The sequence below is a fragment of the Dipodomys spectabilis genome, unplaced genomic scaffold (assembly GCF_019054845.1).
Source record: "Dipodomys spectabilis isolate Male_0828 unplaced genomic scaffold, ASM1905484v1 ptg000297l, whole genome shotgun sequence".
NCBI lineage: Eukaryota > Metazoa > Chordata > Mammalia > Rodentia > Heteromyidae > Dipodomys > Dipodomys spectabilis.
The window spans coordinates 19,306,244-19,378,332 of NW_024870974.1; the positions used below are offsets into that span (position 1 = coordinate 19,306,244).

At 43.0% G+C, this 72,089-nt stretch overlaps 1 protein-coding gene across 1 annotated transcript; it reads right to left on the reverse strand.

Moving 5' to 3' along the window:
* Positions 1 to 9,304: 9,304 nt before the first annotated feature.
* Smad1 (SMAD family member 1) lies at positions 9,305 to 35,596 on the reverse strand. Its single transcript, XM_042701799.1, has 6 exons — positions 35,054 to 35,596; positions 25,080 to 25,337; positions 22,311 to 22,427; positions 19,509 to 19,730; positions 13,517 to 13,773; positions 9,305 to 10,628 (listed from the first exon to the last, which is right to left on the reverse strand). Exons 1-6 carry the CDS (start codon positions 35,451 to 35,453, stop codon positions 10,485 to 10,487), a joined length of 1,398 nt encoding a protein of 465 aa, XP_042557733.1. The 5' UTR covers positions 35,454 to 35,596; the 3' UTR covers positions 9,305 to 10,484.
* Between the last annotated feature and the right edge of the window lie 36,493 nt (positions 35,597 to 72,089).

The following is a 72,089-nucleotide window of genomic DNA, read 5'->3' on the forward strand; positions in this document are numbered from 1 at the left end:
GATGCAACTCAAACTTCTAGAAATACAGGAACCATCTAAACCAAAAACTGAGTAGTTGGGGGAAAATTAGGGCAGAAATTAATGAGTTGGAGACCAAATAAACACTAGACAAATATCAATAAAATAAAAAGTACGTTTGTTGAAAAAATAAGATTGATAAAATCCAGTTAATTTGACCCATGGAAGAGACTTAAATAAATAAAATGTAGAGATGAAAAAGGAAATACCACAACAGATACCAAAGAAATCCAAAGGATCATGGGAAATTACTTTGAAAATCTATACTCAAATAAGGTAGAAAATCTAGACAAAATGGATAAATTTTAGGTGTGGTTGGTATAATAAGCTGAACCAAAAGGGTATAAATCACTTAGAGCTTTAACAAGGAATGAAATTGAAGCAGTAGTGATAAATCTTTCAACAAAAAGCCCAGGGCCAAATGAATTTACAGCCAAATTCTAGGAGATCTTCAAAGATGAACACCAATACCCCTCAAACTTTTCCACGAAATAGAAAAGGAATACTATCAAATTCATTCTATGAAGCTAGCATTATCCTTCTTCCAAAACCAGACAGACAACAGAAAAATCAAAGTATTGACAAATCTCGTCAATGAACATTGACACAAAAGTTCTCAATAAAATCCTTGCAAACCAGTTCAAAAGAGCATATAGCAGGATCAATTGTTTTCATCCAAGCAATGCAAGGATGGTTCAATGTGTGTAGTGAATAGGGAATAACATGGTAATCATGACTGCCCATGTTCAGTTTGACACCTGTGAGGAGACTAATGATAGGTAAGATGTACAAGTTTCTGAGAAATGCTCTGGCTGAAGTTGCACTGGAGTTCAGTGGTACCTGAAAGATATCTATGAGGCAATGGGGTCAACTGGAAACTGGAGATCACCTGGAAGGGTGACCCCCATGAATTTTTGTGAGAATATTTAATGATTAATGACACCAGTTTTGCCTTATGAGCAAAAACTTGGGAATTAATTATACTCATCAAAGTACAAGGATGTATTTAAAATAATTCCCAATGTGTAATATATAGTAATAAGCTTGTGGTGCAAAAGTAGGGAAAACATGGAAAATGACAGATGAAGTCCTTAAATCAGTATTTACCAGTCCTCTATAGTATTGACATAGATTTTTTTTAGCTGAAAATTCATTTTCCTATTTTCTGAGGGAATTAGAATAGGTTCCATTTTCTAGATTAAAACTTTCTTTTTCATGAGTTTATTGAAGTCAAACTTTCATACCAGGCAACTTTAATGCTTTTGAGCTTTAAGGTATTTACAGTAAATTTTCAAATATATACTGATATTAAATAAATATATGCGGGAAGCTGAGATTATTGGGATTGCAATTTGAGGATTACCCAGGCCAAAAAAAAAGTTCACGAGATCCCTTCTCAATGTGGAGCTAGACACAGTGGTGGTGCCTGTTATCCTAGCTAGCAGGAAGCCTGATACCTGGGTACTAGGTGAAACCCTATTTACAAAGCAATGAGCAAAAATCAGGAATGGTGTAGTTCATTAGTAGGAATGCCTGTCTAGCAAGCAAGAGGATAAGAATTCAAACCTCAGTTATCATATACATACATACATATATACATACATACATGTATGCATGCATGCATGTGTATGGTCACACCACATCATCATAACCAAATATTGCAATAGAAACTAACTGCTCCTTATTTAATAAGTCACCAAGTCAGTGACAGGTATGATCAAATGGTCAACAGCACTTGAGAATAGGTCTCCCATTCTGCAGAGAAAAATTTGACCTCAAGGAATCCAGATAACTTTCTAGAAACCACGTAGGGAAGAAATCCAGAGTCAGGATTTGAATGCAGATCTTGGTACTCAAACCCTTCTCTGTGTCCTTTACTTGAGCCTGCTTCCAGTATCCTAAGTGATGGAAACTGAAGTCTGGAATAATAAATACTGCCCCACCTCAAAGAGAGATGAACATCCTAACTCATTAGAACTTGAGTCTCCAGTTCTGACTTTAAAGTGTTTTACTGCCACATGGGATTAACTTCAAAGAAATATCTTAGTGATGTTACCTTTAATGCCTTATGCTTGTGGAATTACACAACTTATAAATGCTAATTTGGCTTATCTTGTCTCCTTAGGTCCTATAAAGGACCTAAGCTAATTGAAGTTTCTAAATATATTTAGGAACGTGCTTGGGTGGGGTAGGAAAATTTGTAGGGACATGAATTAATGGATCTTACTAGATACAAGCGAGTTATTAATATACAATGACTGGTGACAGTAGAATGTGCTGTGTATTTAGGCAGACGCCCAGGGCAAAGTGGCTGCCAGTTCACCCAATTACAGATCACACACTTCCAGAAGTAGAATAGAAGACTTCCATGTCCTGACCAGAGGAGATAAAATTACACTACCAAAATAATCCTTGCCTACAAAGGGATAAACAGAACTGCAGATGTGAAACTACACGGAAAGAGAATGACCTGTGATGTGGTGAAGACATACACCAGGTGGAAATTCTCAGTGGGGTGAAGGACCCCTGGTCTTCCTTCCAGCAGATGACTTAGAACTGAAGAGCTGTTTGAGTCCTGAGGCCAGGGTCGGAGCCATGGTCTCAGATTAGGTGTGGCATTTAGTTAAGGTAGAATAACCCAGGATCAAGGAATTATTTCAGAACTAACTTCCTTCCTTCCTTCCTTCCTCCTTCCTTCCTTCCTTCCTTCCCTCTCTTCCTTCCTTCCTCTCTTACCTTCCTTCCTTTCTTACTTTCCTCTCTCCCTCCCTCCCTTGACCTATCCCAGTGCTTTACCACTGAGCCACACCCACCTACAACTAACTATACTAAAATCACAAAGATGACCTAACAAGTCACTACTCTAAATCAGGAAGCAGATGTAGGAAGTAATGTAAGTGAAGATAGATATTAGCACTCTGAAAGCACAAGTTAGCAAAGCACTGTTTCCCATCCCTCCCTTCGGGTAATTTCTTACAATGGGGTTTTCTTACCACTGGGCCTGTGGTTATGAATCCTTCTAGTTCATTGTCACCAGAGTCAAGCCACTATAAACACTAGTAAACGCTGTGTGGGTCTGGGCCAACTATTTAAAGTATCTTACACCAGTAACAGGATGGTCTTCAACCAGGATGGCCTTTGAGCAGGTCTTTTGTTTCTCCATTTTGTAGGTAAGAAAACTGAAGCTGCGGCAGCCAGAAAGGGGCGGAGCCGGCATAAAAGCAAGCCTCTGCCTGATTCCAGTGCATTCTTTACCATCACAGGGACAATGAAACTGCAAGTTGATGGCGTGGAAACAAAGTCAGAGTCCTTTAGTCTCTGCCTGACCAAGACCAATGGAAAGATGAAAATATAGTCCTGGAGTGACCAGGAGGTCCAATACAACTTACTGTTCCCTTTTCCTTTTTAGAACCTAAAGCCTGTGTTTTGGCGATCAGAAGAGCTAGGTTACTTTTTTTTTTTTTTTGCTTTTAGTCAAGAAGGGAAATTTATAAATTTGCAGTTTTTCACAAAGTACCCCTTTGAGAAATCACTCTCAAGCTTTGAAACAGGGAGTCCCTTCCCTTTTAATTGTCATATTCTGTTTACATGAAATGGATTATGGCCCTTTCTGTTCTGTTGATGCCCCTGGGATTTCCCATCTCCAAAGACATTTTTTTTTCTTTTCCATTCTGCTACTTGGAAACTGCAGGCTGAAGGAACTAGTACCTCTGTGGTGCCCCACACTGTGAATCTGAGTTAAAAACTGCCTGGAAAATTATTTCTTTTTTTAGAAGTCCTGCAAGTAGAATACAATATTGGCAATAAATAAAACAGTATTTTAAGAAATACCTCCTGTTCTAGCCAGTTGCCAGTGGCTTACACCTGTAATCCATACTCAGGAGGCTGAGATCTGAGATCACAGTTCAAAGCCAGCTGCGACAGGAAAGTCTGTGAGACTTATCTCCAATTAACCACCAGAAAACTGGAAGTGGCAGTTTGAATCTAAGTCGTAGAGTACTAGATGGCCTTGAGCAAAAAGAGCTGAGGGACAGCACCCAGGCTCTGAGTTCAAGCCCCATGACTGACCAAAAAACAAAACAGAACAAAACAAAAACTCTCATTTGAAATGACTACTAGTATTCTATGAGTGCAGGAAATTCCAAATGTTCTAAGCCTGTGGTTTCCAGAGCTGGTGGTGGGTACGTAGTGCTGCTAGAAACCCAATGAGCATTGAGAAGGTGTGTCCTGCTCAGATGAACTTGTCTGCCACCACCTCTCTCCCCTGCTTGTCTGTGATCTCACTGCCCTATGTTCATTCTTCTTGCTGGGTGTGTGCATATCCTGGATATGATTAATGACATGTCGTATTTGTAGAAGCGACTAGTCCACAACCTGAAGTATGAGAAAGAGACGAGACTGTACAGAGCCTGGGAGCTCTTAATCAGAGTTTCACCTCCCTCATTTTCTCCTCCTACACTTGTTTTCCTCTTTTTCTTGTTCCTACTTCTGTTTCTAAAGTATCTCACCCTCTGTGAACTGAGCAAGAAATGCTTCAGAAATCCTTCCAAAAGCTCAGGAATAGGAAATCTCCAAAAGACACAGATGACACAGAAGATCAATGTCTTAAAAAAAAAAAGAAATACTATCAAGCTCTGCCAACCTCTGTGAAGGAAGAGGCTACCTGACTTTCACCGCTGTCTCAATTCATTGTCCATCAACTGATGGATGCTGCGGTCCTTCCTGGTTTTCTTCCCAGACCCGTTTCTTCCTTTTCAGACCCATGTTCTGCTGGATGGTTTTCCTGTTTATGTTTGAAAAAAGGTTCCATGATGTAGCCCATGCTAGCTATGAACCTGCAATCCTTCTGCATCCACCTCCTGAGGTGTGTACCACCATGGCTACCTCTGAATCTTGATGGTTTTTTTCTTTCTTCACTAGTGTGGGCTCAGACCCTCTCTTACCCTGACTGCATGGCAACCTGACAGCTTTTTTAAAATACTACACCTGTTTCTAAAGCTACAACCATGCATGCCTACCACGGGTTAGGTGCGGGGATAACACTCTCAGCCTACTTCCTTGATTTTTCTTCAATGACTTTACAAGTCTGCTCCTTATCAACACCCCTCATGAAGGTTTGCTTTTGGACTTGTCCTTGTGAATTGTGTGGTCTGCATTCTCAGGTTTCTCTGAGGAAATGGTGATGAAGGCTGCTGTGTTTTATCTTCTGTGTTCTCTGTCCTTGCCTTTGCTTTCCAGCAACTGGGACTTTTGCCTCTTGTCCCTACTTTGATCCTGAGGCCATCATTTCCATGAATGCAACGAGTTGACAGAACTCGCCCAGAACAGCTGTGGTAGTCCCCAACTCTAGGAACTTTACCACATTCTTGCTCTCCCAGTTATCATCTTCTGCATCTCCAGTTCCAGTGGGGTAAGATCCACTTCAGGCCTCTCACTCAAGCTCAGCTGTGCACACAAAAAGCTCCGTAACAATGCTGTAATTTATTACAAGTGAGCACCTCCCTTTAGGGCGACTGAATGGATCTTCGTCTTCTTCAGCTGAGTCTCTTTTCTCTTTTAATGGATGACCTCACCACGCAGGTAGACATCATCTTGCAGGTCTGTGCTTCAGCTGAGTCTCTTTTCTCTTTTAACGGATGACCTCACCACGCAGGTAGACATCATCTTGCAGGTCTGTGCTTTGCTCTTTTTTCAAACACAGCCTTCCTTCACATCTGCTTGTCCCTCCTGCCACCATATTCTATCCTACATCTTTGTTCCCTTCTCACCAATACATCAAAATACTCTACGCTTCCATTCTTCTCAAGTCCAGACTTTCAAATCCTTGTAATTTGACTTTATACAGTATCTTCCTTCCCCCACCCCCATTTTTTCAAGTCTTCAAAGACTTCCTGTTTACTAAGAATAAACCTCTTGTGAATCCTCATCTTCTGCCCTGTACTAGTCACACTGTATAGCAAAGCTTCCTTGTTGGAACTCTCCCCTTGGGTTCTGATTCTTTTCTTTCCTACCCTTAGATCCTTTCTGGCCCTCCAATGTATGCTTCCATAAGAGAACCTACCAATTCTCTCCTAGCTGTTGCTGTTTGGTCCTTAAGTGATCTCAACTAGCTTACAACTAAAATTAAAAGGAATTCCCCACCCCCATTATTGTAACATAGATAAAATCACTAATGACCTGACCCCTTCTTCACTGATCCTCTCCAGGTACACAGAATTACTGGTGCTCCCAGACATGCCTGGACCCAACTCTTCTATTTTCTAACTGGTACACATTTCTCCCTTTATCTGTCCCTTGAGAGGTAGCATGCCAACACTGATCTATGCGGCATCATCTCCTCTGAGAACTGGAAGCCCACCTTTAGAATTTGGGGTGTAGATGCTGGTGATATATAAAATGGGTATCTGTCACACACACCATTTTTTTGAGACCTTAATTACTACATAGTGCAGGCTAATGTTGAATTCACATGCTTTAATAATGTTGGGGTTCCAGAAAAGCACCACCAAACCTAGCTTATCATACACAGCTTTCTTTTAAAATCATGCACAGATATTTACTCAGACTCTTTTCTTGCCTACAAGTTTCTCCAATGACCAAAACGTTTCTCATCCTTGAAGTATCAATCTTAAACACCCCTTCCTCTATAAAACCTTTACTGATGTACTGATCTTTACTCAACAGCCTGAACTTCTTTCCTTTGCTCTTTATCTTGTTATAGATTGTTTATATACCTCACGCCAATACAAGAAAGGAGATAGCAGAGTTCAACCCTAGATGTTGAAGTCAAATCCTAATTGGAAATTGTGATTTCCACACTCTATGTGTTTGGACAAGTTACTTAAGTTTCTGGGCTAGTTTCCTTATTTATATTTTTAAGAACGATGTAAGGTGTTGCTACAGTTTGGATCGTTTATGTTCCCCATTGGCCTACTGTGCAAAAGGCTGGCTCCCTGCATGGCGTTCTTAGGAGGTGGTAAGATCTCTCAGTAGTGTAGGCCTCTGAACATGGAAGGTCTTTAGGTTATTGGGGGCATGTTCAGGAATGGGGTATCGCTATAGGAATGCCTGGAATTCCTTCTTTGCTGCTTGCAAGGAGGTGAGTAGTTCTACACCACTGCCCTTCCCAAGATGCAAAAGCAATGAGTCTCTTGGATCACAGCCTGGAACCTCAAAAACTGTGGCCAAAATAACCCTTTTCTCTATACAAATTGATTAGCTCATAAACTTGCTATGGTGAAGGAAGGAAAATTAACAGAGGAGTGAAGAATGGAGTCATATTTCACATGCTATTTTGGGGACGTAAGAGACAATGCGTGGAAACCCCTGGCACAGGGCCTAGGACACAGCAGGGCTAAGGCACTCCTGAGTTGCTACTTTTCTTCCTTCCTTCCTTTCTCTAGACAGTAAGCTCCTGGAGGACAGGATTTTCCACTGGGTTTGTTGAAGGTAAAGTCTTCCCCAATTTCTGTTTAAACAAGTTTTTCCTTTTGTCCGCCCTAGATTTGATTAGCAGTATTTATTACTGAGGGATTCTGAGTGCTTTGCATGTATTGAATACATCTTCCTGATAATCCATCCCATGAAAGCTTGCTTCCGTTTTACAGATGAGGACACCCGCAGGAACATTAAAGAATTTGCTGGAGGTAAAATTCTATTAAGTGATGGTGACGCAGTAGTTCCAGTGCCCTCCACTTCTAATCATCCCGGCTACTCAGTGGCAGACTCAGCCTACGCTGAAACACTTCACAATAGCTTACTTTGTCACATAATCTAAGTTACTTGCTTTGACTTTTCATTCTTTTAATTACCAATTTCCAAAAAACTTAATATAGCTTTTTCGTAGTGGATGAGGATGGTCTTCAGTAAGATATTACTAAAATTATAAATAATTTTCATCTGTACCTTGCTCAAAACTCCTAGAGGTAGGTTTTAGTCCACTGGGCAATCTAGGTGTTTTAGCTGACGGAATTTTCAAGCTGGCTACCAGCACGGCTTCATCCAATCAATGCTTGAACTAACTGCCCCAGGCAACCACAGGAACTCAAGGAAAGCACTAGGAAAAGTGTGAAAAATCCCACTTGAGAGCTCTTTATTCTTAGGTAATTTCCATTTATACTTCACCTTAAGCTCAGTAGGTTTTAGTAATGGCTTTTGATTACATCTCATCTATCACTATTATCAATCCAGTCACCTGCATCAGGAAAGATGTGGGTTGACGGAAGACACAGGAAGTAGAGAAGATTTAAAAAATACTCAACTCGGGCTGGGAAGGTGGCTCAGTGGTAGAGCGCTTGCCTTGCGTAGAGCGCTTGCCTTGCATGCATGAGGCTCTGGGTTTGATTCCTCAGCAACACATAAGCAAAAAAGAAAAAACCGGAAGTGGCACTGTGGCTCAAGTGGTAGAGAGCGCTAGCCTTGAGCTGAAGAGCTGAGGTGCCCAGCCCCAGAGTTCAGGCCCCACAACCGGACCAAAAAAAACCAACAAAAAACTCAACTCTACTTGCATGTACTTGTTGACATTCCCACATGAATTCTGACTATGTAAGTGCATAATCTCAACAAGTGAGCAAGAGGTCCACAGAAGTAATCCAGCAAAGATGGGATGCACTTATGTGCAACTTCTGGCCTGGCCTGCAGGTATTTTTCTTGGTCATAGTATGAAGAAAAAAATGTATTTTCAGAGAAAAAAGCAAATCATTCTTTTTCTTTTAAACTTTCTCTTAGGACTGGCACACAACCAGGAGAGACGTATTTTATGAAATGTGAGGGAAGAAGAGCAGCATTCATTTGGCTAGGAAATAATCTAAGTGTCCTTAAAACGTGTGTCTATGGGCAAACTCATTTTCTCTCTCTATTTCCTTTGGGAGGGGATTGGATTAATTGCCAGTCACTGCTTTCTCCTGTTGTAGCATTAGTTCTTAGCCCCTCTATCCCTTATTACATCTCCTACAGTGAGTGCCTTTTGCATCTTCTTCTGATTTAAGAAATGAGTTCTTCTAGATGGACTGCTGTCTGCCAATAATTGTTATTGCTGTATTCCCTTTCATTAAAAGTTTATAAATTCAACTTTCACTGCTTTTGTTCCCACTAATTTTTTCAAGTTTTACCTATCCTTTCTCTTTTGACCTGAAGTGACTCTCCTCTTCACAATTCAGGCTCCACGTCTTTGGGTTGTAATTCAACTGTTATATTTGGTAGTGAATATTTTGGGGAAAAACTCTTGAAAGAGTAACAAATCTTACTGATTCTAATATGAAAAAAATAGACAGATTTTTAATCGAAGTAAGCAATAATGACAGATTTATTTAAAATTTCCAGTAGACAAACCCCACTAGTTTTGGAATAAAATGTATGAGAGCCTAGGTGAATATAAAAGATTAACAGAAGAAAAATAAAACCAAACAGTACAAAAAAATTAAAAAAGTTTGAAATGGATTTAAACAGGGATATTCTTTAGATCCTCCAAATATTTATTGGAGTTATTAGGTTTGGCAAACAATTCATTTGAAAATTAAAGCCTGTTTCTGAACTGTAAACTCCATACAAACTGCTTATTAAATCCAAGCACTCAATACACTTGGTATTGAAACATATAGGCAGCCAATTTGAGAATAGCTGGAATTATTCATTTGCTCTCACAATTACAGGAATTAACCAACTGCATAACTGCTTTGTGGAGAGGAAGGGATTAAAAAAAAAGATAAAAATCTCTAAAAAACCGAACACAGCAAAATTCAGATAACCAGTTCGTTTAAGGCAACAAACTGAATTTACAGTATATTCTACATTTGCAACTGTCATTTCCCTCACCCCCACCCCCTGCGCAAATACTTCTATTTTTACTAGTCTATTCCATTTTTAACTTCCAAATATTCTGTACATATATATTTAGCAAAGAGCATATGCCTAGCATTATTCTGACAGCAGTATGGTCAGCATACAATTGTAGAAAGATTACTATGTATATCATAAAGATTAACCTTTACTTAAAAAAATAAACAAAACCATAGCTAAACAGTTTTAAAGTATTATGAAAACCCATGGAAAGAAGATCCAACATGGGCTCAGAACCTGATAAAAACACACTTCAGAGAGACTAGCCGTTAATGTTAAACTTGTCGAGCGATGACCATAAAGTGCCAAACACAAAAGAATCTCTTAGGACTGTTTTCTAACAGATAAAGCGTCCCTGGCTTGGCCATCTCTTCTTTAACTATACACAAAAGTCCTGCTAAAAGTCTGCACTTTAGGTGACTTTACAACAGAATGTCACAATGTAAACTAAACAGGTTCTTGCTATCAACAGCATGTTACCAAGGTTTAAATTTCTGAATCCAACAGTTGGTCACAGAGGTCAAGTATTACCAAGGCTCCTTTGTCAGTTCTCCCTCAGGTCTGACTCATTCATCCTTCAAGTACATGCAAGGCTCAATAGTTTTCCAGAGGCAGAAGCCTGAGGCCACTTAAGACACAGATGAAATGGGATTATGAGGTGAACCCATCTGGGTAAGAACTTTATCCAGCCACTGGAGGGGGCCATGCAGATGTATCTCAATCCAGCAGGGGGTACTTGTGACATCTTGGCGGTGGTACTCTGCTCCCCAGCCCTAAAAAAAAAACATACACACACACACAGACACACCCACACGAGAGGTCATTTCACTTGTCTATAACTCAATGGCTCCACATAAGTAAAAAGGATTCACGTAACTAGAGTCTGTTCAAACATATGGACCTTTCCCAGATTATGAATTACTGGTCATCAAGGGGGAGGGGACTAGGGATTGGTTTAGGTGGTAGAGTGCTTGCCAAGGGGGCACAAGGCCTCAGGTTCAAAATCAGTATTGCCAAAAGGAAATCAAAACGACAACAAAACCCCAAACTAAAAAAAAAAAAAAAAAAAAGGTCTTTGGGAATGGAAGTATTCAAATACATTACAAAATTCTTTTAACAAAGACACTTCTTAAACTTTCATATTCATTTCCCAGTACACTGCCATGATGTTATAGCTATTATTCTCACTCTATTATCAAAAAATAAGAAAAAGCTGGACTTGTACACATCCATCTGGATGAGCAGGCAGCCTGCCAGACAGCTTCCGATGTACTAACTTGTGCCATCAAGTTCCACAGTCCCATAAAAAAAGAGGGAAGAAATGTTGCTACCACAAAAGATCGTAAGCTTGCTGCCGTGAGTAGGCCATGGACACAAAGTTCCGATTGACCCTTGTGTCCTGAGGCGTATCTGAGCTACCCACCAGTTCCAGACAGTTCCGAAATGCATGTGACTATAAGAACTCTGGGAGAAAGATGTGATATGTGAACTGTGAATGACATCTGCATCTGTATATGGATCACATCTGCACATACATTGACTGCTACACATAATGTGCATAATACACATAATGTCTTGGCCGCAGAGGAAGTTCTTAGTAGGCAGGGGTCACCTTTGACCTCCAACATCCAACAGTCAGTGGCATGGAACAGAACTTCTATAAATACTTGTTTAGACTTCGAGAGTTTATGATATGAACAATTATACAATATGTTTTTATATAATTTCCAAAATTAGCACAAGATAGGCTATGTTACATGCTCTGTACCACTTCTCCAAGATGCTGAGTGGGAGAGGAGGAAGAATGCAATATCGCCTTTCTGATAATAAGGAACAATGTTATAAGTGTGTACTTTATCACTATGAGCAGAGTTTTCAAGTAAGATTTGTTTATTTGGAACTCTAAATCCAGCTTCTAGCTATGTCTAATGCCCTCAGAGCTATAGTGCAGATGTTATACTTTGTTACAGCTAAACATTTAGGACTCCATAACCACTGGGAAGATAGAAACTTTAGGTGATTTTCCACCTGGAATAGTGCTAAAATATTTGCTGAAGGAATTAAATCTAATACTTTTTCAATGCAGAGCTTTGAATGGTAACTACCTTCTATCAGTGTAAAGGTTGTTACACACACACACACACACACACACACACACACACACACACACACACACACACACACACACACACACACACACACACACACACACACACACACACACACACACACACACACACACACACACACACACACACACGGAAGTCACTGGCCTGATTTCCAAAAATTATCTGACTAAGTGCTAGGGTAAAAATTAAACAGTGAATGTTGGTAATAATGAGAACACAGCATGTAAGTCTGCTCTTGAAGGGGTTTATACAAATCCTTCTTTAGTACTAAAGAAGAACCAGAGCCCATGCAAACAACTGTTTGCAAGAGAACACTGTGGGGCTCAGCTAACATGATTGGAAGGAGTATGACAAATGTTACTCAGGAAAGAATGTCTTTAATCTAGAAGATGAGTAACAGAGTGAGGTTCCAGAATGATCCTCAGTAAGTACTTTACAAACAGGTTGAACAACAAGCTGTGGGAGCTTCTGAAGAGAGGACATGAAAGGTGACTACCTCGCCCAAGTATGCAATTAGGTGTGGCTCTCAGAGTAATGCACAGTGGGATTTCATCCTTGCAAATTCAAGGCAACTCAGTTACTAGAGTAAGTCATGGCCACATGAAATCTAATCAGACACTTTTATTTATGCTTTTTGGAGCTGTTCATAGGGCTTGAACTCAGGACTTGGGTGCTGTCCCTGAGCTTTATTTGCTTAAGGCTAGCACTCCACCACTTGAGCCACACAGCTCCATTTCCAGCTTTTTTCTCTTTTTGGCTAATTGGAGCTAAGATTCTCATGAACGTTCTTGGCCAGGATGACTCTGAGCCATGACCCTCCAATCTCAGCTTCCTGAGAAGCCAGGGTTGCAGGTGTGAACCACTGCTAATATTTACTTTTTTAATATTTCAATGGCATTCTAAAAGCTTTCACTTCTCAGAGGCAAAAAGGAGATAGAAAAGGGGGCATGTATTATGTATAGTAACTTCAGCATTTTCTTCCACAAACCTTACTCTGAGAACTAAGATACCTACTTACCTTTGGGCAAGGGCCTTGCTAACTGTTGCTCTTTATTAACAGTACCACTGGGAAGGGGGCACACAAAGAGAAAACACATGAAGTCTTGGCCAATCAAAAATAATTTCCAGGGTAATGTTCTTCTATTTTTATAAAAAGCTCCTTATCGCTAACCCAAAGGCAACAAGTGTTGCCATCATAAAAGAACTAAAAAGAAAGAATGAGCCAAGGAAGATGTACTTACTCAACGGATCTGAGAAGACAAGTGTGCACTTGGACTACAAGTTAACAGTTTTCTACAGTGTTACAGTAACTATGGTAGTCTCTTGAATAAGGAAAAGGACACCAGAGACTTGTTGCCACTGACATTAAATACAAACACCTTTATGTTCCAATGATGCTTTCTTAGTAATTGACATTCTTAATGTTTAAAATTCTTGTGGTAACACATATGCAGATGTGGACATATCCCGATTTACATATGGTGAGAAAGCACACGTGTAACAGGAGCCGGGGGAAATCAGAACTTACTTACCTTCACAAAGCTCATGCGTATAGTGCACATTTTTGTGAGCTCGAAGACTGTCTCAAAACCATGGTTCACAGACTGTGCCAATAACTGAGCAAATTCTTGGTTGTTAAAAATTTTCAAACTACACCCACTAGGAATCTTGCAGACAGTAGTGGGATGAAATCCATGATGGTAGTTGCAGTTCCGACTTTGCACAAAGATGCTACTGTCACTCAGGCATTCAGCATAAACCTCCCCTCCGACATAATAAAGATGAACTCCTGCAGAAGACAAACCACACCAGTCAGTCATCACAGCTGAATAGCACCCAGGTGGCTTCAACGTATAAACAGGGATTTACTCAGACTTAAACTTCATCTAGTCACACAGGATTCTCTAAATCCTGCACAAGTGATAAAATCTTAGTTAACATAATATCCAATATCCATGCATCAGTGAGTATATCTAGGACATTTCAAGGAATTAACAGAACACATCTTGAAAATAATAACAAAGCCCAATTCCATTCTGTTAAGTATTTAATGCTTTGTTTTGGCCATACCTGAAGGCATATTCTCCTTTTAAAAGTTTAATAAAACCTTGAATGCTGAGGGATCCATTCTACATGCATTTATCAAGGTCTCACATGGCTATTCTTGGCTTGATTGTCTGGAAAACTTTAGAAGAGACTACAGAGTTTCAGGACAGGAGAGAAACTGGGAAATCAGTGTTGGAAGAAGTATTGCTAAAGGCTGTAAGATATAAGGTCTAGTTACAAAAACCAAACTACTCTTTCAAAAAGTCATAGTATGTGGAGCAAGAGTTCACCAGAGTTCTACCTGGGCTAACTTCTTCCTTGAGACCTAAAGGCCAGGAGTGTAGGAAACAGGTGTTACTCAGCCTTTGAAAGAAGGATAGAAATAGACTAACAAAGCCTTGTGTTGAGGGAGATGAGAGTTATTCAGCAGTCATGAGCAATGTGGTTTCCAAACCCACCCTGCCGTATACTCTGGCCATGCTTGGTCAAGGCTACGAATCTCCTCCGAGGAGATACAAGGTGGAGTATTTGTGCACATAGTCCTGTAACAGCTACACAGCAGCTCAGGCGGAAATCCATTTTGGGGTCTAAGGTAGACAGAACTACTGACGAGAAAGACTTTGCCTTGATTATGAAGATGATGCATTTCCATTTTCGAAAATTTAGGAAATAAAAATATAAAGATGTAAAAATTATCACTCCTTTATGTCATAGGGAAATGACTGTAAATGATGTAAGTCCTGTACTCAGGCCTCTGTGTTAAACTTCCTTTGCAAACTTTTAAAATTTCTGCATGACTTGTAGGTATAATAATTCATTTAATGGCTGTCCCTCTATGGACCACTGTGCTGATACTAATTTCTACTATAACAATGCCATGATAAATGACTCTTAACAGTACCTTTAGAGAGATTCCTGGAAGTTACCTCACTGGATTAAAACCCCTAGGGTCATTCTTCAAACAACTGTGCAGAATGCTTGTTCCCTATTTACTCCCTCTGATCAGTGCACGTGTGCCTTTTCATTGCACTCCTGAAGCTAAGACTGAACAAAGCCAGTTTCCCCAGCTCACAGCTGAAAAAAAGCACTAACTTCATCTGCATGTCAGGGTAAATATTATTAGCCATCTGTTTTCCCCCTAATTTATGGTTTCTACCAAATATCTATTTATCCCACAGGGATTCTAGTGTTTGTTTTTTTTAATGAGATGTACACACAAACTGGATATAAATGATTTATGTCCTATTTCCTCGTTACTCTTCTGTTTTACAACTTTATAATATAATTTAAACTTAAAGAACCTAAAAATCCTTCAGTCAAATCTTTTTTTTTTTTTTTTGTCGGTTGTGGGACTTGAACTCTGGGCTTGGGTGCTGTCCCTCAGTTCTTCAGCTCAAGGAGAGCGCTCTACCACTTGAGCCACAGCGCCACTTCTGGTTTTCTAGTGGTTTATTGGAGATAGGAGTCTCACGGTCTTTCCTGCCCGGGCTGGCTTTGAACCGCGATCCTTAGATCTCAGCCTCCTGAGTAGTTAGGATCACAGGCGTGAGCCACCAGTGCCCAGCAGTCAAATCTCTTATGCTTAGAAAATTCCTGTCTCTCATATCAAATATTTTGCCTTCTTTATCCATCCAGATACATGGACTGAGACCAGGGTTTCTACCATAGGACCATTAGAAGACCATCAATTTGTGATACTTTACTAAACATTAATTTATACATGCAGTACAGTCTGAGTTTAATTTATTGTATCATTTTGTCTACATACTGATTTGCAGTTTCACAATGTTTTTATTAACTTTAATGTCAAGAATGTTTTCTTTATTGTTCTGTTTAAACAATGTAGTTAGCCCCACTTGTTCACACTTCCAGGTGATATTCAGAACACATTATCTAACTTTAACATTGTAGTGTAGTTCAGTTTGTTTTAAATTACAAATTCAACTAAGAAAAAATTAATACCGATTTTAGAGGGTTCCACAATATTAAGCCATTACTGTAAGGAAAACAGTCTGCCAATTTGTTCAACCTTTCTTCTCTCTTGCTAAAACTGTATTTTCCTCACACAGTTGTTACAGAATGAAGGTTCACAATGTTTTCAACACATTGAGGTCTTCTGTTCCCACTGGGAACAAAATTCCTTTTAATTGCCAACCGCTTGAGTAAGGGGAGTAAGTAAGGGGAAGGGAACAGTACCTGTGAAAACTAATAAAAGCTTTCTGAGATGAGAAGTCACCTGATGAATAATTTGGTGAGATATACGAGAGCTTCTGGCCTAGTAATTTTACTTCAAGAATCCATCCCCAAAATAAAATCAGTCAGTCACTATATCTACAAGTAATGACCATCTTGCCTCACTTCCATTACCTGTAATTCCACATGAGTATACTTCTCAGCGTCTGGAATGACTTTAAGTCTTTTCCAGAATTCTTCCTTCCCTCCCAGTTTTTAAGAGGAAACTGTACAATGCCGTTTTATTGCTTTGGGGAGATACTCATCTTCAGAATTTGATGAAAAATATGTCCTTCCATTCCCAAAAGTATTCGGGGTAGTTTTATTTTGCCCCAAGTAGAAAACAGTGATTACATATAATTTGGAGGTCTACAGTCCATGAGACATCTATGTGTACTATGAACCTAAGTTCCAGCATTGCCATTGTGTCATTTCTTTCTCTCCCCTCTCACTCCCTCCTCCCGGCTTTTAACCAAATGAAGGAAATACCTATTAAATCCTACTTTAAGACTTGTTATTTTCCTCTTTGGTAAAATCTTTTCTTCCTTTCTTTCCTTCCTTTTCTTTCCTCTCTCTCTCTCTCTTTCTTTCTTTCGTCATTGGGCTTGAACACAGGGCCTGGGTGCTATCCCTGAGCGTTGTTCTGCTCAAAGCTAGTGATCTCTACCACTTTGAGCCACAGAACCACTTCTAGTTTTCTGGTCATTAATTGGAGATAAAATAGTCTGATGGAGTTTCCTGTCTGGGCAGACTTTGAACCAGGAGCCTCAGATCTCAGCCTTTTGAGTAGCTAGGATTACAGATGTGAGCCAAGAACACCCAGCTATCTTTGGTAAAATCTTAAAATTTTATCTTCAGTGCCGTTAAGCACCAATTAAAAGAACTTCTTCATCTGTCCACTGCTCTAAGCTTCACAGGAGTCTCTGGAAATAATTTCAAACTTCAGAAAGGTTTGCAATAAAACAAAAAAGAAAAAGAGAGCAGAGGTACCTATGTAAGCACCATCTGCATTCATCACTGTGACAATTTATTCCACTTACACTCTCCTCCCTGCCGTCCCTGCACATGCACGCACGCACGCACACACACGGTGCACAGGACTGTTACAGATGACTGGCAATCACACAGGTATCTTTATACATACATCATTTCTTCCTGAACATTTCATCATGCCCTTTACCCCTAAACAATTAAGCGGGCAAGTGAGCATTTCCTGGGAAGTATGTAAGCTTCTTAAATAGATACAACACAGATAGCAATACCAGCAAATCTGACATCAACCTAATACTTTTTACCCAATCTCCTGTTCACATCCTACTTTGGCCTGCTAACCCTTGGTAAGTGCCCTTCATAGCATCTTCCCCTGCATCTCTCAGTGCAGGAGCTGGTCCAGGTCAAACATCACAGCTAACTGTCATATCCCTGGCATCTTCCCACACCTTCTTCATCTTCTGATGGCTATTCCTCAAGAATGCCATTAGTTCTTAATCTTTTAAGTAGAATGTCCCTCAGTTTGGGTCTGTGTGATGACTGGATTCAGATGTCACTCACAGCTGGAATTCTGTCAGTGACATTATGCCCTTCTCAGATTATCCCATCATCTGGACACACATTACAGCCACCTATCTCTCACTGATGATGGTAATCTGATCCTCAATCAAGACAGGAGGTCAGTCGTACAATTACAAGCCACACCCTTTCTACACTGTGTTAATTACTGCTTTTTATTCTCCTTTGCAAGTAACAGGTAGTTGGTGAGGAAATACTCAAGACCATGCAAATACCTGATTCTCACAAAAACTGTTTTGACAGGCCAGCGTACAGTGGCTCATGCCTCACTCTTAACTACTAGGAAGACTGAGATCAGAAGGGACCATGGTTCAAAAGACAGTCTGGAGAAATAGTGAAACCTCATCTTAACCGATAAGCTGGGTATGATGATGGCATATGCCTGTCATCCCAGCTATGAGAGGATTAAATAGGAATACTGTGGTTCAGGGTGAACCAGACACAAGTAGGAGACCCTACTCAAAAAATAACTAAATCGGGCTGGGACGGTAGCTCAGTGGTTGAGTGCTTGTGCATGAGTTCAATTCCTCAGCACCACATAAGCAGAAAAAGCAGGAAGTGGCACTGAGGCACAGTGGTAGAGTGCTAGCCTTGAGCTGAAGAGCTGAGGGGACAGCGCCCAGGTCGAGTTCAAGCCCCACAACCAAAAACAGCAACAACAACAACAAAAAAAACTAAAGCAAAAAGGGGGTAGGAATGTAGTTCAAACAGTATAGTACATGCCCAGCAAGTTGCGAGGCCCTGAGCTCCCATCCAAGTACAATGTAAAAAAATAAATAAATAAAAATAAAAAAGCAAACCAAAAACCCTCCACCTACTTGGCTTCCTTGATCCTTACTATTATGATTACAAAATAATGAATTTTCCAATTCTAGTACTCATTCTACACTTAAGCATTTACCTCACCTTATTATGTATTATTGGTATAAGTATATGAGTTATTTCTTTGGAGATAGGACCTTGAATTCATTATTCTTCTGCTTCTGCCTCAAGTGCTGGGATTGCAGGCATGTATTACCATGTCCAGCAGTACTGTTTTTCAGTGGTTTAAGATTCATTACTGTAATTAATTACAGTTGCTTCTTTGTAGCTATGCTGAGTCTATAGTCAACCTTACACAGATCAGAATCTATTTTTCAAAAAAAATCTCATCAGTGTTGAACATGTATAGCCATTTTCTCCTAAACAATACAGTATGCTATCCAAGCACAGAGCATTTATACTGAATTAGGTTTAAAGCATCCAGAGAGAATTTAATGTGAACAGGAGGATGTGTGCAGGTTGTAGGAAATACTACCCCATTTTATATAAGGGATCAGCATCCATGAATCAATGTCCTGTAACATAGGTGAGGCAGTGGGATCCTGGAGGCCAGCCTGGGCTATATGGGAACTTGGTCTCAGAAAGTCAATGGCTGCGACATAGCTCATTAGTAAGGCGCTTTATTAGCATGCACAAAGCCCTGGGTTCAATCCTCCACACTGTAAAAACAAATAACTGAAAAACCCAAACAAACCACTGATTGGAAGAACTTATAAGACTAATTTGAAAAGTATTTCAAATGGCAGTAACTGAATATTACCTGGTGTTTGCTACACTGATCTGCCACAGGAATGACTGAGTCACCTCTGGGGGGAAACAGGAACACAACAGATAAACATTTGGAAGAAGACTTGCCTTTTCCAATATGCCGCCTGGTGTTTTCAATCGTGGAATTCCGGTTAATGTTGGAGAGGAGCCCAAGGCAGAAGCGGTTCTTATTGTTGGAAGGATCGGTGAAACCATCCACCAACACACTTGTGGAGGAGGCATGGAACGCTTCACCCACACGATTGTTGAGCTCATAGTAGACAATAGAGCACCAGTGTTTTGGTTCCTCATAAGCAACTGCCTGAACATCTGCAAGAAAGAAAAGGTTCTATCAGCCCAGGTCTCTGCCTCTGGCTCAGCTCTCAAAACTGAAACTGCTTTGTGAAGTTGGTTCAGCATCATGGAGGAAAGATGTGGAAGGGTTGCTGGGATCATAATGTAGGCAGTATCTCTACGCCGTTTAATGCGGGTTACTTTACTAAGGGTTGCCTTGTGCTTTGTTTGGGAAAATTTTTTTCTAATTATTGTCAGAAAACCAAAACACCAGCCAAACAAGCTTAGAGAACAAGTGTTTGTTGAATGCTCACAAGGCTGCTTGCTCTTTAATATGCAGAGATGGACATCACCCCAACAGAGACCTCCGTTCCCCAGTCAAACAAATGCAAGAGGTGACAACAACAGGCCTGAAGACAGGCTCAACGGGAGGGCAAGAGAAGTCTTGTGGGCAAAGCCTTGGCATAACCATGCTTCTTCAAAGTAATGAGTATCGGCTTTTAATTATTGATAAGAAGTTAGGTTCCTTCGTAGTTAAGTTGCTAATGATGATGGCAGCCTCAGTTCTGCTCCAGTTCTCAGTCTCAGGAAGAAATCCTGCCAGTTGGCCACTCTCACAGAATGAATCATATCTCTCCCATCCAGATTTCATGCTAACTTCCTTATATTTGCTTTAAGTCATGCAGAGCAGGTGTGTTTTGTCTCTCCATTCCCAGGATGGGCCAACAATGGAAATTACCCAACTTTACTGACAGGATGCAGCTTGTGAAGTCAAATCTCTTAAGGCCAACAAATCTCCAAACAGAACAAGCTTCTAAACACTTGCAACTAAAAGGTTTTAAGATAAGTTCCTTCTGTAGTAAAAACTACTGTACCGCTGCTTTAGAGATTTCTGGAATACAAACGATAATATTTCCAACATACTTGTATACAGTGATCTGAGGTTTAAGAAGTTGGGGTATACAATCATTAAAACACGGAAAGAAAAATCCCCAGCAAAGGCACTCTTTAAGGGAAACGTACCTCGGCGTTCTTAAACATCAACCCACAAATACTACACTTCACTTTTGAATTTGGTAAGGAAAATAATCATTTAAAACCACACGTTTGCTCTTTTATATACTTAAGTAGGTCACCTGAAAACTCAAGTTTTCCTGTTCGCTAAGCAACTCTTCCCTGTCATCTCCTCTACTTCAAAGAGACAACTTTTAATAACTTAAAAGTGTTAAATCTCAAGGAAGGCTGTAACTTCACTAATGGAAGGCTTTTATCCTCTACCAGTATCGCTCAGAATACTATTCATCTAGGTTAAAGCTGACAAGTTTTTGTTTTTGTTTTTCTATAAAAGGACAGAAAGACTTGTGGGCCATATGGTCTTTATCACAATGATCCTACTCTGCCTTCTTAGCACAAAAGCAGTCATAGATAAATGTGTAATGAATGACACAGCTATGTTCCAATAAAGCTTTATTTACAAAAACAGACAGTGGGCTGAATTGGCAGTGGGCTGTAGTTTGACCTTTGCTCTAGGAAAACCACCAAAGGCAACAACAAGAAAAAGCCAACATTCCTTCTTTATGAAAATAGTAGCTGGTTATAAACTTACTCTAATAAAGCAAACTTTTGAAGCTATTTAAAAGGACAAATAGTCCCCCCCACCCCACGGTATAACCCCTGTTTTCACTGTATTTGATGTTGGTATAATTTGTGGAGAGGAAGGGAAAAAACAAATTGTTTAAATAGGGATACAAGTGGACCCATTGCAACAATGAGATGTACATTATGTCGAAAAACGAACTTTACAACTTTGGGGGGGGAGGGGGGGAGACGGACGGGGGGGGGGGGATGGCAGGGGATGTGCGGGGGGGGGGGGGGGGGGGGGGGGAGATGGGAAGGAGGCAACAATGCTTCTTGATAAAAAATATACTCATTACCTTGCCCATGTAATTGTAACCCCTCTGTACGGTACTTTCACAATTAAAAAAAAAAAAAAGGGCAAATAGTAACGCTGTGTCTACTTTCCAAAATGGAGATCATAAGCTTCACAACACAGTTACAGGGGCCATATGGCTGTAATGGGGCTCACGCCATGCCCCACCTTTCCTGCTGGCTTGTTCTGCAAACACAAATTCCCCAAATGAGTACAATGGGTTATTTTTCCATCCAGATTCTTTTGTTTGCTGACTTGTAAGATCACCAGAAGATGACCAGAAATGAGAAAAGATTTTTTTTTAACTAATTAAAAAATTCTATGTTCGTTCTATAGATATGGCTTGAATGGTAGAGCACCAGCCATTAGCAGTGACAGCTTGAGGCCAATTTCAAGCCCTAGTACCAGAAAGCTGTATGTTCCAATTATGCCACACATCTCAGAAAACGTTCTTGAGGTTCATCATTAAAATAATTTTAATTTTATAATTTTAATATATTTGTATATTAGTATTTAATATATTTTTATAATTATAATTATAAAATAATTTGGGGGGGTGGTTTAAATTCAAGGCCTCGTGCTTGCTAAGCAGGCACTCTAATGAATAAAAAATTGTGAGAGAAAGCAACATTTGGCCATATGAGCTTTAGAGTCCTCAAAAGAGGAGCAAGTAGCAATGTTGTTACCTCCTCTGTTGATTTCTGAAGTCAGTGAAGGGGCCATCATATTTGTGTCCATTGGCTGAGAGACATCTTGTGTCATAGGGTCTTCGGGGGGCAGGTAAGCAGGTGGAGGGGTATCAGCTGTAAAGTTTCAAGAAGATTGCAGATTAAGTTGCCAGTTTAATCAGAAGACTATAGACTATAAATAGAATATCAAGGTCTATCTACATTGACAAGATGATTTCAAAAAATCATTACCATCCCTGAGCCTTATGTTTTCAGTGACATTTCAGTGGAAGCAGGAACACTATGGGCTTAGTTCCAGGGTTGGCTGTCTATCCAGAGTCCGGTTCCAGGAGTTGACTGCCTATCTAGGATCCAGTTGCTGAGGTTGACTACCTATCCAGGATCCAGTTTCAGGACTTGCCTGGCTATCCAGGATCCAGTTTCAGGAGCTGATTACCTATCCAGGATCCAGTTGCAGAGGTCGACTGCCTATCCAGAATACAGTTCCAGGAGATGAATGCCTATCCAGGATCCAGTTCCAGGATTGACTGTCTATTCAGGATCCAATTCCAGGAGCTGACTGCCTATCCAGGGCCAGGGCTTGGCTGCTGATCTCAGGTCCAGTTCTAGGTGACTCTCTACCCAGGATCCAGTTCCAGCAGGTGACGGTCTATCCAGGATCATGAAATTGGAAGGGGGTTATACTCACAGAGTCTTTGAGAAACCTCTGCATTTCAGTTTCACTAGTGGATTGAAAGCATCGAAAGCTAAACAAGACTACTAAAAAAAAAAATTCAAACTCTCTTATACTAAGCCACTGGGTTTTTAGGAATTTACCAAACCGGTTTCATTACAGCCTACTGATGATTTAAATTGCTAATTTCCCACAACTTTAAGTGATCATCTGTTCTCTACACATTCAAATAGTCACTAGTTTTTAAATCTCTAGTAGTTGAATAACAGGAACCAAGTCATTTTATCTCAGCTGTCTTCGATATTAGAATTTGTAACTTTTCTTCTGAAGAGCACGTGGCCAGCAGGCAAACAAGAGCCAACAACATGATTTCTTAAGCATTAATGCAAGTCGGCTGTGTTTGGTTTCCCAAATAACCTGTTGCGACTAAAGCCAAGTTAGTTCCTCTCTGGTTGTCCTGAGCCTGTCCAGCATGTATGATGGGGCCGAGGGGCACAGCTTACCTGAGGGACTTGACAGTGGTCAGACAGCCAGGGCTCCCCAGCGGTTGCCCTCTGACTCCTACTGAACCATAGCCAATGCTACTGTCCAGCTGCTAATAAGCATGATTGGAAACACAGATAGAGGACTACAGAGACTCCCTGTCCTCCCTTAAATCCAGCTTCTTCTCTGCAGCTTGTAGGGCTGACTCTGCTTCACCCTAGCCAGGGAAGACAGGGCCTCCTCTAGGCCCCAACCTAGCGATTGCTGCCACCAAGCTGGTGGGCATCCTCAGCCTGGAGGGGCTTGGTCTACAATTCCCATCAGTACCCCCTCCCTCTTTTCCTTTCCAAATTTCCTCTGCTGGACCTGTGCCTTAATTCTCAGCAGCTAGAAAGTATAAACACAAGGATAATCTTCAGCCTTTTGGTCTGTGCTCACTCGGGGCTGCCACTGCTCTAAAGTGCCAACACTTAACTACACAGCACTGACACGTCCATCAAACTTAACTACTCGGCACTGACACGTCCATCAAACTTAACTGCTCTGTGACACGTCCAAACACAATGGGTCCAAGGGAGTCAGGTGGACAGGAAAACACCAAATATTAGCAGTTTGATTTTTAAATTAATCTATTTTTCATAATGCATAATGGATTTCAAAGGGAATGATAATACTTAAAAAAAAACAAAGCGACTTCAATTGTGAAGTCTTGGCACTGACATTGAATTCAAATTTACTTTAAAAATTACATTTTTATTATCTTTACAGAGTTGCACGAAGGGATTGCCATTCAAAATGTCAGTTTATGAGTATAAAGCTTCTTAATCAATGTTACCTCTTTCATCTTTCTTTCCCATTCCAATTTTGGTTTTAAAAAACACTTGGATTGTCCAGTAAAGTTGCCCAGTCATGTTCCCTTCCAAAATGTTAACACATTTCAAATGTATCATTAACAATATCCTTCTTGAGGCTGATTGGCTAGAAACTTGGTACTAAGTTGTTTTTTTTCAAAGACACTTGTATACAAACCTAAAATTTGAAAAACATGTCCTAATTGATCCTTTATTTTGGTAACTATCTGGTCTAAAAAAGGAAAATAACTGCTTTTTGTCTTTGCTAAGTTAAACACACAGATGGTTGGCAGTACTTCCGTTGCAATCTCTTTGTTGGTAAAGTATATGTTTCTTGGGATTACATCACCACCTAAATGAATTTAATTAAATGGGGGTGGGATCCCTCAGGAATATCTTTTCTGAGGTGGTATTTACAGCATGGCTGTTCCTGCCCATGATGATGCTAATCTGTTAATCATGCTGTGTTTCTCATAACCACAATGTGATACACAGTATTTTTCCCTTTCTTTTATCAAGAGCAAAGACTGTAATAATTATGCCACTCCCAGAAGGATGCAGCTGTTTCAAAACTTTTTTTAAAAAAAGAAGGGAAAATACAGCGTATTTGAGCATCTATGCATGACAAACGAACAAGCCATTTGCTTCCCTGGCTGTGAGTCTCTGCCCTGCACAGTAGTGTCCAGGGCCCGGCTGCTCCCTCCGCGCCAGGCTGGCCAGTCTCCCCAAGGCACCATCTGGTCTGAACACCCCTCCTACCTGGCATCTGGAACGGGCTGCCCGGGTCTGAGCTGGTGGGAGAGTGAGGGTAGGTACTGCTGCTGCTCCCAGGAGAGTTTGGGTAACTGCTATTGGGAGAATGAGGAAACGGGTGGCTGTTGGGTTGCTGGAAAGAATCCGGAAAAGTGGCGTTGAGTGGCATGTGTGGCTCATTCTGCCCCAGGTTACGGAACTGAGCAAGGAGGCTATGCTGTGGATTGTATTCACTGTGTCTTGGAACCAGCACTGGAGGAAGAACTGGAAACAGAAAGGAGAATGATGAAAATCGGATACAAAATCTTTGAAATGCAATCTGTGATGTGATGACAAATTACCTGAACTCTGCTCTGCCGTCAACTCAAAAGTACTACTCAAATGAAAAACAACAAAAGTAAGAACAAGTACAGTCTCTTCAGAATTACAACATACGTCAGAGGTCCAAAGCACTGACTGAGAAAGTCTACAAAGCACAATCCTTGGGTTAAAGATGTTAAGGTTTTCCCGTTCTTAATTTTTCTACTCAGTACAAACCAAAGTCTAATTAAGAATATCTATCACCAATCTGGGCACTGTGGTATGTGCCTGTAATCCCAGAATTCAGGAGGCTGAGGCAAAAGGAACGTGATTCAAGGATGGCCTGGGTTACACATCGAGATTTTTGTCTTCACCAATATCATGAGAACTGCAGCACCACTGACAATTCAACTTTCCCATTGATTATCTAATGATAACTTAACAATGCATCACACCAGTGGTTTACAGATTACAAAGTGTGACGCTGTGTCCCGTCTTGGTGGCGAGATTTCATGAAGCTCGTCTCTCTAACGATCGTACATCTACCCACTTCTCAACAATCCTTAGCAACATAGGACAGGCTGGCCGAGAGAACACAGGGGATTGGCCACATTCTGCCAACGGAAAACTCGAAAGTATGAAGGCCCAAAGCAGTAGACACCTGGAGAGAAGCAAACACAACTTGTCTCTCCTCACGCTCTACATGTTAAAAACATAAGGAACTGGTGTTCAGCACAGTCAACAACCTCCAGCTTCCTCGTCAGAGCCCTGCCGGAGATTAGACCGCGAGGTTCCTGCCACGGTCCCCAGATGGCTCACGGAAACGCTGCTGCTCCCGCTCCCGCTCCCCTCTGCCCTGGTTACAAATAAATGAATATTCCTTTTGAACTGCATGGGAGAGAGGACACTTACATGCTATTTCTGGTTTGATAGGTAGGACTCAGAAGGTAGGACTCAGAAGATACTTTCCTACAGAAACAATATTGAGTGATGTCAAGAATCACCTTAACCTTTGAGGGTTTCCAGGCCATCTACCCAGGACACATCACTACTCCTGGAAAATATGCTCTTTGGAGGATTAATACCTCCTTAGGGAGGGCTAGGAGTCGTTTGTTTCTTCGTGGTACTCGGGGCTGAGTATGACCCCCATGTTTGTAAGGTCTCATGTCTTCTTGGGCACCGGCCTGAGCCGTCATCTGCCATCTTGTCACTGCTGGGATCGCTGCAGTGCACCTTGTTCAGCTCCCTTCCACACACAACCTGGTGAACTCTGTGTCCTGGGCTGATCCAGAACCTCCATCCTTCTGTTCTCAGCCTCCCATATAGCACACATACCCCACAACTCTTTGTGCCCACTGTGGCCGCACAGGCCTTTATCCACGGATCTGCCACATGTTACAGCTGGTAAGACTTCCCTTCATCAGACCATGATGCTGATGCCCTTGAGGGTACAGCTGTTTTCTTTTATATCACCTAGTATCTGACATAGAAATGTCCTTTATTTTTCATGTGTTTTCAATTCATATGTTTGTGAATTATTTTAATTTTTTCCTGGTCTGTTGACTCTACAGACCAGTCTTTCTTGGATTCCCTGTACCTAAACTGGCAAGATCTTTGTTTATAAAGGCAGACTCTTGTAGCTTATCCTGGTATAATGCATCAGAACCTCTGTACCTGTGAGTGCAGCCTGGTGAACCAAGTGCGGGGTTACTGCATGCACAGTATACACCAGGTTTTCTTGTCCTATCTTAGCAGTTGTCACTCCAACTTTTCTCACCTTACAGCAGCTTTCTAGAGATGACCCTTTCCCGCTCTAAGACTCTACAGTGTCATCCCGATTCTCAGGTGGCACCGATTTAAACAAGAATAAGGAAAAGGCTGTGTGGCCTTATATGATGCTGGGTTTCTTCGGTCAGCAGCGCGAGGTGATGGAAGAGCACTTGCTTTGGTCAAGGCAGCCCAGGTCCTTGCCCTGGGAACTCAGGCAGCCCAGTTCTTGTCTGGGATTTCACACAGGGATAACTACACAGGCCTCTTCACACACCATGAGACAAGGAGGGAGGTTCCCCAGAGTCTGTCTAATACAAGCTCCCTCTAGGTTTCACCACTTCCTACCCTTATCCCAGTTTTTCCTTTGCCAACTGTTTATCTGCTTAACCTCCACAGAAGAAAGGTGCAATGTTATTAAAGACTACCCAAGTTGTTGAAGACAGAGAAACCTCAGATTTCAAGGAAAAGGGAAAAAAAAGAAAATCCTTCGTAGTGCAAACACCAGAGGGCAGAGACTGGTTTTAGTTTCAGGTTCTAAGCTCAGAATTCTGCACAATTGTTTACTATCCAAGTTTCAGGGGCAATTTAGTTTGTCAAGCCTCCCTCCGGTAAAAATGGACACTAGAATTTCTCCCAGATCTTTGTATTTAGCATTTATACAGTGCTTACTGGTGCCAACTGCTATCCCAAGCTGTACCAAATACTGACTCATTCCCCATACCAACTGCAAGCCCAGGCACTGTTGTCTCTGCCACTTCATACAGTGGAAATTGGGTACCACTGAGATTATGTGACTTGCCTAAGAACATGTAACCAATAACCAGGATTCACACCTAAGCAAGCTGTCTCCCGGATGCCGGTGATGGGCTGCTATGCTAAGGTGTTTCAGTGCTGCATGGTTTTAATGATGCTCTGAGCACTGGGAGGGGGATAGGTGCCACTAAGGGCAAGTGTGGGCTGCTGCCTAATCAACTACTGGCAAATGGCTACCTCAGGCGCCCCATCAGGCAGCTTAGCTTAATTGGTAATTGTCACTGAATTAATTATAGGCAGCTTATTCTGAGTTTACATTTGATTCTGTGAAATGTGTTCCATCAAACCGGCCATGTAATGATAATCGCTGACGAGTGAGAAATACAAATAAAGCTCTTTAAAGAAACACACAAGTGTAGAACTCCCAATTTGCCACCAGCGATCCACGTCTACAAGGTTGGGGTAGATACGTATTTCAGATCACATGCCCTTACCAATAAAAACTTGGGTTGCTTGGACCTTTGTTGACACAGATGATTGATTAAAACGGTGCAGACCCACTTCGGGGTTTTTTGTTTTTGTTTTTTTGCCAGTCCTGGGGCTTGATCTCAGGGTCTTGGCATAGTTCCTAAGCAGCTTCTTATTTTTTTTGCTTAAGAGTAGCACTTTACCACTTGAGCCACAGCACCACCTCCAGCTTTTTCAGCTTATGTGGTACTGAGGAATTGAACCCAGGGCCTCATGCATGCACGGCAAGCACTCTACCACTGAGCCACCTTCCCAGACCCAGATCCACTTCTTCTGTGAGGCAGTCGAATGTGAAGCAGCATGGACTTGCAAGTCTGTTTCAAGTAAGGTGACAGCTTGACTCAAACTCTGTATCCAGGCAGCCTTGAAGGCACCTGCTGCTTACAGCTGTGGTCAGGATTAAGGAGACTGCATATGCAGTGGCCAACACTGCCTGCCACACAGAAAGCACAAAAACAAACTGCTTCATTAGTACTATTTTCACTATCATTCGTTTCTGAACATCTGCTTAATGATAATGTGTGTCCATTGCAAATTCATTTTTATTCTAAGGAAGACATACAGAGATACTAAGCTGCTTTATCCTGAATGCATTAGTGTGCAGGGCCTTTTCGCATGCAGTGTTTAGTAGTTTAATCTCCCACAACCTGGGAAGAGCTATAATCACTGCTTCATTTCATGGTGAGCAAACACCTTAACTCAAAGAGGTGAGTGGTTCAGGTCAGAGTGTTAGAATTCAACAGAAGCCATCTAGCCTTGAGTTCTGTTCTCTCAAATTTAACCCTTCTCCTTTCAATGGCCTTTCTGTCCTGAATTTCCAGAAGAATTCCAGCCCACACTTGCCCTTGGCAGCTGGCACTCTACTGTCTGCAAGAGTTTGCAAGAGGTTGTCTCAACTTCTCGCCTACTTATTCAACACCAGCGGGGTTCCTGGTTTATAACCCATTTCTGTGCTTATGTACTGTTTGATGAAATGGTCTTAGAGACTTAAGTCTCCGGCAGTACCTTTGGGCTGGATCCAGGGTCTTTTTGATGGATTCCCATCAGCTGTCTCTTAAATACCTCATTTAAAATTAAGTCTTTTTCCTATGCAAAAGCTGTGGGGTTTATGTTTCAAAAGCATTTATTCGCAACTGATTGTTAACTTGACTCTCTTAGTAAAATACCTGCCTAACATACCAGCATACCCACCCAATGTTGGGAACTTTTCAGGCACTCAAAGAAAAATACTGTCACAGAAAAACAAGTGTGGCTGACTGCTACAAAGCTGGCTAGCTACAGTGAATGGGGAAACAAAGGAAAACACACCAGGCAATTTCACTCTGTGTCGTATGTATGTTTGGTTTCAGTTTACACCAAGCTGCCCAAATCTCCTTATAAAGTCATTCTCTTCTTTTGCTTCATTCTGTGTGGGGATTCCAGACAGGCGAGCGGGAAGGCCAGGGCGTGCTGGTATGGTGTGACAACAGTGCCAGACCTCCACTTCCTTAAGAAACAAGTCCCTCCTGGGCGGGGTAGCGACCAAGAAAAGCATCTCCCGACCTGAGATGGTGATGCAGCAGACTGTAGATCTAGCTTCCATCCTAAAACCAGCTAGGATTCCATAGCAGAAACGCACACTGAAGAACGAGGGGACCCAGGCACAGGGGGCTCATGCTTGTAATCCTACCTGGAAGGCTGAGATTAGAAGGATCACAATTCAAAGCCAGCCTGAGCAGAAAAAGTTTCAAGCCTCTTCTCAATTAAGAGCTGGAGATGGTGAGCTAGCATGTTATCCCAGCTATGACAGGAAGCCTAACGTAGGTGAACTGCAGGCCAGGTGTGCACTGGAGCAGGAAGCAAGACTTGCTCTCAGGAATAACCCGTGTAAGAAAAGGGCTGGAGGTACAGCTCAATGGCAGAGTGCCTAGCAAGTGTGAGTCCTTGAGGTTAAAAAAAACAAAAACAAAAAACAACAGTACCACCTAAAAAAAAAACACAATTTTTTTATGGGGAAATTTTGCTGTATGGTCCTTCATCAACCCAAATCTTTGGATTAAACCAAGAATGGGTTTGCATATGCTAGGTCACTTATGGAGGAAGTTAGTCACTGCTAGTTTCACAACCCACTGTTTTATGAAGAGCAGACCTGCAACAGGTAACTGCTGTCAGGCTGCAGTACTACATGTCAGGGGAGCAAGGTGGGGAAGGCAGTGACAAGGGCAGCAGCGTGGGTGAGCAGCCAGGTCAGTGTCTCTCTCCCTACTTCCCCACGTGGGGAAGAGCCTGAGACCGCGGAGGAAGTCTCAAGGCTTCACTAGCTCTGCTCCAGGATCTGCTGACAGTCATCCTCCACAATTCCAAACAGAACTTGGCGGTTCCTCAAGCCTGCCTGTTTTTGTTTTTTTGTTTTTGGTCGGTCGTGGGTTGGGTCTTGAACTCTGGGCAGGCCTGGGAGCTGTCCCTCAGCTCTTCAGCTCAAGGCTAGCCCTCTACCGCTTGAACCACAGCACTACTTCCGGTTTTGTGAGTGGTTTACTGGAGATAAGAGTTTCATGGACTTTCCTGCCTGGGCTGGCTTTGAACCACGATCCTCAGATCTCAGCCTCCTGAGTAGCTGGGATTACAGGTGTGAGCCACTGGCGCCCAGCCTGCCTGGGTTCTTAGCACAGTGCTTACAGTCTCTGTCTTGAAGTTGCCTAAAGTGCCCCAGCTGTTTGCTGTTGTTGTTTTAATTATTTTTACTTCCCCATCCCCCACCCCCTAAATCTCATATTTTCAAATTATCATGGCAGGGGTTTGAGGATCTGGCTAATTAATGGTTATCAGCTACAATACCGAGCTTTGAAGAGATCGCTGGCTTTTGCAGTGGGGACAGGGCCAGGGGAGGGGACACGTACTGGAGGGAGAAGTTTCCAGGTGTCTGAGACCTCTTCCATCTAGTACTCAAAAGGCTGAGAATAAAACAAGACGGTGGCCATTCATGCCCTTTCCAAGTGCCTTCCAGGGAGGCACACATGGGGCGAGGCTCCTGTGACCCACCCCCCCCCCCCCCCCCCCCCCCCGCCGCCACACACAACCCTCACAGCGCAAGCTGGAGGAAGACAATCCGGTGGAGTACACTCAAATTCAGTCTCAGCCTCTCAGCCACCTTGCCATGGGAATGAGTCAGCCAGGTCACTCTCTATATTAGAATGTTTTCTCACTGTCCACAATACTTCTTTCATTTATAGTATGTTTTTCTACGGTTTTCAAAATTGCTGTTTTTCTTCAGCCATACTTTTTTTTTATCTTTAACAGTTGCCAGCTGGCTAGTGTTATTTCTACTCTACAAGCTAGCGGCAGTAGATGGCAGAGCTTGGGACTGTTGATCTTGCTCACCAAACACTGCATAGACAGACAGGTCATGCAGGGAAGATAACTATAAGGAAAGCAAAAGTAACAAGAGACAGACTGTACAATCTACAAATGGAACTTTCAGACTGGAGACTTGGCCATAGATTTTAGGTGCATTTAGATTTTAAATAACTAGCAGCCACTATGCTGACAATGAAAGTATCTGGAAGGGGTTACTTTACAAATGAACACTACAGATTTTGGGGGGCGTGGGCTGGGTGTAGGGGGTTGTCCGTGAGACAAGAGTCTTGCTATGTGGTGCAGTCTGGCCTCAAACTCTAGCTCCTGCGGTTCCTCAGGGCTGAGATCACATGTGTGCAGCCAACAAAATCTCAGCATTTTAAGCCCAGGTTAATATGACCTTTCCTGTTGATTAAGTTCAAAGTGCAAAGTGCAAAAGAAAGGTAATTTTCAAGAATCATGTGAAAAACATTAAAAAAAAAAAAAAACACCAAAAAACCAAGAAGACTGAACAGCAGGAAATCTCCACGAAAGCATTTTAATTGTAGCAGATAGCAACAGAATGTCTTCTCAATGCCACAATTAGATGCTGACTTAACCACTGTCAGCATTTACTTTGGTGAAGAGAAAGAAAGCCTGCGTTTAATTCAACCACTAATAAGCAGCTTTGATTCTGAAGGCTAGTAAAAGTCCAGGCAAACAGTCCATCTGCTACATCAGCAGCAAGGTCAGTCTTCCCAAGCTCTCTGAACTTTCTGTTCCCTGGAAGTGTCCACATGTATGCAGAAAAGCAATTCCTAGCATTTTCTACTTTTTCAGAGGTGTGTTTTCAGTAACGGTCCAAGCTCTACCTTTCAACAAAAGGCTCCTCTTCTCATACACCGCCACTGTCAGTCATCATGCATACAGGCTGCAGATAAGTGTTTGCCTAGGCTTCCTTTTTCCCCTACAATTACTTGTACACTAGCTCAATTGTAACAAAATAAGTCATGTGGGTGAAGAAAAAACACAATCACTTAAATGGATAAAATTATTTTTTTTGTCAAAGAAACAGCAAAGATTCCCGAAAGAACAAGGACATGTGCACTGAGCCAACTAACCATAGGCCTCTCTCTCCCCTGCCTCCCAGACACTTCAAAGACAGCACAACCAAACCTGCCAAATACTACTGAACGGAAGGGTGGCCATGGGAGCATAACAGAGGGGTAAGCTTGTTCAAAGTATACACTTACAAAATTATCACAATAAGCCCCACCATGATATTAATGCATGCTAATTTAAAAAGATAACTTATTACCATGGAGTGATCATCTTAGTAGCACAAGGGAAAATCTGGAAAGAGTAAATAGAATTTATACCTGTATCAAAACACACAAAACTCAAAATTTGGGGAAACAGCAGCAGCAGCAGGGTGGGAAAACAGAGGGTAAAGTGGGATGAATACGATCAAAGTACATTATATATATCCCCTATATATTACATCCCCTATATGGTGTGTGTGTGTATACATATATATATGAATACAGCACAATGAAATCCATTAAAAACTGTTAAATGGGGGTAAGAAATATAGATATGGGGGAGAGAGTGACAAGAGGGAGTGACATATACAAATATAATAATATCCTCAAAACTAATGCAAGTTAATAAAACACAAATATATTCTATATATTTGATCAAATAGAGAAGTTGATCAAAGTATAGTATCTGCATGTATGTAAATATTACAAAGAAATTCTTTATACAATTAACTTTTGCTAATAAATTTTGTATTTGAAATTCTGAATGATTTTCAGTTCACTAGCACCTTTCCCCCAGACAACAGGCCTGGACTTGCTAGCAGTGCATGATACCAGGCTCTCCCAGGCCATCCTCAGGAGGCAGGGAGGAGAAAGGAGAGATGTCTGTCCAAGGGTCCAAAGTCTCACGCAGGAGGAATAGCTCTGGCGGTGGACTGCCCAGCACTGTGATCAGAGTTAACAATGAACTGTGTAGTTCAAAACTGCCCAACACGCATTTATGAATGTTCTCACTCCAAAGAAGGGACAAAAACATGGGAGGTGATGAATATGTTCATTACTTTCATTTAATTCTACAAGGTACGTATGTAACAATACTATCACGTACTCCATAAATATATACCATTATTATTTGCCAAAACTGTGCATTTCCAAGTCTGTGGAACGCAACTTGAAAACCACTATTCAAACCCTAGAGCTGAGATTTCCATCAAGGGCTCTTCAAGCAAGTGTTGCTGGGGACTCCAGTTTGAGGGGCTTAGGAGCTATCTTACACTTAAAACTGCTCCGCTGCTCTTCATCGGGGGTCACACAATTACTTGGTGCCGAGTGAGCATGAGGAGCTCTTCCTGCTTCGCAGGGACTATGGCCCTGTGTGCTCCACGTGGCCCAAGGGGGCCAATGTCATCAGTGCTGAGAGTGAGGGCCTGATACGGCAGGGCTTCTGGAAAAAACCCCTCTGTCCCAGTCTCACACCAGCCATTTCACAATATGTTACACAGAAAACCTTGGTTAATTAAAATTAAATAGATCTTAACCTGCGCCTGAAAAGCTTTCTGGAAGAGTTTCTACTATATGTGATTCAAAAGACCCTTAGGTAAATGAGGCTGAAATGACATCTGTGCCGTTTCAGAATGCCCGTGTGAGCCAACTGGCTGCCTCCTGCCTGTCAAACCTCTCACAGAGCATGGCAGTTACTACGAGGAACCACGTCCTGTCAGGGCTGGTTTTATTTTCTATCTTAAATGTCAGTAACAAAATGACCACAGAAGGGGAGGTGAGGGTCAAAGAATAAGGACAAACTGAAGAGTGACCTCTGCAAACAATGGACAAATGACCAGATAGGTAAGTGAGAACTAGCACTTAAAGGCTTGTTCCCGGTGGGGGATGGGGTGGTGGTAGAAGCTGGAAGAGGTGGGCTCACCATTACAGGGAGCGTGCCCATGGTGCGGGCCCCTTCCTTCCCGGCCCTATTCCCCACTGTGGTGAGCTGCTTCTCACCGACCCAGAGGCTATAGGCCAAGCAGCCAAGGGCTGACACTTCTAGGGCTGCAAGCCACGCGGCTCACCTCAGGTGCATGCGTGTACGTGTGCGTGTGCGTGTGTATGCGCGTGTGTGACCTCCCCATCCACCCAGACCCACACCTCTCCCTCAACCTCAGAATTGCAACCAAAACCAGGAAGAGATCACTGCTTTGTTCTGTTTGAAACAACGCAATTGTGCTGTGGGGTGCATGGGGGTGGGAGGGGGTCAGGGAGGGGGGACCCACTTACCCGGGCTTTCTACCCGCTTGTAGTGGTAGGGGTTGATGCAGACCTCCTTCTGCTTGGAGCCAAAAGGAAACTCACAGCACTCCAGCGGCTTGAGTTCGTGGTGGCTCTGGAGGTCGGGCCAGCGCCACACGCGGCAGTAGATGACATGGGGCAAGCCCTTCCTGTGGGAGACCTGCAGCCGGCCGTCCAGAGAGCGGGGGATGGTCACGCAGTTACTGGGCTGCCCTGGGCAGCTGAGGGCCTTTTCCAATTCCTCCATGGCCCCCTTCTTTTTCTTCAGTTTTTTCACCAACGCATCCACAGCTTTCTCGGCCCATTTTTCTTCTTCATCACCCTGCTTCCACCCAAGAAGTCTCTTCACAGCCGGACTGGTGAAGGAAAACAAACTTGTCACATTCATAGTGAGTGCACTAGTTGTATCTCCTCAGATCTGGTGAAATCAGGGGCTCCAGAGCAAATGTCCCCAGAAGAAAGTCAAGTTCCTTTACATAGGATCCTCTCCAGAGACTCAGTCTGCAGACCTGAAAGTAGAAATGACCATTCCGACAGCTCTATATGGTAATGCGGTCAGCACCTAAAAAATGAAAAGGAGGAAAAGTGTAAAATCATATCTGCTAAACCACAATTATTACTATTAATGATTAGTGAGTATTCTATGACTAAAGTGTCTTCTCCATTGTCCACCATGAAGCCCTAGCCCTCAGTGTGATGGTACTTCGAGGCGGTATCTCTATGGAGGTAAGCAGGGTTAAATTAAGTCCTCAGGGTGGGCCCAAACCCAACAGGATTGCTGGTCTTTGAAGAGATTCCCTCTCACCAGCACTGTGTGCTTTTAAAAAAGGTCCTGTGAGGTACCACAAAACAGCAGCACTGCTATCCATTCACGGAGACCTTGAGAAGTATCATCAGCCAGGCACCAGTTCACACTGTAACCCTAGCTACTCAGGAGGCTGAGATTTGAAGACTGGAGTTAGAAGCCAGCCTGAGCAGAGTATCTCCAATGAACCAGCAAAGCGGCAATCTTGAGCACAAAAGCCATGCAAGAGCATGAGGCAGACATGTGCACAGATACAGGCACGCACACATGCTCACACACACACAATAACTGTGTACATCCACAATGAAAAAACAAAGCAAAACTCCCCAAAAGAAATTGAGAGCAGGAAAAGTATACCAGAGAGCTAGGTGTTCAGTGGCTCATGCCTGTAATCCTGGTTATTCAAGAGGCTGACATCTAGAGGATCGTAGTTCAGCAACCAGGAAATAACAAAGCTGTAGACATAATCAAGCTGATAGGGCACCAACCCTGAGCAAGCAAGCCATTTAAGCCAAGCTAGTGTAAGGGCCTGGGTTCAAACCTAGCACCACTACCACCAAGAAAAACTAGAGAAAACATACACAAAGTTGGTTCTTTGAAAATACTAATAAAGTGGGGCAAACTTTAAAAGAGACAGAAAAAGGCACAAAAGGGAAGGCACAAGTTGCCAGTTACAGGGACAGAAGCGGGGGAGTCATTACTGCGCCTCAAACTCCAGAAGATAGTGCTTATGAAGACCTGTAAGAGCAATTATGTCTCCAGAGACACTGCAGGAGCAGTGACTGGGGAACCGTGCGTGTCACGTTTCACACAGCTCTATTGCTGGCACCGTGGACAGCACCGGCATAGCACATCACCAGCAACAGTTGAATGAGTGCAGTGCTTGACTCTTGAAAGGCTTAGGGGAGACCTGGACCCTATTCGTTATTTTCTTCCTAAAAAAGCTTCACCCAAGTTTATGAGTTGTTTTCATTTAAGAGAAAAAGAAAGGGAAAAAAACCAAAACTGCCATTATCAAATGTCACACTTGGTCAGAGTGTACCTATTGATATAGTAATTTACTTTTGGTGAAACATTAGTTTTACAGAACTGGAAATACAACTTTCTCGGCCTCTAGTAACAAAAATTTACAGGAGTGGATTTCTTCCTGTTCCACATGCCTTTTCCTTCTCTAAAAGTACTTTAAGGGCTGGGAAGGTGGCTCAGTGGTAGAGCGCTTGCCTTGCATGACTGAGGCCCTGGGTTCGATTCCTCAGCACCACATAAGCAAAAAGAAAAAAGCCGGAAGTGGTGCTGTGGCTCAAGTGGTAGAGCGCTAGCCTTGAGCTGAAGAATAGCGCCCAGGCCCAGAGTTCAGGCCCCACAACCGGACCAAAAATAAATAAATAAATAAAAATAAAATAAAAGTACTTTAAGCCATGGTGTTCACATGGAAGGGGTTAGTATTAACATCAGACTCATGGGGACTCTTCACACTCCTGAGAGTCTGTTCTACAAGGTCAGTATGTTGGAATGGTATACAGTAACCACCACGTCAGATCTTTGTTTCAACTCTCCCACCTGACGCTCATGCACAGAGCTGCGCTGTGTGCCTGGGGCTGTGCCAGGCACGCCAGACATGGGTGCAGAGGCAAAAATGGCCGATGCCCTCAAGGGGCTCATCATTTAATGAAAGAACCAGTGTGTAAGCGACTCACCCCGCAAAGCAAGCTGCAAAGTCGCACGCTAACCTCAAGGATGGTATAGGGGCATCTTACGAGGCCACCTCTGGGACCTGGGCCAGGGAAGCTGCTGCACCACGGTGTCCCCGGGCACAGGGGAGGGGACAGGTGTGCTGTGCACCGTAAGACAGCACGGTGAGATGCTATGACAAGCGAAGCACGTGTGTCTGGATGTCGGCACATCACCCACTGCCTAGCACAGGAGGGCTTTGGAGGTAACTGGGTCATTAGGGCAAAGACCTCCTGGCTGGGGCGACTCCCACTGCAGACGGCAGAGAGACCTGGCCCCCCACTTTGTGAGGGTACAGTGAGCAGAGCTGTGGGGGAATTGTGTCCTCACCAGACACCAAATCGGTCATTTTATACTTCCCAGCCTCCGAGACTGTGAGAAATTTTGTGACAAGAGCCCAAACAGACTAAGTCAAATACAATACAGCACATAAAAGTAGAAAAGGAGAAGAGAATTAATTTCAGGATGCTTTTCCAGAGAAAACATCAGACAGGCCTTAAATGATTAGTGCAATTCTGCACAATCAACAGAGCTTTGAGCACTGTACAATCTAGCAGCCAGTTCCATCTGATCAACTCCCTGAAGACAATTATTACAGGAGATAATTACAAGAAGTAAAATATCGAAGAGTTACAAATCTTGTTCAAAACTATGTTCACATCTCCAAGTAGCAGGGCCACGATTTGAACCGATGTCATGTGACTCTCAAGCCTGGATTTTTAAGCCACTTTTCTAACTGGGCACATTACAAGAATGATAGGGTTTGCTCAGAAGGGTCAGGACCCAAGACAGAACTACAGGGCAGGGGCAAGACTGAAAAGTGGGTGAGTCACCTTATCCCACAGAGCAGAGTGTGTGGAGGAGACAGAATCAGAGCTTCAGAAAGACAGCTAAGGAGGACCTCACCACACAGGGAGAGAAATACAGTAAAAACATACTGCCTCCCAACACTGCACAGGCCAGCTGGGTAGTAAATATCCCAAAAGACACAAAAGCCCAAGTGAACCGATGACAGACCTCCTTATACAAACACACACAGACAAAACAAAATGCAGGCTGAAGACTTGAGTTAAGCACTTTCAGTACACAAGTCAAACATGAACCTACCTCACACAAAACACTCAAGTCAGTCCAGGAGAAAAGTTACCTTGGCAAGACCACTCTTTTTTTTTTTTTCCTGCCCCTTTTTGTACTTCCTGCCTTAGTTTATGTCAAAAGCTAAGTGGTCTTATCAGCTTAAAGTGCAAAATAAAAACATGAGTCAGCAAATAGAGATTTCCTTCCCTCTTGTCTAAATACAAACATTTTGCACTGACAAAAAAAAAAAACCAACAAAATACAACATTCCAAATCCCCTCCCACAAGCAACCGTAAGAAACATTAGGGTCTTTGTTCTAGCAACTTCATATTTGTAAATTTACGCCAAGGAAATATTTTAAAAGGAAAATGTTTCATACAAAAATTGTCATCAGAGAATTATTTATAATAGAAAAAGAGAAGCATCTAATAACTGGACAATCATTAAGTAAACTAATACACCCACATCCAGTCAATTAAACAAATTTCACAAAATCTACGTAATACTTGAAGAACATTATAAGCAAAACACAAATGGTGTAACTTTTACATGAACAATTAAATATCTCCATATAGTAACCATGACTGCATTTGGATGATCAGTAATGTCTCACACTTGTCTAACCTTTGAGGACATCCTAAATCAGAACGTTTTAAAAGCCCTTCTATATAGATATCTGCTAATGATACTCGGTCCCTTTTTGCTCTCAACACATATCAATTCTCTGCTAAGTATATTCTCTCAATACGTATCAGTTCATTGGCTCAATCCACCCGAATATTATATGCAGAGGTCAGGTTGGGCTTATAGTGTGATCCAATTCTGAAAGTACGAAAAATGTGTTTAAAATATCTGAAGCCAGGTATTTTCCTATGGAAGGTATTTCCTGGTACTGTCAGAATCAAACAAGATTATAGTATTCTCCCTTAAGTGGAGACTTGATTTTGAAACTTATGAGGTATTTTTTACTGTTGGTGGGGGGAGCAAACATTTTTAAAAAATGGTTTAATTCTTGGGTGACTTGCTTTACATCAAGGTCAACCCTGTCCGGTCAATTGTACATCAATGGTCTCATCCAGCAACCAACCAAGTAATTACCCAACTGTGAGAAGATCCACAAATATGCTCTCTTCCTCCAAGACCTTCCACATCTTAGGCCCCCACAGCAAGTGTGAAGAGGAAATTAACCTGCAAGGGGAGATCCATAGCCCTCCACGTCATGGAATCTGTGTCTGTGAGTCACCCAAGGGCTAAAGGAGAACAGTTGTTTCAAATAACTGCATCTGTACTCAACGTTTATTAATTTCCCTACTCCACAGAGCAAGACTATGTAGCATTTACATGGAATGAGGTAGCCTAAGTAATCTAGGGGCAACTGGAAGTGTACCCGAGGGGAAAGGTTACACGCAAATCTATCCCATGTATACAGGGGACGGGTGCATGTGCCTGCAGACGGTGCTGTCCCCTATTAGTTCCTTCCTGGAACTGCTCCCACAGTTATCAAGCCATAACTGCAGCTATGATTAAAAGGTGAAGTGAGAGGGGACAAACAATGACCAACTGCTGTGTTTCTGCCTAGACTAGAGGCAGTTCAAAAATGAGAAGGGAAGCCAGGGCTAGACAAAATGAATAATCCCATTAATTACTGAGGGAATAATTAAATTATCCAGTAAGATAAACAATATGGTTTCTCAGTGTGATAGGGGAAAAAATTAGACTCACAGTACCTTATAAAAGGTACCTGACGCAAGGTAATGGACCATTATCAATGAGGCAAGTGACTCCCCCCCCCACTCTTCTGATTCTTTGGGTCATTACTCTGTCCTTACTAATGACAAAACATCATGGTTTAAAGATCAAAAGAATAAAGGAACTGAAAGTACAGGATACTGATTAACCATGCTGAAACTGTTTAACAGTTTGATATGTTACCGAAGAAAAAAAGACAACTTCATGAAATTTTGATCCATTTTTTTAAAGTATTTTCAAGTAGCTGCATATTTGCAGACTTACACAAGCACCTAGGCTCCTTCTTAAACAGGTGGGCCAACCTTAAGAATACATAGAAAAAGCAGGATCTGCGCTCCCAACATGGAGCTACTGCGAGGCCTCGGGTGGATCAGAACTGCGTGTCGTTCTAGACTTGGAATAGTTTATAAAACCAGCGTGCCACTTCCTCTACTAGATACCTTGAAGATGGCAAAACACCTGATGGTACACAGCTGTATAAAGTGATCAGTGACAATTAGTACTAGAAGGTATGTGCCAGCCACCACAGCACACAGTCAAGGCCTGATGAGGTTAATCCTCTTCTTAAATGCTTAAACCTCAAAAAGGTTCAAAGGGAACATGCCAGGGGACCGGTAATGTGATTTCAATTACTCCAAAATGGACTATTTTGTCTTTTAAGAGGTTTGATTTCAGTTAGTTACTGAAGTCCACTGTATACCGAGACAGAAAAACAAATGATTCTCAAGAAAGTTATATCCAGAAACACCTAAAAATTCCTAGACTAACATATTACACATTAAAAATGTTTTAAAAGACAAAGGCTGCAAGAACATTTTTTTCAGAGTCTTAATGCCAATAAATACATACTATCTACTTACACGTACATTATCTATACTTTGGTAGGACCTGGGTTTGAACTCCAGGTCCTGTGCTTGGTAGACCAGCATTTTACCACTTGAGCTATGCCCCCAGCACAACCCCATAGACTGGCCCGACGGGAGGGCTCCAGGGAAGATTAAGGGGGGACCCTCCCTGAGTGGGGGTGCACCATGCCACAGCCAGGAGCCCAGATGGAAGGACAGGGGAGGAGGAGGAAGCCGGCCAGCACCGGCAGGCTCTCTCACCCTGGCGGCCTGGCCTGAGCTGAGCTGAGCTGCTCCACTCCGCCACCCTCTTGCCATGCCGGACTGAGCCCTCGGAAATCCCAAGACCAAGTACCCAAAGCTGTTTTGCTCAGATATTCTGTCAGAGCGAGGGAAAGCCTGGGCAGCAGGCCACGTGGAGAAGCTAGCAGGAGAGAGCTGTGTGCTGGAGGAGACGCTCCTAACTGTGGGACAGGGGACACACGGCTCCTTAGGAGTTCATAAAGTCAGATGTACTATGTGTGCATCTCAATATAGCCTCATCGTATTAGAAACATACTTAGAGAACCCTTTCTTCTGGTATGCACTGCATGCACACTTCCTTCCAAATCTAGGCTGCTTATGGCACCTGGCTAATTTCTGTTATTGAAGAGAATCCCTGTGGAATATCAGAATGCAATTCTGTTTTGCATTACTTGTTTAGGATTACTTGTTTAGTTAAAGGGATTATAGAAGTTAAAGTTTCTGTCTCTCACTTCAAAAAGCAGGTCTCTCCTCCATCACCTCTAAAGCTCTACAGCATTCCTTAATCCTACCAAATCCCCATTCTTGAATGAGTAAATGGAGAGATGCCCTCCAAGACCTGGAACCTTCTATAACTTCCAGGCCCTTTGACTGCCCCTGAAAAAATCCCATCAGTGTGCAACTCAAACAACCTTCAGACTCAACTGGAGGTAAGCACTTGGTTCATGCCTCAAACACAGGAAAGGCTAAAGACCTTAGTTGTCCCCTACAAAAACCACGCTTTCTGAGTTAGAGCTGTCCTCAAATAGCAGAGCTACACGTTGCAAATAAAGGCTAACTGTGGCAAATCTCCACGATAACAAATGCTAACAGATAACAGATAAATGCAAACCTTTAGCTGAGCGACTACCTTGTGCAGCGTGGCCCAGGTTGTTTGGTCATCTGTACCTCACTGACTCCCCTTAGCAACCCTCCAGGGATATGCTATAGATCACTGTCTCACCTCTACTAAGAAATCTGAGGCTCAAAAGTTAACTTCCAGACCACATTCTCCTAAGAATCTACATTTTAATTCAGTACAGGCCCTAAAGTCTATTCATCCAGTTTTAAAAAACAACAAAGTAATTCAAATGCTGAAGTCACAGATGAAAATACAACTGACTACAGGAGGAAAAACTATTCACCCTCCCCCTTTTTTCCTAAAACCCCTGCCTCAATTTTTTCTTTCTCCATTGATCCCACAGGTGCTGTTTATGCAAGCATGAACATCTGTGGAGGAGGATGACCTGGGGTGGGGCAGCCTGAGCCCTCTCCCTAAATTTAGATCCGCAGCTCAGCTCTTAATTGCATGATTTAATCAGGACCCTCTAGAAGGGAAACGCGTCCATGTTCGCCACAGGCATGAAAGGAAACATCTTTACAAGTTATATCCTTTTGCAAACCAGCACATGGTCTCACGCCACCCTCCCAATTGTTCAGCTCCTCCTCGGGGAAGAGCATGGAATTTTATTTCTTTTTATCACTTGAAAAAATCACTTCCCTCCTAATTCAAAAAAACTGGGGTGGTGGCCACTTCCTCCACAGGTGAGAGAAATAAAACTTGTTGATCTGTCATTGCCAGGATCCTTACCATTAACCATTTATGCCACCTACCTCAAAACAGAAACAAAAAGCAATCGAAACCCAGCGTAAAGATTAGGACCTGTTTTCCAGGTTTCCAAATAAACTATTTTTTCGTGGTCTTTTAAGATTATTTCAAAATTAAAAAATAGAGTCCTTGGGGCTGGGAATATGGCCTGGTGTAGAGTGCTTGCACAGCATGCATGAAGCCCTTGGTTCGATTCCTCAGTACCACATACACAAAAAGCCGGAAGTAGTACTGTGGCTCATGTGGTAGAGTGTTAGCCTTGAGCAAAAGAAGCTCCAGGACAGTGCCCAGGCCCTGAGTTCAAGCCCCAGGACTGACAAAAAAAAAAAAAAAAGAACAAGAAAAGAAAAGAAAGGAAGAGAGGGTGGGAAGAGAGGGTGGGAAGGGAGGGAGGGAGGGAGGGAGGGAGGGAGGGAAAAGAAAGTCCTTACCCTGAAGTAGTTTAAAACTGTAGCTCTCAAGTACCACTTTGTCATCATACTTGATCAAAACACACTCTGAGGTTGCTTTAATTTGCTTTTTCACATAACTGATCATTGCACCTGCCCTACCGGCTGTGGGAAGGACTAAATATCAATATGTAAGACTGAGTTGGAAATTATAAAATGTTCAAAAACTTAAAAAATGTATTATTAACATAGCAATACTCCAAATAAAGCTAATTTTAAATGGGCTTATTCAATTTGGGGGTATTTAAAAAATAAAGTTCTAGCTTCATTCAAAAAAGAAAAAAAGGAAATTAAGATAACATCTCTATAGTTACTCAATTCATCCAACCAATCCCTACTGTGTCCCAGAAAGTATCCAAAGCTCTGGGACACCACAGTGAAAGACAGTTTTTAAAGTCCTAGAGACCAACATTCTGAAGGTCAAGATAGGGACCCTGCAAACGGACTTCTGGGGAAAGGCATGTCTGCAGAGAGCGTGCAGAGGTGAAGGCCCAGGGGAGACACAGACAGACACGGGTGGACGTGATGGCATTTGCTCCAGCCTGAGATGGGAACCACTGGGAGAGGAATGAAGAGCGACACGCCAGCCTGGCAGGGGATGGGTTGTTTCCGCTTGCTGGGTTCAGGCAGAATGACCCCACGCAGAGATGGACACAGTGAGCAGGAGGTATGGTTCAGAAGCTGTGACAATTATGAAGGCACAAGCCCAGAGTTTTGGACCAACATAGCATGGCAGAAATGGTCAGATCCTGGATGTATCCCGAGACATAGCCATAAATAACTTAGGACTTATGCAAATAATTTACCATAGAAGAGAAATTTAATGGGACTATGAAAGTGAATACTGGAGGAGCAGTCCACAGAGCAGGACAGTACTCACCCACAGAAGCTGGGTGATGAACAAGAGTCGGCAAACCTCCCCGGTGTCTTCATGGACAGACACTGAAGGGGAGTCAGTGCTCTGAAGGAACAGTCAGGACTTGAGAGGCAAGAGGAGAAGTGTGTCCTCAGTGGAGCCACAGCCAGGTTCAAGGGCCCTAGCTCTGAATAACTCAGATGGCTGACAATAAGACAGTGATTAAATATGTTATGTAGTTCAACTGCTATTTAACTAATGAAACATTAAAAAAGGACCCTTACGTATATAACATAGGAAAAAGTGTAAGATCTTCCTGTTCAAAGAGGCTACCCACAATCAAAATGTGTACTGTAAGCCATGGGTGTGGGCTTCCACCAGCTGAAAGGAGACAGAACTGGAGCGCAGGAGGCCACTCAACCAATGGCTGTTCTTGAATTTAAAACCCCAAAATAGAAACAAAAACTGAACGTAGGTGAAAAGCTTACTCATAGCTCCAGAAGATCCCACTAGGACCAAAAGGTATGACATTCATCTTTTTGTAAAGGGAAAAGAAATTTGACGAGAGTTGGTGAACAGGTGCACTAATGAATTAGAGCTTTCAAAGAAATGTTTACAAACACAGGTTTGCAATATGTGATCCTATTCTAGGTGAACAGGGTATGTATAAAAATGTGCTTTTACTGAGCAAGTCAGCTATATGATCAAAACTTCCTAATGTACAAAATGGTATTCTAATTTACAAAATGGTACTTACAAAATGACTGTAACAATAACAACAAATAGTCACCTTCCCTTCAAATCCCTTCCAGTAACAATTCAAACACCCTTCAAGACTTTCAACACATACAAGTTTTACCAAAAAGAAAAAACTAAGTGCCAGAATTACTCAAATATCTTCCAGAGTAATTTGGTCCTCTCTCTTTTCTAGCATGAATCTATTATTTGGAAGAAAAAATATCGTCTAAAATCTAAAGCTTCTACAGCGCTGAAGCAAGCACTGTGGTCAGCCAGCATGGGGTGGACTGGCGGTCATTCACCGGGCACCTCGGGAGAAGGTGGAGGAAACAGCAGTAGCCCTCCTCCTTCCTCCCTTCCTGCCACAGCTTCTCATAGGCTGAGACAGACACAAGCACAGTCTGCAGTAGGATCCTAGGCCTCTCGTGCTGCCATTCATGGCTCTGTCCAGTTCTTGCTGACCAGTGACTTGCTGACCAACCCACGCTGTCCTCCTGTACACACTCAACTTCTAGGAGAACTTGGCTCATTACTGAACAAATTCTTTGAGTGTCTGCCACCAACATAAAGGCACAGAAGAAAAGGAAAGGAGCATGCTACAGTTCACAGCCCCAGCAAGTTCACAGGGATTGGCATGCACAGGAGCGGTAACAACAGTCACGGCTGTGTTCAGGCTATTTTATTCATGGAGGAAGGAACCTGCAGGCAGGCAGAGGAACCAATAACCTGCTCTATTCTTTGCTGCAACTCTACCTCCTATCTACCCTGAACTTTGTGTTGTTTACCCTGAGGTAGAAATCCAAATAAAAAAATGGAGTGGGTAACCTGAAACAGTCTTAATGAAAAGCAAACACTGCTTTGGAATTATGATTTGACAAAGAAGCAAACAAATTAACCTAACAAACAAATTCCCTCGTATTTTTCTTATAATAGTAATAAAGCTATAATGTGCTCTGGGAAAACAGTAAATTTGAAAGAAATGTCTATTTCAAGATTAAAAATTGCTGTGGAAATTGCGAAGTGAATGACTGTTAACCATGAACCGTTGTTGTATAAAGATTCACACACTTGACTGTATACACCACTCTATCCTGACTTCAGACCACTGACAAGAAACAGAACACTGAAGTCCTCCTGGTATGAGGACTCATTCTCTTCCCTTTCAAAGGGAAGAGGGCTGAGCAGGTGGCTCTGTGGGATACACTCCCTAAGGCACAGTCACGACCCCCCAGCCATCTGGAGCATAGCCCGCGTATTCACAAGGAACCCAGTTACCCTTGCAGCAACAGGCCGTGCTCTGAGCACGTCTACACACAATGTCCCTCGATCCTTATGAGAACACTATTTGGAGATGACAAAACTAAAGGACAGGAGGGCAGGGAACTTGCTTGGCCACCCCAGGAAACTGACCTTTTATTCTAGCCCCCATAACTCTAACTGGTGTGTCTGAACACCTTCCACGGGCATCACACTCTCCTTGGTACTATCGAGATTAAAAGACAAGCATGGCTCATCTCTACGACACACTTACAATATGTTTTAGAACATCTCTATGGAAAAATGCACTAAGCGAGAGTATGTAGTGTGTCTGGCCCTCAGCTCTTCATGTGTATTTCTCAAAGCTCCCTCTGAAACTGTGGAATAGAGTCCTCTAAGGGTGAAACGGGTTACGTTTGTACCAATGACCATTCAGGAGACTGATGTGCCGAGAAAGTGGGAGCCACTGTGCTCTGCACTGCGCTAGCACGAAGACCGGCGCTGCCGTCCACACACCCTCAGGGAAGTCAGCCTGAAGAGCTCCTACCATAACTGAAATACAAGCGTTACAGCAGAGGCCAGACCAGACAGGCAGGTTCCTCCAAGTTCCAAGATACTAAGTCCAAATCCTACATTTATGATCTTTTATCACACTTTATCAAACCATGTGAGATACACATTAAAAATATGAGTATAAATAGAAATTTCAGACACTCGGTAACTTGCTAAGAGAAGGAGCTAAGGAGGAAACTGATGAAGGAAGTAACACTCTACTATTGTACCAAACTTCTTTCTAATCCCTTGATTTTGAGACTTTTCCTCACCAAGGACTTAAGGACAGGAAGGAGGTGAGGAGGAGCAGCCAAGTGATTTACACAGCAGAGGTTTACAAGCACCACTGGCCCTCATCTAAAAGGAGGGACATGGCAAGGCAGAAAATGCAAACGTTGACAGTAGTAGGTAAGAGTAAGACTGAACGTGATTCAGTTAGGTAAAGATCCTGCCAATCACTAGTGACCCATTCCTGTGGGTAGCATATGAAAAGCCTTCATTTTCTCTTACATAGAAAATCTGGAAAATTAAATGCTCATGACTTTTTTTTTTTTCAAATTTTCTAAGAGGCTGGACTACATGGGGGGAGCTTCTCTTATTTTGATACCTCATAAACCAGTCCATCTCCATAATCAAAATCATATTCCAGAACATCAATGTATCTCATAAAAATGACCAGATGACACTACAGAATCCAAATAAAGACAAAGAGCCTATTTCAAAATGTTCTAGTGTCTTTATAGCTCATCAACCATTCTGGCTGATTAAGAAATGTAGAAATGTAATGAAACTGACACACACAGGGCCAGATAATCCCAGCTACTGGGGAAGCCAAATAGAGAATGGCCGTATGAAGTTAACCTAGTCAAAAGAGTACCACCAAACTAAAGCAAAAAGGACTAGGGTCCTAAGTCACACATTCAGCACTTACCTATAAAGCATGAGGCCCTGAGTTCAATCATTAGTACTGCCAAAACAAATAAACAAAACCACCCCCCCCCCAAAAAAAAACCTTAGAGCTATGAAAGGACTAGAATTACTTCTCACTCTAACAAGAAGATTCCTGGCCCCAAATCATGCCATTGGAGGCAAGTATAGGACTCAAATGGAAATGTGGAGAAGGTCTACCATTTAGAAATCCAGCACACAAACAAATGTCTGCCATACACGCACACATCCAACCCTCCTCTTCCCCCCACAAAGGTATGTTTTGTGCCTTCTTGGAAGTCCAGATTGTCTTGGGCTACTCAGAGCCAACACCAGTGCTTCCCAGACTGATACTTTCTCTCCACAAAGAGAAACACAATAAGGTACAAGAGACAACAACATCCCAATTCGGTGACAAACCTGATCCAGACATAGCAGAACATTTTATGCCTATCAGTTTATATCTTCATTCTGAATTACTTAAACACATATTTTTCCTTTCTTTTTCTATCAGAGTAGTGCTGCTTACTGATTTTAAAAGTTTCTTACAGGGGCTGGGAATGTGGCTTAGTGGCTTAGTGGTAGAGCACTTGCCCAGCATGCATGAAGCCCTGAGTTCAATTCCTCAGTCCCACATAAACAGAAAAAACGGTGCTGTGGCTCAAGTGGTAGAGTGCTAGTCTTGAGCCAAAGAAGCTCAGGGACAGCACCCAGGCTAAGTCCAAGCCCCAGGTCTGGCAAAAAAAAACAACAACAACAAAAACAATAGTTTGTTGATCTGTTAGCTTTCGGGTTATATTTGTCTATCTGGCTGCACAACAATTGTCAAATCTATAAAATTTTCCTTTATGGAGCGGGCATGGAGGCTCACACAAGTAAATCCTAGTGACATGGGAGGTAGAGATTGTGAGGACTGAGGTTTAAGAACAGCCAACCAACAAGTTCTCAACTAATAAAAATCTGGACATGGCGGCGTGTCCTTGTCATCTGGGCTATACTGGAGGCATAAACAGAAGGATCACAGTCCATGCCTGACCCAGGCAAAAAGTGAGGCTCTACTAAAGATAGTAACAACAAAAGGGCTGGGAAGGTGGCTCAGTGGTAGAGCGCTTGCGTCGCATGCATGAGGCCCTGAGTTCAACAGCACCACATAAACAGAAAAAGCTGGAAGTGGCACTGTGGCTCAAGTGGTAGAGCACTAGCCTTGAGCTGAAGAGCTGAGGGACAGCACCCAGGCCCAGAGTTTAAGCCTCACAACCGAAAAAAATACTAATAACAACAACAGGGACTAGAAGCACAGCTCAAGTTGGTAGAGTATCTGCCTGGTAAAAACCCTGAATTCAAACCCTAGTGCTCACACACACACACACACACACACACACACACACACACACACTCACACACACACACACACAAATTCCTTTATGGTACCACATTTAGAACAGCTGTTAATAATGTCCCCAAACTGGCATAAGGCAACCTATCCCTTTCCACTATAGTAAGAATCCATGCCAGAATCTTTGCACCATGAACATATTGCTATGATGAAAAAAAATTAAACACTAATGAATGCTGTAAGAAAAGTCATAAATTCAGAATACTCACTTTTTTAAAGCCCTAGGCAATTTAAGTAACTTCTCTAAATCATTAAAGCTCAATTACTGTACTTTTCTTTAAAACTCTTATCTACAACAGTCAGGGAAATGCTCTATCTACAAATTCCCAAACCAGGTATTTCACAATTTCATTACCAGACTTCCCATGGCTTAACTCCTCTCAATTCATTTAGCCCATTAGTCTCCTTATAACGAATGCCCTTATCTAGACTGGGCTCAATATTGCCTTCCGTGTAACATTCTAAGCACTAAAATACAGTAATTTTAATAGTTAGCAGATCTGAATGCTTCTGTGCCAGGTCCTCTGCTAAGTCTTTTATGTATTCTATACCTCTTTATACGTGTTAACACCCTCAAGCCAGGCCAGCTCACAATTCATGGAATATCACATTTAACTCATAGTAAGACTTTTCCCCTCAGTATATGAAATACCTTACAATTGACAGCACCTCAGATCAGAACAAACATGGAAATAGAATTCATTTTTATCTTCACAGCAATTGAGAATGTTCTTATTTTTCCAATGGGTGAGATTTTAATATTATTAGCTTTCTAACTCATAAGCCAAGTAAGTGCTGGGGCCTCTGAACCCACTTGTGATACAGCCTTAGGCTAATCAGCCAGAATCACACTTGCCACACCCAGCTTCACCCAGACTTCGCACCTACTGTTTAGAAGTTGAATTCCCCACAGATTGCCTGGCACACTATCACAATGGCTCTCTGAACACTTCTTCTACTACCCTCACTAGGGAAGAGAGCTGTCTTTCCACCACTGGAAGAAGAGCAGGCTGACCAGAGATCTGCCTGGTGCTCTCCTCTCTAACCTAGACCCATTCTGCTTCTTGGACAACCGTTTCCCCTTCCTTTCAGCTTTCACAGTTCACCATCTCTGCCCTACACCACCCACTCCACCTTTTTAAATTGCTCTCTATGAACATTTTCACCCAATCTCCAAACAGGAAGAAATCTCATCTATCTTGAAAAATAAACCACTTAAGGGAGTGTAAGAATCGGTTTCTCATTTCTTAATATCCTATTACCTTTCTCTACAACTTTTCTCACTTTGTTATCTGACTTTTCCTCTTTGCCCCGAATCATACATGTGCCCTTCCAAACCTACTTCTGGATCTCTTCCTATGGTATTCTGGTTTCTCCATTCCTCTGACCCTACACCTTCCAGTTCCTTTTTTTGTCTACTTCAAATATGTCTCTTCCTTCTACTAATTCCTAATTTGGGGCCCCAGTAGAAGAAAACTGGGCAGCACAGATGACGGCCACAAGACCATACACAAAGTTCCTAAACTGCAGTTACAAATCTCCACCTTCCTGTCAGAACACAGACTCTCCACTGTAAGCCATCATTGGCTCAGTTGTCACTCCTACAGGTCACAATTTTTAGCCACTGGGTTGGAAACGAGGATCATCTCTGAGTCCTGTCTCATTCCTCTACAGTCGTACAGACACCATCTTTATGATTTGTTTACCCACAAAACTACAACTTCTGCTTCTACCTTCATCAGAGATTTCTCGTTATATAGCTTGTCTAATGATCTGCCGTCCGCTCTACCCACTTGGATCACTTCACAGTGCATCTCTATTCTGGCACACCAAGGTCCTAAAATTCCAGATCCAACTTTACTTCTCATCACCTCCACCCTTCCGGCGCACTCGTGCAGGTCAGGCGAAGCTACTTACAGTCCGAGTGTCTGTGACAGCCACACGTGGCCACGGAAAACCAAGGTAACTACGAAACTGCAGCTGCTTGCTGAACTAACCACATTTAAGTGCTGGATCATCACCTGTGCCTATAGCTGTGGACCAGCAGAGATATGAAACACCTGCATCTACTGGACAATGTGGCTGGGCTCTGCCCTTCCTCCAAGCTCTCCACACCATCCCTCTGGCCGGCAGATAGGCCTCTCCCTTCTATCCAGCCAAACCCACAGGTCTTTCCATACTACAGCAGTTCCTGTGTGAGCTGAAAGACTTTCCCCTGTATCACTCTGCAACAATTCTCACAATGTTGTTGCATTTTTACATTTAGTGTCTTCCCAGAAATTATGGTATCTCTTAGAACTGATAAGTCTTCATGGGACAGAGCATATATTTAGTGTAATGCTACATCACTGCTACCAAGTAAAGGATTATATCCCTCCTCATCCAGTTAAAAAATTGTTTTTTTAATCTAAACAAGCAAAAGATCTTGCATCTAGTTAAATGCATTTTAATTTAATGCATAATTATAGTAGTTGGAGATAATTAGCCCCCCTCCCTTTTCTTCTTGTGGCTGAAAGGAAGAAACCTATAGTCTGAAATACTTCCACTTTACATAAGCACACCACAAAGAAACCACAGAATACAGACATGGAGAAGAAAATGAGTGAATAGTTTAACTTACTCTACCAATCTGAGATTGTACAGGATAGCAACTGAGAAACTACAAATAAAGCATTAAAAAATATGTGCAAAAATCTATCTTCAAATCAACAGGCAGACTTCTTTTTAATAAACTTCCCCTCAAACATAACATTTATATCCTCCCTCAAACGTAACATTTACATCCTAACTCAAAAGCATACAGATGCATAACTAGTTGTATGTGCGTATGTTCTTTCTTTAAATCCAGGCTTAGTGTCTCAAAAAAAGGGTGGGGGGAGGGGCAAGGGAAAAGATTAGCTAAGAAACCAATCTACACAACATACCTGGGTTCTTGAAAGAGAAATATAAAGCTCCTTTACCAGTACTCAGAACCAAGCAGGGAGGAAACTTGGGAGAATCTCCAAGTAAGTAAGACCTCCTCAAATCTTAAGAGAACATGTTTTATTTCTAAAGAGGGAACCTTCACTAAAGGTCGTTTTCGCTTGTCATTAAAATTCACTGACATTGAACTGTTGGTGAAAGTTTCTGCAACCCTTGTGCAGATGCAGCTTCTAGATCACCTCACTTCTCAAGGTCAGCCACAGTGGTAATGCTGTTCTGTCTACAGAACAAGCTGTGTTATAACACTGACATCTTAAGGCACACCTGAATGAATAATTTTAAGTAATTACATCCATGCTTAGCTTTTATCTTTTTTCGGTCACTTTTGGACTTAATTTTCTCCATATTTTTATGCTTATTCATTTGCTTCTCAGACTTTTCTACCTCTCTCTAGTAGTTGCTTGGCTTCTTCCCTAAGCACCTCGAGTTTCCATCTTTAGTTAGGAATGTGTGTTTTTGAGAACCAGAAGGATTTTATGTATTTCTCTGTATGTCAAAACTGTCTGATTTGAACTTTGTACTATCTTGGATCTAATTGATCCAATTTCTAATAATGAACCACTTATTAAATTAGACACAGGGCTTTTCTTTCCCATCCCTAGAATGAAAACAAAATTGATTTCATTCTATAGAGCACAAACATCTTTCTGTGGTTGTCACACTGGATTCTTAGTTCAACAATATTACACATAAAATGTCAATATCATGCCTAAAACTTCTTTCCTCCCCTCCCTAAATGATCCTGGTTGTGATCAGCTCAGGACCATAGTGAGCAAGACAAGTAAAAACAAACAACACTAAGATAGCGCCAGGTCTGGCTTTCTCTTCTTTCAGCCACTACCAGGACTTCAGACAGGACAGTTAACACCTCTGGGCCTCAGACTATTCATTCATTATGAACCAACTAGATTAGAAAACCTTTAAAGCAACTCAACACTAAAGATCTCTATTCTCTTACTAGAAATTTAGAAATGGGTGTTTTGTTTATGAAAGCAAGGCAGGCCATGGACCTTCTTCAGCATGGAAGACATGCAGCAGGGCCTCCAGTCTGCACACAAACTCCCTGGACAGACACACAGGCATTTTTGGATAGGTGCATGGGAGTAAAGAGAGCACATAGGACCCACAAGTGCTGTCAGATTCTTAAGAAACTCCGCCTGCCCCCCCCCCTGGAAGAGTTAAGAACAAATGAGTTATAAGACACTACACAACGCAGACATCAACTGTTCTAAAAAATCCCCAAGGAATTTGCAGATGAACTATTCTTATCTCAAGATGCAGTGTTAAACAGCTCCGGGAAAACAGTAATTTTGATAAGATAACCTGAAATAGTAGAACCTTCCCCATCAGCACCATCAGTTTTTGATTACACAAGAAAACACAAGAGGAAAAGTGGCAAGAATTTCACAGAAAAGCAGAGATAAAACTAATTGGGCCCTTGGAAACACATGACATTTCTGTCCAACGTATTCTTCAAGTTATGTACTGCTTTAATAAGCATTAACATCAGTTCTCTCTTTTGAAACAGGGACAACAGTAGGGAAAGCCCCAAAATGTACCGCACAGAGCAACTCCATCTGGAGGCCTAACAAATACAAGCAAAGTCCTGCCTACACTGGCACAGTAGCAGAGCACCTGTTTGATATTCTAGATGAAAACCAAAGAAACAGTTAAGAACGAGGCTCTAGATGGAGTCAAACTGCCTGGTTCACATCCCAGCAAAGAGTATACATCAAAATCACGCACTGGTGACAAGGCCCAAGGCAAGACATACATCACTCTAGCCACCCTTTCTTGACCTGTAAAATGTGGTATAAAATGTTGGGAGACATAAATGACATAGAAGCATCATAAACAGTGCCTGGCACAGATTAAAAACTCAGAAAAAATAGTACATTAATTATTTCTCCTACCTAACCCATACTCTAAATCAAACCCAGATCTGTGACACTAGGATAATTAGATTGCAGAAAAGTCAATGTCATTTTATCTAGAAGCATCAACCATCACTTACAAACTGGCGGGTTTCAGAACAGTAACAAAATTAACTGATACATGAATGGATGTCTCTCTTTGACCACACAAACTCATTAGTGGAGGTAACAGTGAGGAGAATACTGAAGGTCCTGGGTCAGAGACATCTAGAACTTTCTATGGTGACAGAACTATCTATGTATAGAGTCCCACCTGGAAGCCACAGCCACATGCAGCTATTAGGGACTTGAAATGTGGGTAATACTGAGAAAATGATTTAATTGTAATTAAACAAACAGCCAGATGTGGTCATGGTTACCTAACTGCATAGAATGGTGGTCATAGATGACCCATAAGCCTAACGAGGATTGTAAAAAATTTAAGCAAAAGCAGTGTCTTCTTTCCTTGAACTGATTGATCATATGTTCAATTCATTTGTTTTCAACGGTCTGTAACTAGGATTATGTAAAGAAATAACATGTCAGCTCATAATCAGTGCAGGACAAACTTAATAGTAGCAGAAATTTAAGAAGATAAAAATAAAAAAGTACACCGGCACCTGTGGCTCACGCCTGTAATCATAGCTACTCAGGAGGCTGAGATCTGAGGACCACCTTTGTTTAAAGCCAGCCCAGGCAGGAAGGCGCAAGGAAGTCTGTGAGACTCTTACCTCCAATAAAAAAAATCAGAAAACCGGAAGTGGCACCTTGGCTCCACTGGTATAGTGCTAGCCTTGAGCTGAAGAGCTGAGGGACAGGGCCAAGGCCCAAAGTTCAAGCCCCACCACCACCAACAACAACAAAAAAAAGTATGCAGTCCTCTGACATTTTAGAAGGTTCCTAAGGCCAAGTCAAATTTCAGTTCATACAAAGCTGAATTCAATATGCAGATCCCAACTGCAAAAGGTCCTTATCAGCACCCCCAGATCAAGGATCACCATCCAACCAAACCAACACAGGCATGCCCCAACGTGCCTGCATCTATCTTCAATTTCTCTTGCAGAAACGCAGCGTTCTGCAGACTTCCCCTTTCAAAAACACTAGTGTTCTTGTCCATCACAGCCTACCCACTCTAAACCAAATCTGTGTACCACCCGTATCTGAAGTGTAACGCCAGACTTCTACTTAGCTGGCCGGGTAATATGGTTTAATTATGATGACTGAACTAATAGGCTGACATCACAGACTTTTACAGGCTGACCCTATGTCATCCTGATGTATCATTTTGCACCAGTTCAGTGCTGTAAATCAATTTAAGATCTCAAGCAGGTTGAAAAGGCTGGTAATGATGCTTTCTCTGCCGTCCCTGGAGACTCTACATTATACACAACTTACATTATTTATAAAGCTCCAGTGATGCTTCCATTAGCCTTGTAAGACTCTACAAACGAGATCTTTTATACACACACACTTGGCCTTGATTATGTAGGCGACTGTGGCTTAAATACGTTTGTCTAATTACCTTCAAGTTTCTTCTTTCTTCCATCTATCAAGTTACTAAACCTTGAAACCCAGAATTGGTAGAAGTCAAAACTAGAACCCCAAATTTAGCTTTTAAGGACTGAAAGTCTTACACTCCCTCCTCAGGCTTTCACGAACTTATGGGGGGAAAGGGGAATTTTTTTTTTGTTTCTTTAAATTCCAAGAGGTATAAGAGGTTAAGAATTGCAGTTGTCTAAAAAGCCGCCGTTGTCAGGTCTCTGAAATGCAAAGACCATCAACTCTCCAAGGTCTAACCCCAAAGCAGAGGACTGGACGGGGAACAATGCACTCATGGCACCCATGCACCCATGGCACCCGGGTCAACACTGAAGACCAAACCAACCTCCAGAAAACCACCTGCGAGCCGGCGGCGGTCCCGGCTTTCCTAAGAATCTCAGCCTCACGCCAAAGACAGGCCACCGGCACCGCACGGCGCGGCACCGCATCCCACGGCACCGCACGGCGCGGCTCGGGGAAGGGGACCGGGCAGGACACGGCCCGCTCGGGGCTGGCACCCCGGCCCCGCGCACCCCGTCGCGGGTGTGAGCCAGTATTCCCCACGGCTGAAGATACAGGAGGGCGGGGCGGGGCGGGGAAGGGTCCCCGGCGGCTCACCTGCCTCCAACCCGCACGGAAGCGACGGCGGCTCCACGCTGGATGAAAAACGAAGCTGGGTCAGAGAACAGCTTTCTCATTGTGCTTTGAGGAGGGGGCGCGTTACCCACGACGGAGGGGAGGGTGGAGAGGCGGGGGGGGGGGTCAGAGCCCGGCAGGGGAGGGAGGGCGGGTGCGGGACGGGGGAACTCCAGCCCCAAGCCAGGCAGCCCGGCGGGGCCGGCGTCCGGCACGCGCACGCCCGGGGCCCGGAGCCCGGAGCGCCAGGCGAGGCGCCCTCCCGGGACGTCCGGCAAAGGAAAAGATCCTAAAAACCACGCGAAAACACAGGCCGCCCGCGGCCGCGCTCGCCTGGGGGCCGGGCCGGGCCGCGCTCGCGGGCCCGCGGTCCGTGCACCGAGCGCGGCCGGGGCTGGGACGCCCGGCGAGGCCGCGGGCCCCGGGCCGGGCCGGGAGCGGGCGCGGGGGGCGGAGGCGGAAGAGGGAGGCAAAAGACTAACAAAACCCCTTGGGATAACTCGGAGGGAAGGAAATTCGGGGCGAACTTTCCTTGACCTCGACCCCGGCGGGGTCCCCGGCCCGGCCCCGCCGCCCTCCCCGGGACCCTCGCGGCGACCCCGGCTCCGGCCGGCGGGGGCACACAATGGGCCGGACCGGGCGGCGGGGACCGGGCGCGGGGCGGAGGTCCCGCCGCGGGCAGGGCAGGCCCGGCCCGGGGCTCGGCCTCGGGGAACCCAACAAAAGACCCGAGGGGAGCCCGGCGGCCGGGCCGCGGGTTCGCGCCCCCCTCCCCGCCCCGGCCCCGAGCGGCCCCGGGGCGCCATCATGGAGGAAGGGGCGGCCGTCCGCCCGCGGGGTCGGGGCGCCCCGGGGTCGCGGCTGCGCGGGCCGCGCGGGGTCGGGGCTGTCTCGCCTTACCGGCTTGGCGGCGCGCCCGTCCGCGCGCGCGCGGGCGCACGAGTGCGGGGCGGCGGGGTTCCCGCGATGGGAGCCCCCCCACCCCACCGGAGGGCCGGGCCGGCGGGGTCTGCAGGCCGCCTCCCTTTCCCCGCGCCACCCGGCCGGGCTCTGCCGCTCCGGCCTCCGCTTCCTCCGCGCGCTCCCCGAGCCTGGATGGATCCGGTCGCGCTGGCGTCAGGGAGTCGGGGCCGCCCCGCCCCCAGCGCCGGCGGCCCGCGCCCGGCGCACGCGCCCGCCGCCCGCCGCCGGTCCGCCCGCGCGCCCGCGCGCCCAGGGATCCTCTCCAAATTCCAATTCCGACCCCGCCGCCGCGCGCACGCGCGAGCGCCCCGCCGCCCCGCCCCGCCCCGCCCCGGCCTCCACCCTTCCCCCCTTCGCCGTCCACGCGCGACCCCGTGTATGCCTAGGACGGAAAAGCCGCGCGCCCGCCTCCCCGGCCCCCGCCGAAGCCGGCCGGGTGCCTCGTACCCCGCAAGTCCAGGTCGACCTTCCGCCTCTTTCTTTCTGAACCTCAGCTCCCTCGCGCGCCTGCGGGATCGCGGGGCGCAGGGGCGACCCCACGGTGGGTGCAAAGGTTGTCACGGCTCTGGGTGTTGTGCAGGCCCGAGAAGCTGCGGGTGGCACGGAGGCTGTCGCACTCCGGGCATGGGCGTCGACCGCGCCCGCAGCCCGCCGGTGCCCCCGCGCCGGCCTCCGGACGCACGGCGGCCGCCGGGAGCCGGCTCCACCGCACTGCGAACTCGGGGTCCCGCGTCTACCGTAAACCCGGCAAGAGAGAAGCAGCAGACCCCGAAAGCACCCTGAGCTGACTTTTCTCTTGGGCTGCTCTCTGGAAGCCGGCATGAAACCTTGGATAATCACCGCAACGTTCAGTTTATGTTTCGAGGAGAAGTATTCGGAAGACACGAACCAGAATGGTCATTACCAGCAATACAAGAGAAAATACCAAGGCCACAGTAAATTAATGCGACTCTCCAATGATCCCCGTGCTTTTTACATGTCTGCCCATTCCATTTAAGATTCGTCCTTATTAATTATTTAAATACTGTATTTGTATTCCATTGTTAATTATTCAAAGGAAATGCAACAAATCCCATAAAACCCATAAAATGCCATTTATAAATTATATATCAGAATATTTCTGCTAATTAAATTCCTTTTTTTTCATGAAACTAATTAAGTGCTCACTGGTCAATTCATAGACCTCATCTTTATTTTCCCGAAAAGCAGCATTTGACACAGTTGCTCCTTCCCTGCTCCTTGGAACAGCCTGGAGAAAGAAGCTGGTTCACTGTCACCCATGTAGAGATACTCTGGTAGAACCCTCCCTGGGTAAATAGAAAGAATACAAGAGAACAGTCCACAGCCATAGGAAGGAAAGAGGTGCTCATGTACTGTATTGACTAGACCACATTATACTTGCTTCATTTCTATAGAAGCAGAAAGAAATTAGCGACATATGTCTAGGGTTGGGGAGATTGAAGGGTCCAGAACTGCTATGGAGAGGCGGTAAGATCAGGCACCTATGGCACATGCCTGTAATCCTAGCTACTCAGGAGGCTGAGGTTTGAGGATTGCACTTCTTCAAAGCCTGCCTGGTCAAAAAAAGTGAGATTCTTATCTTCCAATTCACTAGCAAGGAGCCAGAAATGGAGGTATGGCTCACGTGGTAGTCAGCTTTGAGTGGGAAAGGTTAAGGGACAGTGTCTGGCCCCAAAGTTCAAGCCCCCAGTCCTGGTACAAGTATACATATAAATACAAAAGTGATGGGAGGGTGAAATTATTCGAAATTATTCTAATTTATTATTATAAATTCTAAACTATTCTAAAATTCTGGTGATGGCCACACGACTTTATGGGTGAGTTAAATGCTATTGAATTGCATACTTTAAAAGAGTTACAGGTGGGTTTGTCTCAAAACTGTTCAATTCCCAAAAAGAGACATGATAATTAAATGCCACTCATGATTCTTCATTGGATTCTGAAAGGAGGGAAGCTATAAAATGTCATTAGAAAGCTCTTAATTTTTTTTTTTTTTTGGTCGGTCGTGGGGCTTGAACTCTGGGCCTGGGCACTGTCCCTCAGCTCTTCAGCTCAAGGCGAGCGCTCTACCACTTGAGCCACAGTGCCACTTCCGGTTTTCTGGTAGTTTATTGGAGATAGGAGTCTCACGGTCTCTCCTGCCCAGGCTGGCTTTGAACCGCGATCCTCAGATCTCAGCCTCCTGAGTAGCTAGGATTACAGGCGTGAGCCACCAGCGCCGGCAGCTCTTAATTTTTTTAGCCTATAGATGGCCTTTCTTACTGCAGTCCTTGTAACCCCAAATGATAATTACTAATATTACGCACACTATGCAATTTTACTTTGCCCTTTGTTCAAGTAGTAATAAAAATGGACACTAAAAAAGGGCATTTTTGAGACAGTGTAAAAAATCTGAATGTGGACTGTCTGATAATACCATTGTATTAATTAAAAAAAAAATCTTTCCTTGGTTTCCTCATCTCCTAACAAAAGTTTCACAGTGTGAAGAACCCTAGGTGGTATTTCTGCTCCAATGTGGCCTCTGGCTCTTTTTGCTCCCTTCTTAAAGTCTTCTTGGCCTCCTTGCTCTTCTAGAACAATCTGGATAGCTTCCCCTTCCTGGAAAGCCCCATTCTAGATGTCCACATACCCCGCTCCCCATCTCCATGAGGCCTACTCTGGCCTCCATCTATAGTTTCTTCTACCCCTCCTCAACCCACACACACATTTTATATTCTCCTTCCCTATCTGCCTATCACCACTTCAGTGGGTCAGTTTCCATTGCTAGAACAAATCAGCCTACAAAGAGAAAAGGTTTATTTTGGCTCCTGTTGTCAGAGGTTTGAGTCCCTGGTCAATTAGCCCTGTTGCTTAGGGGCCTGTTGGACAGGGTGGGGTTTGGGAATGCATGGAGGACTGCTCAGTTCATGGGAAGTGAGAAATAGGGAAAGAGAGAAAGCAACAGTGACAGAGAGAAATGGAGGAGAAATGAGAGGTGAGAGAAGACAAGAAAGACAGCAAGAAAAGAGACAGAAAGGGCATAGGTAATGACCACAATTCCCTTCATGCCACCTGCTAGGCCCCCAATGACTTCCACAAGGCCTCTCAAAGTCTCCGCCACCAAGCTTTCAACAAATGGGGCCTTTGGCAAACATCCTGCCACTGAGCTCAAAGAACACATTTCTTGATCTACAATGGTGGTTACCATTGTGCCCATGACTGAAACAATGTCTTTGCAGGTTACAGGAGCTCATTCAGTGAGTGTGGAATGGATGGATGGATGAAACACACCTCCACTCTCCAGGATCATAGTGAGAAGAAAGATGACAACACACAAACACACACTAGGTAGGCGCTCCTGTGCTAGGCCTAGTACAGGTGGGAGGGACTTCCAACTTCGCAGGGAGAGAAAAAGGAAGTGCATAGCACCAGGAGCGGAGTCAACTTTGTCAGCTCGCAGAGCATGCAGGGCTCTCAGCAACAGTGCAGGGCTGTGGACACGAGCCTATCTGAAAGGTTTCACCTCCAGGATGAAAGTATACTTAGAAATGAGCATTAGGAGGCTGGGTGCCAATGGCTCTCGCCTGTAATCCTATCTACTCAGGAGGCTGAGATCTGAGAATCACAGTTCAAAGCCAGCCTAGACAGAAAAAGCCAGAAGTAGTGCTGTCGCTCAAGTAGTAGAGTGCTAGCCTTGAGCACAAAGAGATTCAGGGACAGCACCCAGGCTTAGCTTTCAAGCCTCAGGATCGGCAAAAAAAAAAAAAAGGAACACTGAGTGCCAATGGCTAATACCCATAATCCTCGGGAAGGATCCAAGTTCAAAGCCAGACTACGCAGAAAAAAAATCTCTTGGACTCCATCTCAAATTAACTAGCAAAAATCCAGACTGAAGGCATAGTGTAAATGGTAGAGCACCAGTTGTGAGCAAGGAAACAGTAAGAGCACAGCATAAGGCCCATGTCAAATGAGCACACTCACACACATACACACATGTATACACATACTCACACACACATGTATATACATACTCACACATACACACATGTATACACATACTCACACATGTATACACATACACACATGTATACACATACTCACACACATGTATATACATACTCACACATACACACATGTATACACATACTCACACACACATGTATATACATACTCACACATACACACATGTATACACATACTCACACATGTATACACATACACACATGTATACACATACTCACACGTATATACATACTCACACATACACACATGTATACACATACTCACACACATATGTATATACATACTCACATACACACATGTATACACATACTCACACATGTATACACATACTCACATGTATACACATACTCATACACATGTACATACATACTCACACATACACACATGTATACACATACTCACACATGTATACACATACACACATGTATGCACATGCACACATGTATACACATACACATACACACATGCATACACATACTCACACATGCATACACACACTCACACGAAGAGGAATGAACAATCGGAGCCAAGTCTTCAGTCACATGTATAACATGTCCCTTAGATGCTTCTTTAAAAAAACCTGTTGTTCCACAATGAAATCACTTTGTATAATTAATTTATACTAGTAATTTTTAAAAAAAGAAATAATATCATAACCTTCCATGCGTTTATGATATTATCTTTTTCTATAGCAAAGTCAACAAACTACAAGCCAACTATAGCCCATGGTCAATTTTTATAAATTAAATTTTACTGGAAAAAGATATTTCACCATTTGACTTACCTTTGTTAATGGTCTTACAGTAGGAGTGAAAATGAAAAACCTTATTTGAAAAGAACATCATTATCAGTAGTGATTAATCAAAATATGTGGGTACCCAGCTGAACCATATATATTCAAATATTGTCTCTTCAAGGCCTTTTGAAGGATGGTCAATAATAAATAACACCTGTGTGGTTTATTCCACTTAAGCAGCAAGCCAAATAAGAACCCAAATCAGAAGTCAGAGAGATAGAAGTCTAAATATGGACTTTATTAGGTACCCAGGGTATTGAAGATTTGGCCTAAGATCTGTGGTCAAACTGGCTTGCTAGCATCACACCTTTAGATACGATATGAATTAGCAGCTTCCAGAAAACATCTAAGAGTCACAGACTGAATTTTCTGTAGAATTGTTTGATTCATCTTTGGCATATACCTCAAGTTGTCCCATCTTTCAAAAGCAAGCAAACATTGCATTTTTCCCTTTGAGACAGGTGGCAAGATTTGTTTCCTAGCTAACCCAGGTATGTTCTATTTTACCTAAATAACACTCCTCTACAATTTGCAAAAACAATTTTGTGCCAGTACTGGGACTTGAACTCAAGGCCTAGGCACTGTTCTTTAGCATTCTTGATCAACACTGGCACTCTACCACTTGAGGCACAGCTGTACTTTCTACTATTTTGGTATTTAATTGGAGATATGAGGTTCACAAAATTTCCTGCCTTGGCTAGCTTTGAACTTCACTCCTCAGATCTCAGCCTCCTGAGTAGATATAGGATTATAGGTGTGAACCATCAGTGCCATTTTGTTTGTAAGGCATCAAACTCCAGTTTCATCCAGTTCATTTTTGCTGAAATTGTATTGGCCTCCAGAACCATGGCTCTGATAAGGTTACTGTAGAATCAGCTGATAAAAGTGAAAGACCAACCAGGCACTGGTGGCTCACACCTGTAATCCTAGCTACTCAGGAGGCTGAGATCTGAAGATCATGGTTTGAAGCCAGCCCAGGCAGAAAAGTCCTCATGAGACTCTTACCTACCATTAAACACTCAAAAATCAGTAGTAGAGGTATGGATCAAAGCGGTAGAGTGCTAGCCTTGAGTGAAAAGAGCTCAGTACCCAGGCCCTGAGTTCAAACCCTACGACCAATAGCAATAACAACAACAAAAAGTGAAAGAACAATATTAATGTACTCAACATTTTGTGAAGACTTGCTGTGTGCTAGGCACAGCTCTGGCAGTAGGATGGCTATTCACAGTAGGTTAGCAATTTTACTGTCATCAGAGTAGCCACGAACATAGGAGCACGTGTTAAGTATAAATAAAATATTAAAAATAAAATCGAGCTGTCTCCTGGGTTGTGGAGTCAGATTAGCCACTTGAACTTGGACACTGAACTCTTACTCTTAGCTTCTGAGAGTTAGCCATAATGCACTTAGTATAGTGCTGGCTACAGGGAAGAGCTCTGGATCATGATTTTTTGTGAATTATCTTTGTGTATCCCTCTCCTCAGTATGAGCTGCTTGAAGAATACAATGTGTTCAAAAATACCTAGTCCAGTCTCTGCCACACGGGAAGCACTTAATTCATACTTGTCAATGAATGAGTTTTCTTATTGTTAGTGTAAATTCAAATACATTCAAATTGGGTGGGACTCAAGTTTCTGTTGTAAAGGACTTGATAAATTGTGTTATACATATATAAACAAGAAAGTATGCCAAATACATATTGCCATTTAGTTGGCTTTATTCCATCTACCATTTCTTAGTGACATTTATGCTATCTTATAAAAACAATCTCATTACCAAATTTTTACTTTGGCAAAATTGCTTTTCAAGCATCTAAATGGTTCTTTCACTAAGAAAGAAATGCAAAGAAATTTTACACTATCACCTGCTAGGTTTTGCTTGTACTTTCACAGTACTGAGCACCAGCCCTTCATAAGCTAATTTTTGAGATGTTTGCTTTCTCACATAAAACTTTTGGACGCTGTAACTTTTTGGGTCTTTCAAACTTCTGTGCTTTGACATTCTCACTTTTGTAGAAACTCTGTTTTTGTCTTCCTGAACTTCTTATAAACTTTTTAATCTGCTTTTCAAAATTCTCCTTTTAAAACTCCCGCTATACTGTAAGTATCGAGCTGTGAATTGATTTGCTGAAGGATTCTTAATATTAAAATAGGGAAGAAATGTGGACTAGAGTCCTAGAGAACCTGCAACAAGAGAGTTTTCTGACAATTTATGTCAAAGTTTTTCTTACATTGAATCAAATAAGGAATATTCCTCTTTCACAGCAAATACAGCGTGTGGCCAGGTCCTTTCAATGGTTCTCTGGTGAAATAAACATATTAGTGTATGTTCATGATTAGTGGGTAACATCCTGCCATCTTTCCTTTGTCTGAGGCCGACTCCTCTCTTCTGAGTCTAGTCTCACAGTACTAGTTAGACCCGAAGCCTTCCTGATAGGATAATTCCTAAAATTATAGAGTGAAGAGCAAAAACTACTCCCCCTGCCACCTCCACATTTTCTCTATTACTTCCTGGACATGAATTGCTCAACACCAGCCAACCCACAAAAGGAGGAAGATATACAATCTGGAGTAAGTCTTCAAGTGTCATCCACTTTTGTCTGTCTTCTTTAATGTGCTAGAATATTTGGCATCAGGCCCAGAAAACTGAGATTTATTTCCACTCCTTTGAAGCTCTCTATTTCCTCTAGATAGGAAAACTCATCAGTAAGGAAATACGCTTCAGCTCAATTTAGCTCAAAGGGACCCAGACTGAAGCCTCCATCACACAAGCTCCCTCCCGCAACACTTCCCCCCACCCCCAAGTATTTGTATTAATGTCTTCCTGTCTCAATCTTCTCCCTCCCTAGTAGCATTGTCAATGGACAGAAATTAAGCATCATCAATCTTCGGTCCTACTAGTCCATCTTTGTATACTCATGTCCATTAGCTCACTAGATTCATTTGCTCAATAAATATTTACTGGGCATCCACCGGGCCCAGTAGGTCAGTCAGTAAGCAGCATGAGAATCTTGTTCTCATGGATCTCACCTCCCAAGTGGCTCCTGCAAGGATGTGGTGTCCTGGATCCCCACAGGGCGCGGGCTAGTGTCAGGAAGAGGCAGCCTAAAGAACTGGATTAGTGCTTGCAGGTGTTTTCTCCCCCGCCTATCCTCTGGGCCCATGTTTCTCATAGATAATCTGTGTCTTCTGCTTCTTGGATTCCCTTAGACTGTGCACTAAATGAACTGCAGGTGTTGTGGGACTCTGTTTCAGAATCTTTCAGAAAGACCATCAGGGAAATGACTCACGGTGGAGAAATTCGCCTCAATTGTGTATCTAGAATGATCTCTTTTACTAGTTTAGAGTACAAACACCCATCCCCTCACTTTTATTTATCCCATTTATTGCTCCAGCATCCACCTGCCCTTACTGACAGGAAGTCCACTTGTTTCCGGGCTTCCAAACCACCCTGTTTGGGTAAGAGCATTCAGGATGTACTCAGTTCAAAAGAAATCAATTGCACTGCAGAAAGCCAGGAAGAGAGAAAAATGAGCAGTGGGACTAGGCCAGTGGCACCTGACTTAGGTCTCTGTGTGTTCGGATAACAGGACATGTGTGCCAGGTCACTGTGTTCTATTGATGTAGCTCTTTTCTTTCCATTGTCTCTGCCATGTTCTCCTGCGTTCCTGGGCCATATTTATTTAAACTGCATTCCGTCATTTTCTCCAGTGTTTAGTACTGTACCAGGTAAGCCAACCATTCCTCATCAAGACTGGTTTGATCTGCCCTAGCGTCTTTTCCTGCTGCTTGACCACCCGGGTACAAATGCCAGCTGGGGATCTCTCCATTCCAAGTGGATGTTCCTAGACAACAAACTGATGCTCATTTTGCACACAGATGGAGAGGTGTGCACTCACGCACAAAGTTTCACCAGCAAGGGGTGTATGTTTGCCTCTATTTTCATAATTTGGAGTTTTTTTTAAATGATCCCCTACAATGAAGCAATATTCTTAAAAATACTTGCAGCCAGGTGCTATGGCTCATACCTGTGTTCTTAGCTGAGATCTGAGGATCACAGTTCAAAGCCAGCCTGGGCAGGTTTGTGAACCTCTTATTTCCAATTAAACACCAAAAAATGTAGGCAGTAGAGCTGTGGCTCAAGTATTAGAGCACTAACCTTGAGCAGAAAAGTTCAGGGACAGTGCCCAGGCCCTGAGTTCAAGCCCCAGGACAGGCACATACACACACACACACACACACACACACACACACACACACACACACACACACACACACGAATAAAAGAAAAAAGAAAAGAAAATACTTACTTTGGCTCCCCAATAAAAGAAGTATTTGCTCATTACAACTCTTAACATTTTGTAAACAAAGTTATGCTTCTAGGAATACTGTACTGAGTGAAGCCAAGTATACACATGCAGGCTTTGATTATTGGGGATGACTGTTAGACTGTTCTCCAATTGCCTCTAGCATTAGAATTTTAATAACTAAGGAAATACTAAAGAGAACATATTAGCCAGTCACTTGCATTGCTTTTGATGTTCTACAGTGTTGAACAAGTACAAAGCAGTGATGATGATGATGATGGTCCATTTGAAGACTTAGCTCTGCTCTTTTCTCCTTTAGACACCTAATTGTTCCACTCCAATGACATTACACAGAAAAAAGTCCACAGAAATAAGTCCAAAAGCCACAGCCAGGCATGAAAAGTCTTCCACAATCTGGGCCTCACCCACCTGTTTCTCTTAATTTATCAAATTCTGAGCTTCTGCTATATACATTTACTTATAATTTCATGAACTCATCATGCACATTTTTATTTATTCTTATTTTTAGTGCTGTTACTAGGGCTTCAACTCAGGTGAACTCAGGGCCTGAGCACCATCATTTAGCTTCATTGCTCAAGGCTAGAGCTTTGCTACTTGAGCCACAGCTCCACTTTTGGCTTTTTGGGGGGTTAATCAAGGCTAAGAGACTTTCCTGTCCAGGCTGGATTCAAGCTGAGATCTTCAGAGCTCAGCCTATGGAGTAGCTCAAGGCAAATTTTTTTAATGGGGTGCAAGCAACATACTTCTTTTTTTCCCCTTTTTTCTTTTTTTGTCGGTCATGGGGCTTGAACTCTGGGCCTGGGCGCTGTCCCTTAGCTCTTCAGCTCAAGGCTAGCGCTCTACCACTTGAGCCACAGTGCCACTTCTGGCTTTTTCTGTTTATGTGGTGCTGAGGAATTGAACCCAGGGACTCATACATGCGAGGCAAGCACTCTACCACTGAACCACCTTCCCAGCCCTCAAGGCAAATTTTTAAAGATGAACTTTCATTTGGAATAGTTTTTGATTTCTGGAAAACCTGCTACAGAGTTCCTAGATGCCCTTCACACAAGTTTCACCTGTTAGCATCCTACTTTATCATGGAAAACACCACCATGGTCTTGCTTTTAAATTATACATCAGTTTTCCTGCTAATGTCCTTTTATTGTCCCAGATTCAGGCCAGGGTACCTCAGGACACTTAACCATGTACCTGTATCTAATCTCTGCTCAGCCCCTCACCTTAAAGGAAGCTTACTTTTCTGACCTATTCTCTGAGGTCTGTCCACGCCATATTTTTTTTTTTGGTCGGTCGTGGGGCTTGAACTCTGGGCTTGGGCGCTGTCCCTGTGCTCTTCAGCTCAAGGTGAGCGCTCTACCGCTTGAGCCACAGCGCCACTTCCTTCGCCATATCTTTATAATGACTTCACTAATTGCTCCTATCCTAAGTAATGCTCTCCATGTTCAACTCAAGAACTTGCACTCAGAACATGGCACTCACTGACCTACACTTCTAGCTTCTCATATTTAGTTTGTCAATTCGCTTTTAACGAAAAGATAATATCCCATTTGATTTCTTATCCTTGGCAAAGGAGGCCCAAGTTTTGTGTCTGATAACTATTAATTGAATTATTAGAAGCCCAAGGCCACTGCATTTACAGTTTTTAATATAATAAATGTAGCTCAACAAGTTATAAGAACAACGAATACTGCCATATGCAAGACACATAAAATGCTTGCTAGGTAGCATTGGGGTTCATTCATTATGTGATAGGTGCTAATGTGAGTGCCACTGAAGATTAAGTCATTGACCCAAAACTATACAACAAGAAAAAAATGGAGCCTGTAAACTCCTGAGCACTTTAATGAAGGAGTATGTTCTTAGGGGAGGCACAGAGGTCACACAAATGGGTCTAGATTCAATGTCCCAGGGACAGATTGTGTAAAATAGTGGTTTTGACACAGAATATTAAAAATGATGCATTAGACCAGGCGGCGATGGATCACGCCTGTAATCCTAGCTACTCAGGAGGCTGAGATCTGAGGATCATGGTTCAAAGACAGCTTGGGCAGGAAAGTCCATGAGATTCTTATCTACAATGAACCACCAGAAAACCGGAAGTGGTGCTATGCCTTAAGTGGTAAAGTGCTCACCTTGAGCTGAAGAGCTCAGAGACAGAGCCCAGGCCCAGAGTTCACAACTGACCAAAAAAAAAAAAGATGAATTATAAAATAAACGTACAAGTCATTGATAACTTTCCACTGGACCTGGTGGCATGTCTTGCATTCCCAGCTACTTGGGAGACTGAGACAGGAGGACCATTTCAACCCACGGGTTAGAGACCAGCCCAGGCAACATAGGGAGACCATGTGTCAGAAAACAAAAACAAAAACAAAACCCTTTCAACTTTCCAATTGTACAGAAGAATAAATGCAAAAAACAATGAGCTCTAAGTCCACTGTTTAGAGGAAGCCACCTGTGAAAACATACTGTTATAAAACCGCCACATGTTTTCTAAACATATGAGATCTTTTGTTGTTGCTTGTGCCAGGAATAGAACGCTGGCACACACTGTGGTCCTGATGCGGCCAGACCTCCCAGACCTCTCGCACTATAACCTCTTCTCTCTCTCTCTCTTTTACATTTCAGCCAGACTCATTGTCCAGATAGTAACCAATCCATTTCCTCTTTCTTACGCCAAACAGTGAGGGTATCTGGGATTTTGTTTTTTAATCTCTAATTTTTGTTTTATTTTATTTTTTTCCCCTCAGGTCCTTCTCACAAATTCTCCCATTCTGTGAGGTGGTTATTCTTTACTCTCATGCTGCCAAACTTCATTTTGGAGTTGCTTGGTATACACACACACACACACACACACACACGCACACACACACGTTCACTCTGTAGCCCTTTCTGGTCTGACTCGCACCTACCACTCTAAATTACAGTTGAAGGTTTCCTGAGTCACAGAAATTCTTTAATCACAGAAATTCTCTTATCCCTTCACCCGTGGGCTTCTGGGTACCATAAACTCTCTTTTCTTTAACATGCTCTTCCTGTGATCAGAGATAGTTGGAAAGTCCTAGCTCTTCCTCTACCTTAACACTTGCCTCATGCCATTACTAACCACCCCTACAGGTCTTTTGTTCCTGACTTGCTCAGGGATCTGGCGGGGGGCAGGGGGAGGGGAAGGGGGGGGAGATTATTAGTTCCCAGAACCATAAACATGTTGATTCCATCTGTCTAACTAGAACTAACCTCTCTCAAGGTTCACAGTCCAACTAACTGCTTGTCAGATTTGCAATTTTAGTTCAAAGTTCACATATTAAAACAGAAAACATGCCCTTTTGCTGCTTTGGGCCAACATACCATTCTTCTCTCCCGGGTCCGTTCAGCCCCATCAGTTGTCCTACCATGAATTATACCTCTCCTCTCTAGTCCTGCTTCACAAACCCCGCTTTACAAATGCACCTTTGTAGCCTTCTCTTTCCCCCTTCATTGTCTGCCTATCTGCAAATTGTCAGGAATGCTTCTCCAAAGCCTGGTTCTAATTATGACATTACCTGCTCAAAACTCTCAAGTGACAACCACTCTGGAAAACCTCCAGACAGCAATTCTCCTTGTTGTAGGACTCCTTTGACTTTTAAAATGATCAGTGACCCAAATGAGCTTCTATCTATCTATCTATCTATCTATCTATCTATCTATCTATCTATCTATCTATCTATCTATCTATCAATCTATCTATCTACCTACCTACATACATACCTACCTACCAACCTATCACTATTTACTGTATTGGAAGTTCAGCTGGAGCAAACATTTAAAGCATTCGTTTATAGACTTTAACAGACTTTAACAGTAACAGCCAGGCACTGGTGCTTACCTGGCATCCTTGCTACTCAGAAGGCTGAGCTACTCGGATTGAGGTCTGAAGCCAGCCCAGGCAGACAAATCTATGAGTGTGCTCTTATCTCCAACTAATCAGTAAAAAGGCAGAAGCAGAGGTGTGGCTCAAGTGGTACAGTGCTAGCCTTGAGCAGAAAAGCCAAGCAAGAGTGTAAGTCCTTGAGTTCAAGCCACAATACGTGACTATATTCACACACACACACACACACACACACACACACACACACACACACCCTTACAATATCAAACCTATTTCATGCTAATATAAACACAATATTTTATGAGAAAATAACTTATCATCTAACTCAAACAAAACAAGTTTGTGAGAATTGACTGGTATTGCTTTACAGTTTTGCTTTTACATTTCGAATGGCGGACTTAATGAAAGACAGTTATATTCTCTTATTGGCTTCTGCACTCAATATATTGTGTTACCAGCTGTCATCTAGGCTCTAGAAAATTCCATTATATATGTATATGTGTGTGTACATGTCTATGTGTGTTCACAAGTGTGTGTGTGCTGGTACTAGGGCTTGGACTCAAGGCCTGGGCACTGTCTCTGAGTCTTTTTTGCTCAAGGCTAGCGCTCTACCACTTGAACCACAGCTCACCTTCTGGCTTTTTCGTATGTTTTATTGGAGATAAGAGCCTTGAATGTTCCTGCCTGGGCTGGCTTAGAATCACAACCCTCAGAACTCAGCCTCCTGAGTAGCTAGGATTACAGGTGTGAGCCACCAGTGTCCAGTTCCATCTTATATTTAGAAGAGAAGGAGAGAGAGAAAGCAAAGAATGTCCCAGTATTACTGGGGAAATATTCTTGACCGCACAGAGTCTTTAAAAAGATTCTATACATTGAGAACTCCTGCTCAACCCTTCTTTTTCTTTGCTTCTTAACCCAAACTCCACACTCCACTTAAACTGATTGTTCCCTAAGCATTCTCACATGTTCATGGCTGGTCTACAAAAGAGGTATCTTGATCAGACAAATTTACACTTACGTTAAGACTGTCCTGCAGTTGGCCCCTACTATAGGAGTTTAGGGAAGGTGGAAAAGAGAAACTGAGATCTTTTTTCTCTAATTTACTAGAAAATAGCCCACCCTAGCATTCAAGCAACTTCAGTACAAGTGACATTTCTATAACTAATGATATTATGTAATCATGGAAAAAAAATCATTTGGCTAACTTAGTCATCAGTTCTTGCATTTATATGCAAAGGAAAGCAGATAAGGTATTTTCTGGGAGTTGTTCCAGATCTAAAGCCATCAAAGAGTTGGAGTTAAATCACCTGAGGTCTATTCTGAAAAAGTAGGAAATATTTGACAATTCTAATATTTTGTATTCTCTCTCTTTCGCTTCCCCTCCTGCATTCCCTCTTCTAAGTTAACTACAAACTGCTGTCTTCTTAGAAGTGCATGAAAAATAGGTTCCTGGCATGTCTTTGGCGCCTGTCTTGAAGTGGAAAAGTACTCACTGGACCTTTGTTGAGATTCTTGAATCAGTGCATAGTTTCATTTAATTTTGAACTAAATTTCCAAAATATTTTATGAAATTTAGGACAATTTTAGCCATCTTTCTTCAACCCTTTTCTATGTTCCTCTTCTCTTCCTCTCTCTTTTCTTAAGTTTTAGCAAGGCTTTATTTTAGGATGGCAAGGCAAAAATCAGACCTTTAGAATAGAGTCTT

Excerpts from the sequence above, each read along its gene's own strand:
- Smad1 (XM_042701799.1), bottom strand. The coding sequence starts at position 35,453 with ATGAATGTGACAAGTTTGTTTTCCTTCACCAGTCCGGCTGTGAAGAGA. Across the intron at positions 25,338-35,053 it reads CAAGCGGGTAGAAAGCCCGG|TTCTTCCTCCAGTGCTGGTT; the intron begins GTAAGTGGGTCC and ends TTCTGTTTCCAG. Across the intron at positions 13,774-19,508 it reads CAGGCGGCATATTGGAAAAG|GAGTTCATCTTTATTATGTC; the intron begins GCAAGTCTTCTT and ends TGTCTTCTGCAG.